The sequence below is a fragment of the Rhinopithecus roxellana genome, chromosome 11, assembly GCF_007565055.1.
Source record: "Rhinopithecus roxellana isolate Shanxi Qingling chromosome 11, ASM756505v1, whole genome shotgun sequence".
Taxonomy (NCBI): domain Eukaryota; kingdom Metazoa; phylum Chordata; class Mammalia; order Primates; family Cercopithecidae; genus Rhinopithecus; species Rhinopithecus roxellana.
Genome location: NC_044559.1, coordinates 138,953,697 through 139,025,785, shown reverse-complemented (window position 1 = coordinate 139,025,785; position 72,089 = coordinate 138,953,697). Strand labels below are relative to the sequence as shown.

Below are 72,089 nucleotides of genomic sequence, written 5' to 3'. Positions count from 1 at the left end.
CTTCATCTGTGTGTGACTTGGGCCAGCACTTGCCCTCCTCCTTCCTTGGCTTCTCTGCCCCTTCAATGGGGACAACACTCCTAGACGTTGCTGTCTCATGGAGACAGTGTGACCGCGGAACGAACACCGTTTGCACAGCGTAATCAAGATCAGCAGTCCTGAAGCTGCAAGGCTGGCGAGAGAACAGGAGGTGAAAGAAAAGGGCGAGTTAGACCACAGTTGTGGGGTGCAGTTGAGAAGCCATGGCACATAAGAGATTGCCTGTAATGGGGCTCCAGGCTTTCAGGCCTGGCAATGGATCCTCAGGTTTCAAAATGAAAAAGGAAAAGAGATAGAGACCAAGACCAAGGGTTACGTGCAGAGACTATGAGGTCCACTGTCTCTGATTTAAAACCAAAACACTTGCCATTTGCTCTAGGGAATCAGGGAAGAAAGATACAGGGTGATCTGTTTAGCCCCACCCCCAGGCTTCTGGACATTTCCAGGACTCTAGGCAAAGGCAGAAGCCAGGTCAAGAGTTCCACAGCAAAACAGGTGCACCCAGGACCGGGAAAGGCTCAGGGCGCCCATAGTACACATCAGTTGGAACACAGGGGGCCTGGGACTCAAACTGCCCTGTGTCTGGCCTGGGGGAAACTGGGGCGGGCGGCATGATGTGCAAACCTCAGACCCAGCTCTGGTAACACAAAGTTGTCCCAGGGAAAAGTGAGCGAATTCCAGTGTTGTGACAGCTGCAGAGGGCGGCTCAGAATGAAGACGCCTGCCTGGGGACAATGGGTCCTTTGTGGGTGCAAGGGAGGTCTTTGGGGGCAGGCCAGTGCATGGGGGTCTGGTGGCTCCTTCACCTCTTCCAGAACTCTTAGGAAAGAGACACTGCCTGGGAAGACTGAGTGTCATAACTCACTCAACACCTTGTCCAACATGAAGTGACCAAGCCCTTGATCACCTTTAAAAACTAGTTTGTGGCTGGGCACTCTCAGCACTTTGGGAGGCCAATGCCGAAGGATCGCTTGAGCCCAGGAGTTCAAGAACAGCCTGGGCAACACAGGGAGACTCCGTCTCCACAAAAAATAAAATAAAAAAATTAGCCAGGCGTACTGACACATGCCTGCAGTCCCAGCTACTCAGGAGGCTGAGGCAGAAGGATCTCTGGAGCTCAGGAATTCAAGGCTGCAGTGAGCTATGATGGCACCACTGCAGTCCAGCCTGGGAGACAGAGTCTTGCTCTGTCTCAAAAAACTAAAAATACAAACTAGTTTCCATGTCCTCAGCCACACACCATGATAAAACTTCAGCACTAACACTTTCATGCAGAACAATGGTTGACATGCTTTAAGACTGCCTCCTTAGCGCATAGAGAGCAATGGCACAACACCATAGCCAACCAAGCCCAGACCAAGGTGGGATTCCACTCTTACCCGGATCTGGAAGGCAGAGTCCCCCTGGTCACTGGCCAGCACTGTTTAGAACTATCCAGGAGGTTCAAGGACTCATGGGCTCTCTTCCTCCCTTCCCTTCTCCCAGCTGCCATCTTCCTCCACACTTTCCCTGCCCACAGCCCCGGGAGTCAGGTCCACAGGGCATAGCCACCCTTAGCCACCAAGGTAAGCCTGGAGTCCTAGGGAGCAGGCTCTGTCCCTCTGGGCTGCTCACCAAGCCACACGCACAAAATCCTACCTGTCCCCCCAGCAGCCTGCCACGCTGCTGAGCCCAGATGGTAAGTTTTAGTATGAAGGCACAGGAAGAGGCCAAGGGAAATGTAACGGAGAACTTAGAAGCAGGCTCTGCCTCTGTCCTAGAGTCCCTGAACTGATCCCCTGCCTGGCCCACGAGGTCTGTGCATGGCAGAGGTGTGGCTCGCCCGCCAGCACTAGTCAGGGTCAGGCCGTGCCTTGGCCCCCACCCTTCACTCTTGGGTGAAAGCTCTCAATTTGTTCAGTACCCACACGTGAGGGGCTGTCTTTATGGGTCTGCCCAGACATCCCAGGCCCTCCCAAGTCCATGTCCTTCCCTAAGACTCTCTACTTCCCAGGATGGTGACAATAAAGGCCCGTTCCCCTCAGAAGAAGCCCCCTCTACTCAAGGTGTGGCCTTGGAGAGGTGCCCCGACCATGCCCAGAACCACACAGACTGAGAAGCGACCAGGACCACCCACGCTGGCCTGCCCCTGCCCTCTGATGGCTCCTTCTGGCCCAAGGACCATCCCCTCCTCATTGAAACCCTGAGTCAGGGATGCTCTGGGGAAAGGGGAGGTCACTGTGGAACCAGAAAATAAAGACACAACCCTAGCTTCCCATCCAGCTGTGAGACCAAGTATCGGAAAGGCAATGAAGTAGAGCGACCCCAGGGCTGGTGTGTCCTCACCCGCAGCACGTGCAGACACATGGCACTGTAAGCTATAGGCATGGCTTCTCTATATCTAGAATTGTGTGTGTGTGTGTCCATGTGTGTTTGTGTGCATCCATGTATGTGTGTCTGGATCTGTATGTGTGTGTGTCTGTGTGCATCCATGTGTGTCTGTGTCTGTGTCTACCTATGTCTGTGTGTGTGTGCCCTCCAGGCTGGGTAGGGGCAGGAAGAGTTGGGAGAGGAAGCCTGAGACAGGCCCAGGCCCCAGGCCCTGCTCACTCCCCTCAGCTCCTTGGGCTGAGTGCAGTGGGCTTGAGGGTGGATGTGCAGTGGCCTCCTTCCTGAGGTCCGAGGGCCTTGGTCTAGGGCTGAGGTTGAAGGACAGCCTAGCAGGCACAGTACCAAGGCTCTGGGAGAGGCTGTGTCAACCGCCTCAGGGGCGCAGGCAGTCTGGGTGCATTTGGCACCCGCGGCAGCCCCATCTTCCCTGAAAGGCTGAGGAGGGAGGGCAGCCAGAAGTTCCATGGGGACCCCGGTAGACTTGAAAGCTGGCCCACCCAGGCGAATCTGATCGCTGGAGTCGGAGGTGGGGAGGCTGCAGTTAGCTGTGATCGCTCCACTGCACTACAGCCTGGGCAACAGAGCGGGACCCTGTCTCTAAAAGAATTAATTAACATGACTTGAGAAGTGACTAACTTGGCAGAATTCACCAAGAAGCGGTCGACTGCTCTCTATCAAGCATGAAATAGGAACTAGACTAGAATTACAGAATATAATGGGAGTTACGCTTTTTTCGTGGGCGTCCCACTGGGAACTCTGGACCCAGAGCCAGGTCTCCTGCTGCCTGCGAGTCTGCTGACACTCCCCTGCGCAACCGGGGCCCCTCTGGCCGTCCCAGGACTCGCGTGCTCCTCCCACCCGCGGCCCACCCCACTGGCGGTGCATCCTCCCGCCAGTGGGACCTGCCGTGGGAGGGGAAGGTAGGGGAAGGGAAGAAGGCCGAGTCCGCCTGCCCTTGAGTGTAATCTGTGCTGCTGACTTCAGAAGGATGTCTTCGGGTTGGAAGATTTAACTTAGAGTGAAAGTCAGTAAACTCTGGCCCACGAAACAGGCCAAGGCTCTCTACGTCCTTCCTGAGGTTTTTTGCATGATGAAGCCCGGCGGTGGAGAGGGCCCCGGAACGCACCAGTCGCGCCCCTGCTGGGAGCTTTCCACGCTCAGCTAAGGCCCCGGGCGGTCCGGGCCAGCGTTTCCATCCGCGGAAAAGACCCACTAGGCGACGTCTAAGTAGCGCTTGGAAATCGCTACGTGCGGAACCCTGGCTCGGGCCGGCGGACACCCGGACTCCCCTGCGCGCACAGCAGCCGGCAGAGCCTGGGGGCTGAGCCTGGGCCGGGCTCCACGTGACTCCCCGTGGCCCCAGGGAACTGTCGCCCCTGGGGTCCGCCGCGGCTGTCCTCTCGGCCCTCCGCTGGCACAGCGGCAAAGGGGTTTTCTGGGGCCGGGGTCGAGTCCAGCCTGTCCTGCTTCTGAGCCGCAGGAAGTCGCTGGGACCAGCGTTAAGGAGGAAACCCTAAAATCTCTAATTGGGCAGGAGAACCCCTGAGGGACCTCCTGAGAGGAGGAGCCGCAGCTGAAGCTGGCAAGCAGAGACGGAGAGAAGTGTGACCTCGTCATAATCAGCACCAATACATACATACATAAGTACTTGGAAAACCACCCAATGTTAAATTTCAAATTAGAAACGTCCTAAATGTCCAACAGCATGGGAATGGCTAAGTAAAGTATAATACCTAGCTAGAACAGATGGTACCAGCCAGTCTAAAAGGAGGGTTCAGAGTTTGTTGTAATTTTGGAAATTGTAATTAATACCCATTTAATTGAGGAGATAATTTTTATTTACTAACATGATCTCATTTATAGCTTTAAAATGCGTCTAAAAATAGCAATTTTCATGGTGATTTTATCTGGTTGATAGAATGGGTGGCAATTAATATATGAAAGAACAACTTGCCCCAAGAAGACAAACAGGTTAGAGTGACCTTGTGCAAAAAAAAAAAAAAAAAATTCCATCTGCTTCTGAAGGAGGCGTGAAGTTGCCTGTGTGGTGCCTGCCTCCTTGGACGTGGTGCAGAAGAGCTGGGGCTCTGCCCGGCAGTGCCCACTTCCTCTGTAACAGGTAGCATGGTGTCAGCTGAGGAAAGAGCTGTGGCCTGAGGAGAGGACAGCGGATTCCTGAAAGTAGAGCCCAGGGAGTAAAGGAGGGATGGGATAGGGGATGGGTAGGGGACAGGGAGTCCAGAATCAGAAGCGTGAACCCTGGGGCCGGGCCACTTGGGCTGGCGATGCAAACTCCCAGCTTGGCAGCAGGAGGTGAGACCTATGGCCCCCATGAGTTCCTCGTCTCTCAGGAGGGTAGTAATGGTCCCTACTGCTATGATTTGAATACTCCTCCCTTCAAAACTCACGTTGAAACCTAATACTCAATATGGCAGTATTGAGAGGTGGGGCCTTTAAGAGGTGACTGGGTGATTAAGGTTCTGCCCTCTTGAATAGGTTAGTCTGTTAATGGATTGATGAAGGGGTTGATGGATTAATGGATTATGCAGTAGGACCGGTGGCTTATAAAAAGAGAAAAGAGACTTGAGCTGGCACACTCAGCCCCCTGCCGTATGATGCCCTGAACCACCTATGGGCTCTGCAGAGTCCCTGCCAGCAAAAAAAACCCTCACCAGAGAAACCGTCACTTGATGCACCCCCTTGACCTTGGACTTCCCAGCCCCTAGAACTGTGAGAAATACATTTCATTTCTTTATAAATTACCCAGTTTCGGGTATTCTAAGCAACAGAAAACAGACTAAGACCCCAGCTTACTAGAGATGTAGAAAGGGGCACACACCAGCATCCACAGAGCACTAGGAAGAGGGCCTCCATGGCATAGGCACCCAGGAAATGTGTCTGCTGAGCCTGTGGATTCACAGGTGCCTCTGATGGACTTCAGGACGGGCTGGTGGTGCCATTAAAGACTCGTGGCTGCCTCTGCTGTGTTCATGTTGTCCACACCACTACTGGAATGACAAAACTGCAGAAGCCCCATCTGCACACGGTTTTGATGAAGCTGGAAATTCTCCCTGTCTCCTTGCACCTCTTTCTCAGACTTTCTTCTGGGATTTTTATGGTTTTCTGAATTATTTTTGCATAAACACTATTTTAACAGCAAAGAATAAAATTTTTTAAGTGTAAACATTCACTCTTCATCTCACTGCTCTCAAATTATCTTTTACATTTTCATATTTACCTCCTATCCCTTCTCATATTCAAACATAATTTGACATAGTGCTAATTATAGCATTAATTCATATTCTGTCTTTGCTGTTCAAAGGAGTTTGGGGTAGACTGGTGGAAAAGTCAGATTAAATGAATGTGAAGCAAGCTAGCATCAAGCTGCCCCTCTGCAATCATAAGCACCAGATCTTTGGGAGGATCAACAAGTGTTACATTCAGAGTAGCCAGCTTCAAGAGCAAAGGCAACCCCAATTAAGCCATTTCTGAAAATATTATCCCAAGTGTATTATGTGTGTGTGTCAAAATTATGCAATGGTTTCATGCAAATTGTTGAGTAGGGAATGAGAACATTGCCGTTTAAAACAAACAAACAAAAAGCCCCAGATGAATCCGAAACCACTTACTGGAAGGGATGAAGAATTAAAGAAAATCACTAAACCGCCATAAGAGAGGATATATTACTAATAAGTCTGATGAACCAAGTGAGCTGGATGCAATCCCTCGCTCTCTCTCTCTTTCTCTCTCTGTCTCTCTCTCTCTCTCTATACACACACACACACACACACACACACACACACACATGTCAGGAAAAGAGAGTAAGTTAACATCATTTTAAACCAGCATTTAAGATCACAAACTAAACAATAAAGAATAGAAATAGGTGGGAAAGTGAACAGAGGGAAACCAAAAATCATTAAAGACTTAACCCTTCCATAAAGGGCAGACCAAGTTTTGTGTGTTTTTTTGCCAGTTGTAGATATATTCTGAATGAGACTGATACTGTTTTAGGATAACAACCATAGGATCAAAACTGGGCTGATTTCCTGGCTGACCCTTAGTAAAAGATGAAAGCAAATGAAATGTGGGTCACTCATCCAAAGACAGCAAATAGAGAAAGAAGACAGAAAGCTGGCCCTGCTCTGCAGGTGTCCACAGTAGGCACCATAATGGGGCAGGGGCTCCCTCACCTCCCACGCTCCCCCCACACGGGTCCTCCCAGCCTTCCTCTTAATCATTTAGTAGATGTGCCACCTCCTTCTTCCCTCTCCTTCACTCCACACCATCTGTGTGAACTTTTTCTGGATTTCTGGGTGGGCTCCTAAATGTTGATTTGTCTAAAATATAAAACTCGTTGTACAGAGTAGGTATCCATCAAATACAAAATGTGAGTATTTTGGTATATTCATTTTATTTACATCGTTTCTATCTACATAAGTGTAATACTGTATATCAACCAGCATGTTTCAGGTTTTACTATGATGGTTCTGCTAGCTACGGTAAAGGAAGAAGGCTTTTATGTTTGTGTGCATGTGGCTGTCTTGCAAAATATATATGGGATATGCATTGTCTGTTCTTTAAAAACATAAAATGATTCACCTATGTATTTCCAGTTTATTAGTTCTGTTTACTTAGTCATTTCCACTCTCAACTTCTATTAGTCTGCTCGGTTTGCCATAACAGAATACCACAAACTTTTTTAAAGAGTCTTAAAAATCAGAAATTTATTTCTCACAGCTCTGGAGGCTGGAAGTTTGAGATCAGAGTGGTGGGCAATTTGGTTCTTGGTGAGAGCTCCCTTCCTGGCTTGTAGACAAACACCTTCTTGCTGTATCGTCACATGGCCTTCTTTTGGTGAGCATGCATCCCTTGTGCTATGGTGTGAGTGTTTGTGTCCCTGCCAAAATTCTTGTTGCAACTGAATTTCAACAGTATTAAGAGGTGGAGCTTCTAGGAGATGATTAGGCCATGAAGTGTCTGCCCTCATAAACGGGATCAGAAACCTTGTAAAAGGGCTCAAAGAAACTAGTTCCACCCTTTTTTGCCTTTCCATCCCTTCCATGTGAGGACACCTAGATGGTGCCATCTTGGAAGCAAAGACTGGACCCCACCACACACTAAACCTGCCTGTGCCTTGCTCTTGGACTTCCCAACCTCCAGAACAGTGAGAAATAGACTCTACTATTTATAAATTACCTAGTTTGTGGTATTTTTTTATAGTAGTACAAATGGACTAAGAAAACTGCTATCTCTTCCTCTTCTTCTCAGGACATCAGCCCTGTGGCATTAGGTCCCTATCCTCATGGCCTCATTTCACCTTAATTACCTGTTCAAAGTCCTTATCTCAAAATACAGTCACATTGGGAGTTAGAGTTTCAACATGTGGATTTTGAGGGGACACAATTCAGTCCATACCACAATTTTTCTGGCTAATTGTAGGATGGTGCTTCTTGGCACACTTAGGGATGAATTAGATTGTGTGATTAGTTCTGGACAACAATTTTTGAGCTGCTATGATTTGAATATTTGACCCCTGAAGACCTCGTGTTGAAATTTGATCTCCAGTGTTGGAGGTGAAAGCCTCACAGAAGGTGTTTGGGTCATGAGGGTGGACCCCTCATAAATAAATTAGTGTCCAGGGGTGGGGCTGAGTGAGTTCCTGCAAAGAGCCTGGCATTTCCCCCTTGCTTCCTCTCTCAACATGTGATCTCTACACACAGAGATCCTCTTCACCTTCTGCCATGAGGGGAAGCAGCCTGAGGCTCTCACCTAACATTGGTGCCATGAGTCTGGTACAGCTTGCAGAACTGTGAGCCAAAAAAACGTCTTTTCTTAGGCTGGGTGCAATGGCTCACACCTGTAATCTTAGCACTCTGGGAGACTGATACAGGAGGATCACTTGAGCCCAGAAATTTGAGGTTATAGTAAGCTATAATTGCATCACTGTATTCCAGACTGGGTGACACAGCAGGACCCTGTCATTCATAAATAAGTAATTAAATAAATAAATAAATTTTTAAAACTCTTTTTTTTATAAATTACCCAGCCTAAAGTATTCCTGTATAGCAACACCAAAAAGACTAAGATATGAGCAAATGTGATTTATGTCACTACTGGGCTATGTACTTAATTGCCAGTATAAAATGTTCCAAAGCTTTCTTATCTCTATGCCATAGTCACTGGCACTGTAAAGATAGTGGCTGCTTTGTCAGCTTGGGTTGCTGAATGTCCACAATGAGTAGAAGTTCCTGCGATTGGATAGCATGAGAATGGAATAGAGAAGAAATACACCTTTTTGACTTGTCACTAGGATTTTACTGTTTTTGCTGCAGCATAACCTAATCTACTTTCACTGATACAACTTCTTTGGTGGTAATTTTTAGTGGAGATATAATTTAGACACAAAAAAATGCAAAGTGTTCATTTCGATATGTTTTGGTAATTATATTACTCCCGTGTAGTCACTTCAAACTATGGTGCATGTCCATTACCCCAAATGTTTCCAGCTCTTTCCAACCAGTCCTCCCACCCTCTTCTATCCCAGAGAAACTATGCTCTGATGCTCTGATTTCTGTCATCATAGTTTAATTTTTCTCTTCTTGAGCTTCATATAAATGGGATCATATTGTATGGATGTATTTCTGTCTTGCTTCGTTCACTCCATGTGAAGTTTTTGAGATTGGTGTATTTGTGCGAGTCAGGTGAGCATCCTTTTGTTGCTTGCTGACTACTATTCCATAGTATTAACATGCCACAGTTTGTATATCCATTCTCCTATTGATGGACATTTGGTTGTTTTCAAATAAGGCTACATTCTTGTGAAAGTCTTTTGTGTTTTATTCCTGTTGGCAAATACCTAGGAGTGAAATTTCTGGACCATAGGGTAGGTGTATCTTGAAATTTAGAAGAAACTAACAAAAGGTCTCTAAAGTTCTCCAGCCATTTTATACTCCTTTCAGCAATGTTTGAGAGTTCAGTGCTACATACTTTTGCCTATATTTGGTTGTGTTGTCTTTTATAATTTTAGCTAGCCCAGACTGCTGTTAGCATTCAGTCTAGGAGCTCTCAGGAGAGAGAGCCTTTGCCTTCTTTCCCAAAAAAGTCTTCCTTAACAAATGGTGCTTAAGCACTGATTGTTCATATGGAAAAAATGAACTCTGACCTCTAAGTCACTACTACATACACAAAAATTAAAATGGGTTATAGACCTAAAAATAAAAGCTAGAACCATAAAGCGTCTAGAGGATAACATAGGAGATTCTTTAAAAAAAAAAAAAATTAGAATAGGCAAAGGGTTCTTAGGACACAGAAACATTAAATCACTAAAAAATGATAAATTTGACTTCATAAAAGTATTTCTCCCAAAGTACTTGAGTTACAATTAACTATATTTGAGCACCACCATGCCAGGCTAATTTTCATATTTTTAGTAGAGACAGGGTTCCACCATGTTGGCCAGGCTGGTCTTGAGCTCCTGACCTCAAGAGATCTGCTCACCTCAGCCTCCCAAAGTGCTGGAATTACAGGCATGAGCCACTGCACCTGGCTGATTTTCTTTGTATTTTCTAATGCTTTGATCGTTTTTATGTCATAATGATTTACCATATTTTGTAAACATTTTAGACACTAGAAAGTCCCCAGGCAGGACCTGATGGCTCATGCCTGTAATCCCAACACTTTGGAAGGCTGCAGTGGGAGGATCTCTTGAGTCCAGGAGTTTGAGATAAGCCTGAGCAACACAGTGAGATCTTGTCTCTACAAAAAATTTTACAAATTAGACGTTGTGATGGTGTGTGCCTATAGTCCCAGCTACTCAGGAGGCTGAGGCGGGAGGGTGGCTTGAGCCCAGGAAGTTGAGGCTGCAGTGAGCTATGATCTCCACTGCACTCCAGCCTGGGCAACAGAGTGAGACCCTGTCTCAAAGAAAGCCTCCAAAGGTCAGAATCTATCAATTAATTCTGTTTTGCATTTCTATAATTTATACCTACCTTTGCCAGCTTGACTTTAATAATGGTGAGTCAAATTGTCTAACTAGCATATTTTGTCAAATTGTTCCTAACTCTAAATCTTATGTCTTTATGTCAAAAAGTAACAAAACTCATAAAGTTTCAAAAACATTATCCTTAATATTGATAATAATTTTTGTTAAATGCTATTTAGCCAATTGCAGTTGACTAAATCATGCCCTTTTAATATTAATATTGATGTTAATGCCTGTGATTCTGTTTGGCAAAGGCTTTCTGGTTATTATGCTGCTGCCCAATGCATATCCCATCATGAAAGCCTGGTGAGTTGGAAGGAACAAGGTACTTGAGTCAGACCTGGGTAGAATCCCACATCGACTGCTCACTGGTTGTGAGATCCTGGATATGTGTGGTAACGTCTCCAAACCATGGAGGGAAGAACAATGCCTACTACAAAGGATGAAATTATAGATTCTATGCAGCAATGGCTACATACACACATCCGTGTCCAAGAGCGACAGACATGGACTGTTTCCAAGCCCATTTTTTAAATTATATTTATATTTGACTACAGTGGTGTCAAATATAAATATAATACTAAACCATCACTATGGTTTGGTATTTTTGAGACAGGTTCTCGATCTGTAGCCCAGGCGAAGTGCAGTGGCACAATCTTGGCTCACTGTAGCTCTGCCTCCTGGGTTCAAGCAATTCTCGTGCCTCAGCCTCCTGAGTAGCTGAGATTACAATAGTGCACCACCACTCCTAGCTAAGTTTTGTATTTTTAGTAGAGACAGGGATTCACCATGTTGGCCAGGCTAGTCTCGGTCTCCTGACCTCAAGTGATCCACCCACCTCGGCCTCCCAAAGTGCTGGGATTACAGGCCTGAGCCACCGTGCCCGGCAGCAAGCCGGTCTTTGGAAGCTTTTGTGTATTCACCATGGTTTGGAATTTATTGGGTGCCTAATATACACAATAGTTGTATATTTTAAACAAGTCAACATTTAGAAGCCCATTCAGAAATTCAGAAAAAGCTCACATAGATGGTATGGAGTGATGGAGAGAGAAGAAGGAGGTGGCAGATCTATTAAACGATTAAGAGGAAAGCTGGGAGGACCCATGTTGCGGAATTGTGGGAGGTGAGGGAGCCCCTGCCCCATTGGCCCGTGACTACCATGGACACCTGCAGAGCAGGCCCAGCTTTTCATCTTCTTTATCTATTTGCTGTCTTTGGATAAGGGAGCCACATTCTTGTTTGCCTCATCTTTTACTAAGGTCAGCCAAGAAATCAGCCCAGTTTTGATCCTAGAGTTGTTATCCTAAAACAGTATCAGTCTCATTCAAAATATATCTAGGCCAGGCGCAGGGGCTCACACCTGTTATCACAGCACTTTGGGAGGCCGAGGTGGGCAGATCACCTGAGGTCAGGAGTTGGAGACCAGCCTAGCCAACATGGTGAAATCCCATCTCCACTTTAAAATAAAAGTACAAAAATTAGCTCGGCGTGGTGGCGGGTGCTTGTAATCCCAGCTACTCGGGAGGCTGAGGCAGGAGAATCATTTGAACCCAGGAGGCAGAGGTTGCAGTGAGCCAAGATTGCGCCATTGCACTCCAGCCTGGGCGACAGAGCAAGACTCCATCTAAAAATAATAATAAATATATATATTGGCAATAAACACACAAAACTTGGTTTGCCCTTTATGGAAGTGAAAGTCTTCAATGATTTTTGCTTTCCCTCCATCCACTTTCCCACCTGTTTCTATTCTTTATTATTTAGCTTATGATCTTAAACGCTGGTTTAAAATGATACCATCTTCTCTTCCATTACTTACTTGTGTGTGTGCGTATGTGTTTTGTATCCATTTTCTTGGCCCATGAGATTTAAAGTAAATCCCTTCCTGTTGGAGTTTAGCGATTTTCCTGAATTCCCCATTCCTTCAAGCAGCTTCAGGGCCACTATAAGCTTTCGACTTCCCAGTAAGACTGAAGGTGCTGTTAAGTCACCTGGTTCACATGGCATCTTCTGCTGCCCTCCCCAAAAAGGAGACCCTGAGACAGACTTGAGGCTAGTCGTTTGACTTGACTGTCAGTCACTGCACAATGAGCCAGAACAGGAAGCTGTGCCACACACAGGTGCAAGAATGAGTGGGGTGCCACTGTGGCAAACAGGGTGCAATCCCACTGAGGCCCTCTGAGAGAACATGGAACACGGCAGGACTGACTCACAGAAAAGGAGGTGAGCTGGGATAGTCCTCCAGGAACTCCTAGTCCTTATCGTCCAGGAACTCCTAGTCCTTACCGATAGAAGGTAGCTCCTGGAAGCATTAAATCCCCAGCACCTGAAGTTGGGCACACCCACAGGGCAGGCAAATTCCTGTGGCCACTGAAAGGCCTCAAGTAGGGAGCTCAAGTTCTTGAGGTGGGAAGCCCTCGACACACGGGGACATTGGCCACCAAAGCACAAGATGAGCTCAAGAGATGTTAGGGGCGCTACCAGCAGCTGCTACATGCCATGTTTTATGAAGTGTCAGAGCATGAGGGGCTCTGCCAACCGAACGTGGCTGGGAACAGCTGCCTTATGGTGCCCTTCGCCAACATCACAGAACCTAGGCCATGGGAACGCCTTCCCAGGAGGACCTCCAGGTATGGACCAATGCCAGGGGCCCAAAACTGAAGTAACAACTTCTCCTTCTGCTGTAAAAAAATTGCAGAAAAATATTGTCTCTAATTTTATTAGAAGTACTTTTAAATGTAAATGTTTCCAATTAAGTATTTTAAATTTGTATCAATCTAGGCATTTCTGAAAATGTTATTCAGAAAACTGTAGGAAAATACTTTTCAGCAGCTCATTTTATGAGTTAAAAACAACTTATTTCAACTCCTAGTGCAATAAATTTTATTTTAAAAGCATTAATAAACTGGCAAGTTCAGAAATAAATACTGGAACAGTTCTAAATCAAAGTTTACAAACATTTGAAATGCTAACAGACTGCAGTACTTTTTAATAGTTGGAACTTTTAAGTAGTTGGAAGGATTTCCGAAATAAAGAGGACAAAACCATCTGTGACAGACTGGATTAAGAAAATGTGGCACATATACACCATGGAATACTATGCAGCCATAAAAAAGGATGAGTTTGCGTCCTTTGTAGGGACATGGATGCAGCTGGAAACCATCATTCTTAGCAAACTATCACAAGAACAGAAAACCAAACACCGCATGTTCTCACTCATAGGTGGGAACTGAACAATGAGATCACTTGGACTCGGGAAGGGGAACATCACACACTGGGGCCTATCACGGGGAGGGGGGAGGAGGGAGGGATTGCATTGGGGAGTTATACATGATATAAATGATGAATTGATGGGTGCTGACGAGTTGATGGGTGCAGCACACCAACATGGCATAAGTATACATATGTAACAAACCTGCACGTTATGCACATGTACCCTAGAACTTGAAGTATAATAAAAATAAATAAATAAATAAATAAATAAATAAATAAAAGAGGACAAAAGCACATAAAAATAACGTGCTCACATGTGCACATTTACATATTTGCCATATATTGAAACTTTTTAAATGAAAAAAATATGTTCCAAAAATGCCACAGCATAAACCATTTTCACAGTTAACCTCCATTTTTGCTCTGAAAACAGCAGTCTTCGATAATGTAAACATCAATTTAGCCTTCATCCTATAATCTGTCTTTCTCTTAAGTAAATATTGGAACTTCTGTTTCAGAAACTTAATAACCACAAGGCAAGTTCAAGTGCCTGGAAAATACTCTGCACTTGATGCGTCTGGTTCCATAATGAAAAGATGCATCAATTCAGAGCAAACCTATCAGAGCTGCACCTTCAGAAAGATGCCCCTATTGCCAAAATACACCATTGCCCCCGCTGGAATTACATAAATGTGTTTAGTGTTCATATGGAATTTTCTAAAAGAAAACAAGTCAATCAAGTTGTTTTGTAGTCCTAAAAAACTTAGGTTTTGGCAAAACATTGGAGACATTTTAAAAGCCCTGGACTCAAGACAGATTCATGAGTGATGGGTCGAGGTCAAGGTCTTTACAGACAGTGGATGTATGTTGTTTAATCTCCATTGTTTAGAAGAAATCTAGTGCTCGTTATAAACCCTCAATGCAAGTGAGGTAACTTCAGGTCTTAAACTGACCATAGTTCTATTGTGTTCTTATAAATTAAACATGTTGAAGTGCATTTGCTAAATTGAAAATGACACTTTACTAGTGACAATCTCTTGTTTGTCTTGGGAGAAGAGTTATTTTTATCTTCAAGTGCAAATACATGGTTTCAGATTCAACTTTTTATTATTATTATTATACTTTAAGTCCTAGGGTACATGTGCACAACGTGCAGGTTTGTTACATAGGTATACATGTGCCATGTTGGTTTGCTGCACCCATTAACTCGTCATTTACATTAGGTATTTCTCCTGATGCTATCCCTCCCCAAGACCCCACCCCACGACAGGCCCCAGTATGTGATGTTCCCTTCCCTGTGTCCAAGTGTTCTCATCGTTGAGTTCCTATCTATGAGTGAGAACTTGTGGTGTTTGGTTTTCTGTCCTTGTGATAGTTTTTTGAGAATGATGATTTCCAACTTCATCCACGTCCCTGCAAAGGACATGAACTCATCCATTTTTATGGCTACATTGTATTCCATGGTGTATATGTGCCTCGTTTTCTTAATCCAGTCTATCATTGATGGACATTTGGGTTGGTTCCAAGTCTTTGCTATTGTGAATAGTGCCGCAATAAACATACGTGTGTACGTGTCTTTATAGTAGCATGATTTACAATCCTCTGGGTATCCCAGTAATGGGATCGCCTGGTCAAATGATATTTCTAGTTCCAGATTCTTGAGGAATCCCCACACTGTCTTCCACAATGGTTGAACTAGTTTACACTCCCATCAACAGAGTAAAAGTATTCCTATTTCTCCACATCCTCTCCAGCATCAGATTCAATTTTTAAAGTCACTGCAAAAGTTAAGGTCAACTACAGTTAGAGAAACAGTTCATAAGACTGCCTTCACCTTTTTTTTTGAGACAGGGTCTAGCTCCAAGCTGGAGTGCAGCGGCACAATCAGAGCTCACTGCAGTCTTGACCTCCCAGGCTCAGGCAATCCTCTCACCTCAGCCTCCAGAGTAGCTGGGACTACAGGCATGCACCACCACACACAGCGTTTTTTTTTTTTTTTTTTAAGAGACAGTGTCCCACTTTGTGGTCCAGGCTGGTCTCAAACTCCTAAGCTCAAGCAATCTTCCCACCTTGGCCTGTCAGAGTACTGAGATTACAGGCATGAGCCACTGTGCCCAGCCAAGACTGCCCTCACTTCTGACACCAACTGTCAATTTGGTGGGGAGGTTCCCAAAACCACCCTCAGATTCAATTATTTGCTAGGAAGACACAGAACTCACTGAGAGCTGTTGTTATTGTAGGTAGGGTTTATTACAGTGAAAGTCTAGATTAAAATCAGCCAACGGCAGGGTGCAGGGAAAGTACAGCTTGCATTTCCCATTGTCTCCTCCCCATGGGGTGAGGAAGGCATGGCTTTGCCAGCATCGCTGCATGACAGTAGGCATTGGGTCTGGGGTGTCTGCTGGAGCTCCCTCACATGCATGTGACTGATTGTTCCCCTGGCAGATCTCAGCCTCCAGCTTCCTGCCCTCCCGAGGTTGACTGATTCCACGTGACCCCCAAATCCCCCACCACCTGGAGTGTCCAGGTCCCATCCTGAGACTACCCAGTGGGGCAGCCCCACCCTAAATCACATCTTCACTACCCAGTGTGAGCCCAGGCCACTGGCAAATGAAGACAATCCTATTAAGCACTATACTCCAAGGGCTTGGAGATAGATCACCTGCCAGTAGCTGAGGACAAAGTCAGAGCTCTTTAGGGCAAGATTAAACTCCTTACTACACAAATCAGTTGTATGATTATTACAGTCATGTATTTTATATTTCAAGAAATGTGTTTGACTATTGTGAAATAGAGTTGAAGCCTTTCAAGACTTTAAAACCAACAACTATATGTTTTGCATATTTTAAAATAAAAGTTATGACATACTTTACTTTGGTGATAGCAAATGAAAATAAACCTAATTTTAAGTTTTGCTTTTGGGACAGAAAAGGAATAAGAAGGCAAGAAGCAAGAAGGGCAGACAATTTGTGTGTCCCTACAGTTATCTTGCAGTTTACCACCATTGCTACCAACAGATTTTATTTTCTTCTTTAAAATGAGAAAATGCCACAGATTCAAAGAGATTGTGGAGACACAACAATGGTGTGCAATGTAGGATCCTGGATTGGATCCTGGAAAGAAAATGAACATTAGCGGGGAAACTAGTGAAACACAAACAAGGTCAGCAGCTTACTATGAATTATTACCATGATGCCTTTGGGAGGCCGAGATGAGTGGATCATGAGGTCAGGAGTTCAAGACCAGCCTGGCCAACATAGTGAAACCCCATCTCTACTAAAAATACAAAAATTAGCTGGGCGTGGCGGCGGGTGCCTGTAATCCCAGCTACTTGAGAGGCTGAGGCAGGAGAATCATTTGACCTGAGAGGCGGAGGTAGCAGTGAACCGAGATCGCACTACTGCACTCCAGCCTGGGAGACAGAGCAAGATTCTGTCTCAAAAAAAAAAAAAAAAAAAAAAAAATTACCAGTGATGCATGGATGCATGATACCAATGTTAATTTTCTGGTGTTTTTATAATTCTGTGAGTTGTTAATATTAGGGGAAAGTGAATGAAAAATATATGTGAACCCTCTCCATTGTTTTTGCAACTTTTCTGTAAGTCTAAAATCGTTTCAAAATGAAAAGTTAAAAGAAAAATATTTAAAATGATCTATCTCTGCATATTCAAGGATTCTCAATCATTTTTATCTTTTTGGAGATTAACCAACTCTTTGATGAAAAGTATGTACCATCTGTCCTAAAGAGCCTCGAGTCCACTTCATAGTCTGGATGTTTGTACCAGAAACCTTATGTTGAAATTTGATCTCCAGTGTTGGAAGTGGTGCCTAACAGGAAGTGTTTGGGTCATGAGGGCAGATCTTCATGAATAGATTCATGCTCTGAGTAAGTTCTTACTCTATTAGTTCCCTTGAGAGTTCCCACAAGAGCTGGTTGTTAAAAGAACCTGACACCTCCTCTGTCCCTCTTGCTTCCTCTCTCACCATGTGATCTCTACACACCACTCTCCTTCACTTCCCACCATGAGCAGAAGCAGCCTGAGGCCTCCCCAGAAGCAGATGTTGGTACCAGGCTTCTTGTACAGCCTGCAGAACCATGAGCCAAATAACCCTCTTTTCTTTCTAAATTACCCAACTTCAGGCATTCCTTTATAGCAACACTAAGTGGACTAAGACATCCACTTTTGCCATTTCATCAGTTCACAGACCCACATGGAGCCCATCTGTGGGCCCCAGTGCAGAACCCTAGCTCCAGGGTCCACAGCTCAGGACTCAGGTGTGAGAGGAAGTAGCATCCAACAGTTGATCTGAGGAGGAACACCTAGCTCCTACTTCAGCTAAGGGAGGAGACTACCCCTCATATTGTCTTATGCCCAATGTCTGCCTTTAAAGAAAAAAGAAGTGAAAACTTAAAAGGTGGAAATGAAATCCACAGGCAGACAGCCCACTGCCACACCCTGGGCATGGTAGTTAAAGATCGACCCCTGACCTAATCAGTTATGTTATCTAAAGACATTGTATGGAAAAGCACTGTGAAAATCCCTGTCCTGTTCTGTTCCGTTCTAATTACCAGTGCATGCAGCCCCCAGTCACGTACCCCCTGCTTGCTCAATCAATCATGACCCTCTCACATGAACACCCTTAGAGTTGTAAGCCCTTAAGAGGGACAGGAATTTGCTCACTTGGGGAGCTCGGTTTTTGAGAGGTGAGTCTTGCTGATGCTTCCAGCCGAATAAAGCCCTTCCTTAACTCGGTGTCTGAGGGGTTTTGTCTGTAGCCCCACTAAGTGACACCAAACAGGGTAATCAGATCTGGGCATCAGAGCCTCTGCAGGAAATGTTGGCTTAGCCCACAGTGATGAAAACAAATGCAAATTTGTACTAGGTGTGGGTCATCTGCTGCACCCCACACTTTCCCTCCCACTTTCTGGCTTATAAGCAATTCTCTCAAGAGGTTGAAGAAGGGCACAGTTGGCTAAATGGTAGAAATGAAAAGCAAGAACCAAAATCTGCCTGAAGCCTGCAGAGATAGCTTCCATCAGTATGATGTTTATATTAATAGTTGGGAGTTTATGAGGGGACGAGAGCAATGATGCACACACTAGGCTCATGAAGGCCAAAGTCTTCATATCCTGAGTTTATAAATCAGGTGCTAGTGAAATCAAACACAAGACACATTTGCTCAAAAGGACAAAGGTGGCTTCAGAGAAAAGGAACGGTTTGTCGAAAGAAAAGCCGTGATCACTTCCAGCCCTGAGAAATGGCTAGCACATCAGGAAATGCTTGGACAGCTCTGGCCCAGCTTCAACAATCTTTCCAAAGAATCACACTAAAGCACAGATCCCTTTATCCTGGGGGTCCAGCTGCCCAAGCTTGGCCACTGAGATGGAGGGGTCTGCAAGAAAGCTGACTTTCTCCCAAGCACTCCTCCCTAATGGACAGAGTGAGAGTAGAGTGTGGAGTGGACAAAAGGATTGCACAGTGCAGTGAGTGTGCAGAGCTCTGAGGAAGGAGGAACACAGCCAGTGGGGACTGAAGAGGCCTGCATTTCTGACAGGGACTGGAGTAGACACAGATGGTAAGCATGATGGAAAGTGTTCTGATCAAACCCCCCCCCAGGAGGGTGTGCTCTCATTCTACCACTCTAGACCCAGGTACAGTCATGCGCCACATTATAACCTTTCAGTCAACAATTAACCACATATACAACAGTGGTCCCAGAAGATTATACCACCGTATTTTTACTATACCATTTCTATGTTTAGATACACAAATATTTGCCATTGCGTTACAATTGCATGCAGTATTCAGTACAGTCACTAGCATGTGACTGTACTGAATAGAGTCTAAACCACTGAGCCTAGTGTATAGTGGGAGGTACCAGCTAGGTTTGTGTAAGTACATTCTACAATGTTCAAAGATGAAATCGCCTAACGATGCATTTCTCCGAAGGTGTCCCCATCACTAAGCACCAAATGACTGTATTTGTTCAGAACTATGGCAGCAAGTGAAGGCTTCAGCTTCCCTAGAGCTTCACAGTCTCATGGAAACTTCTAGGGCAGCCACTCATTTCAAAGGAACTAAAAGTCCTTTCAAAGCCAATAATTCACTTCAGTAATCTGGACCCTAAGGCTTTCATTCCACAATTAGGATACAATTCGCTGATTCTTTTTCCCCAAAGAAAAAATTATAGAAGCAATATGTACATTTTCAGGACTTTTAATATGCACTGCCAAATGTCCTATCAGAGCAGTCATCTCAATTTACACACGGACAGACATGTCCACTTCCCCAGTCTCCTTTGCAATCTTTGCCATTTAGTACTTGGGAGGTAATTTTCATTTGTTTCAATTGGAAATTTTATAAAATGAACAGTGAATGTATTTTCCTTTCATTTGTGTGTGTGTGAGTTGCTGTCCTTTGCCACATTTCTAGTAAACTGTCTTTTTCTTACTGATTTGTATGGTGTCTTTAAGTATGACAGTTGCTAATATTTTCCCAGCTTGTCACATGTTAACTTCATTTAGTGGTGCTTTGGCCACACAGAAGTGCTGGATTTTAATCTTCTTCTTTATTGTTTCTGCCTTTGTTACATTGGTTAAGAAAGCCTTCCCTGGCAAAGCTTGCAGTGAGGCGAGATAGCAACACTGCACTCCAGCCTGGGTGACAGAGCAAAACTCCTTCTCAAAAAAAAAAAAAAGAAAGAAAGAAAGAAAGCCTTCCCTATGCCAAGATTATAAGAAGATTAATCCATGTGCTCTTCTGGGCCTTTGTGGCTCTGTGTTTCCCATTTTACATTAATCCATGTGGAGGTTCTCTTGGCATGGGAGTCAGGTAAACATTCAACTCCCCCCCTCCAATGTCTCGCCCTTGTCATAACACCATTTATTGAATTATCTGTCCTTCACCTAATATTTTGAAATGCCTGCAAAGTGGGGGAATTGTTATTTGGCAATTTTTCAAATCTATACTGCCGACAACAATTTCCCTTTCACCCTCACCCCACACCCTCCCTCTTGTTGAGTATTTGCCTTAAGATGCAGGTGGTGGGTGAGGATGTGCCCCATTTTGCAACTGGGCAGTCTGTCTATGGAGGCTGGGATCACATCAACCCCAATCCTAACAACTTTCTCCCCTGCTTTGGGCCCTTCAATGTGTCCACTTTCCTGAGACCTCTTAAGGGAGTTTATGCAGATTTATAAAAGTGATGATGGCTGCCCCTCAGAGCCACCTCTTCCCATCAATGCTTTGTCATGTACCTTCACGGCAGGATCTGAAACTTGTCCTAGCGTCCACAGCCAGTCTTGACCTCAATGGAACTTATGTACCCTTGTGTGAAGCAGAGGACGCAGCCTTAGGACTCTGAGCCTTGACCTTTGCTGTGTGCAACCCTCCACCCCTTTCTCTCTCAGATTTGGGAGGAGTGAGGGGAGGAGCCACCTGGAGCAGTTCAGGAGTGGGGAGCTTCAGGACACTTTGCACCACACACTCTGGGACTTCACTGCGCAACACCCCTGACCCCCATGTGAGGAAGATGGTTTTTGCTTTCTCCACTAGACTGTCAGCCCCTCCCTAGAAGCACAGTGTGTCTTGCTCACATTCGTGTCCCCAGTGTCAGCACTTAAGATGGGTTCAACAGATAAATGTTGAATGAAATTCAGAAATGATGTGCAATAGTAACAGCTAACATTTAGGAATCAACTTATTACTTACACGACACCTTTGCATATTGAGTGAAATTAAGTTGTTTAGTTTAACAAATGGGTGGCTTTCGGGTAGAGGACAAGAACATAGCAAGAGGAAGCATTCTTTATGAGTCCTTCACGCAAGAGGATAGGCAGACGCATCCCTCCAGAGGCAGGGACCCAGAGAGATGCCCGGCCAGGCAAAAGAGCTCCAGGATGAGGCCCCGATCCTGGAAAAGTGCGTTTGAAGGAGGCTTAAGGCATATCAGACAGCCTGACCAACATGGTAAAACCCGGCCTCTACTAAAAATACAAAAAAATTAGCCGGGCATGGTGGCACGGACCTGCAGTCCCAGCTACTTGGGAGGCTGAGGCAGGAGAATCACTTGAGCCCAGAAGGCGGAGATTGCAGTGAGCCGAGATCCTGCCACTGCACTCCAGCCTGAGAGACAGAGTGAAGAAAAAAAAAAAGGTATTATTAGAGAGGCTTTATCTCCTATGTGTTCAAAAGCAACCATGCTCCTCCCAGTATCTCACGAAGACTGGACTGACTGTTCCTGTTGCTCTTCACAGAAGCTCCATGAAAGCAAAGGCGAAGGCCTTTGCTCATGCAGCGAGCGGCTCAACGCATGACCTGGAAGCCCCCAAGGCTTTATCAACGCATTTCTCTCCAAAACTTCGTTTCCTTCCGCGACGCCCTACAAGAACCCTGGATTCCTGAGTCCCTGGCTCAGCGCCTGCTACCCCGATGCTGTCAATCAGATCTTGCTAATCTGAGCGGCCGTGGCTCGGACCCGACTCCACGTCCGCTGACAGGTCAGCGCTGTGGGTCTCCGGATTCCCAGTCCAAACCCGACGGCTTGAGGTCCCCGCGCCCCGGGAACCTGCGGAGCCCGAGCACCGGGAGCGCCAGAGAACTACATTTCCCACAGTGCTCTTGGGAAGCCGGGGCCGCCGAGACCCACGGCCCGGCGGGCGAGCTCGCGCGGAGACTCCTGGGAGTTGTAGTCCGGTCCGCCGGCGCCGGCGCTGGTGCTGGTGCTGCTGCGGGCACGGCGCCGGCCTTTGTCTGCGGGCACGCGCCGCTGCGGTGAGTGAGGCCCCCGGCCGGGTCAAAGCGCCGGGGCAAGGCGGGGCTGCGCCATCAGGCCGCTGTCCCGGGCCCTCCGTGTGGCCGCATTATGACAGCGGCCGCCACGGAAATGAGCAGGCCCGGCCGGCCCGGGCCCCGAGGGAGGCCAGCCGCGAGCGGAGAGGTCAGCGGTCCGCAGAGCAGGGTCCCGTGGACCGGAGAGCGGGGTGCCGAGGTTCAGGACGCTGGGCGGGCCCGGGGCCCGGGGCCCGAGGCGGGAGGGCAGCGTCTGCGGAGAGGAGCAGGGCCCATGGGGTCGGGGCGTGGGAGGGGGAAGCCGCGGTGGGCTCCCCGGGCCTCCGTGCGGGCTTCAGCGAGGGCGGGAAGCCGGCGCCGGCCTTTCGGGGATGCGAGGAGAGGCACCCTCTCCAAGGGAGAGTAGGAAGCCAGGCAGTGTGTGGGAAACCACGCTACCCACAAGCTCCTACACCTGAAACGCCCCCAGGACATTCTCCAGACCGCCAAGTGTACCCCTCTTCGCATCCGCCCTCCAGAGGACGCTGGATTTTAGGTCTTAAGCCTGGTGGTCTCGTCAGATACCCCTCCTGTTTGGTTCTTTCCTTCTCACTGTCCTACTGATAGGAGAGTGTTAGGAACCTATTTGGTAAGTGGGGAAACTTGCCTAAGGTCATAGATCCTGGGGGCGCCAAGGCAAGAAGCCAAGACTCTCATGGACTACTACTAAGCTTTTTCCAAAGGATATAATAGCCTTTCTAATAGGAAAATCAATGTTTTTAATTATAAAGCCACTTTTACAAAATCTTAGGAAAACTACTTCCTCAGACCTGTGATCTAGGGAGAAAAATATGACAATTTCCCTCTTACTAATCACGGAGGTCCCTGATAGGCGGCGGAGTTGTAACTTGAAGACGTCACAGCAGGTGGAGAGGCAGAGCTGTGAATTCTACCCTAATTTCCAGAATCCCCAGCGACAGAGTCCAACCCCAGGTAGCAGGCGTCATGTACTCCAGGGACTTTTAATTTGTGCAGTTGTTGAGCAAGAATACCTTGAATTTCCAAATGATGTGCTGTCATGTTGGTAGGGAATTCCTTTGTAGCTTGTGTTCCAAGTTGGAAGTGAGTCCTCCAAATAAATATTTAAATGCCTCTCTTGGTCATCACAGCATGTAGCAGAATGTGCAGCTGTCAAGAAGAACCAGGTGCTTAGGTTGACAAAACAAATAATGGTAGCATCATATTATTATTTCATTAAATCAGAAGGCCAGCATTTTGATAGGACATATTAGAGGGAAACAAGGAGTATGCATTGAACCACTGCGTTTCTTAAAAGTGTAAGCATTCAGTAATTAGGATCCTGAAGTAAGAAAAAATATTTTTTTAAAAAAATAGATCATGTGGGCCAGGTGTAGTGGCTCATGCCTACAATCTCAGCATTTTGGGAGGCCGAGGCAGGAGGGTCACTTCAGGCCAAGAGTTGGAGACCAGCCTGGGCAGGATAATGAGACCCGATCTCTACCAAAAAAATTTTTTTAACAATTTTTAAAAATTAGCCAGGCTTGGTGGTGCTTACCTGTAGTCCTAGCTATTTGGGAGGCTGAAGTGGGAGGATCTGTTGAGTCCAGGAGTTCAAAGCCACAGCAAGCTATGATTGAGCCACTGTACTCCAGCCTGGGCAACAGAGCAAAACCTTGACTCAGAAAACTTTAAAAAATAATAATAATAAAAGATAATTTAGAGCACATACAAGAGGATTCCTAGGATCTGGAAGAGTAACTCAGTCTAGTCAAACTCTCTTCCTTTCTGTTCAATTTTATAAGCATTCTGACCAGGTCTTTAGTGATCAGGAACTAGACAACTGTCTAATGTAAGAGCATACGCTTTGGATCCAGAAAGTCTTGGATTTGAACCTTTGCTCCACCTTGATTCCTTATTTTCTGTGGGTTTTTGGGCAAGTTACTTAACCTAGTTGGAGTGCCTCGGGCTTGGTTTTGGAGTCCAGAGTAGGTCTTTCTTTTCCAAGAATTGACAAGTGTTTGCACTTGGTCAGAACTGGTATTCTTGTATCTTCAAGAGCAAGAGAAAGGTGAGTCTGGGTCTGGAGCCTCCAAAGAATTGTTCAGTGATAACATATGGACTCTCTTGTTAAGTCTTTGTAACTACAGAGAACTGGAGAGCTGCTTGGTTCCAACCAATCGTGAAGGCTGAAATGTTTTTTTAGATTCTGAATTCCTCTGGGGCTTAGAGGGAAGAAAGTAGTAGGTGGTTAGGTGGGGAACCAAAATGGAAGATCCCAATCACATGCCAAGACCAAAGTGTAAACAGGAGTGACTATTAACTTGGGATTGGCAGGAAGAGATATATGTTTATGTGTTCTCTGCCTTCCCACCTCCTGCTTCCTCCTAGACTCATTTGTGTGTGGTCCTGGTACCTTTGGGCCTATTTTGCAGTGACATTATAGTAACTAAATTATGTCAAGCAATCTAGGTTTCTTACATTCACTTATGCCTCCACAACTGTTGACTTTTTCCTTCTCACATATCAATTATTCTGCCCTTTCCTGTTTGTTTCTGTTTGTTTGTTTTTATCCCTCAGGTGCTCAGGAACAGCCCATGGAAGAATCATATGAAGAGGTGGTAACTGAGGTCGTAAGCAGGAGTGGACATGTTTGGATTTCCAACAGCTACCCTGCTGGACTGTCATGGAAGATATGCCCAGAATGTAGCGTTCTTCAGTGAGTGAGTCAGTTGATGGCTGGATGTGCTCAGCTCACAGATATTCAGTGTCCCTGTCCTCAGCACTGGTCGGCAGTCTGAGGAAGCAGAGGAGACCTTGCTTTGGAAGAGCTCGCTGTTCCTAGGGTTACAAGAAAAGCCTGTGAGCTGGAGTTAGAAGTAATAGTAGAAACAGAGCAAGAGAACCATCTTGATATGGAGGTAGCGTTGAAGTAGTCTCTGAGAATCAATGAGCAGCTTAAATCTCAGCATTGTCTCTGAATAAGGCAAGAGAACAAGGAGAAAATTACCCTGGGGTGACACCAAGAAAACTGTTAATGGTGATGAATGGACCCATATTTAAAGTGCACCAGGAGGCTCAGATGCAGGGCAGTATTAGGAAAAAATAAAGTCAATATCTGCATAGAGAATAACTTCCAAACCAAAATTGATTTCAGTTTTGCCATAGCTTAGTAGGCTGAAAATAGCAAGGATTTTAATGGGAAAAATTCCTTGGATCAGATTCTATAATTGCCATGGCTAGATCTGCAGTATCAGACGGGTTATTTAACTTCCTTAAGCTCCAGTTTCATCTGTAAAATGGGGCAGTAAGTTCTATCTTGTAGGGTTGCAGGGATTAGCAATGACAGATGTAAAGTACCCAGGATTGTACTACATATTTTCTGAGGTCACTGGTGCTTATTCCATTGTAAAAACAGACTGGACAGAGGTGGATTTCTGAAGAAGCAAATGCAGCTTAAGTTTTAGGACCCCTCACTTGCATTGGTCTCTCCAAGACCCTGGGCTTAATTTTATACATTTTCTTAAAAGGGTGCCTCTAAAATGGGAAAGTTTTAGGCCTTATACAGCCTGGATCCACACCTGTTTTGGAGTCAGACAAAAGTTGGGTATGGGGCTCTATGTGATTCTGTATAGTTTTCTAAATTTTCTGAGCCAGTTTTCTGACCTATAAAATAGAGAAAACCATGTCTGTCTTACAAGGTTATTTGTTGGCCTATATTAAATTTAGAGGCAGTACAGTACTATGGAGAATGCCTATTTGAGTCAGCTCTAACTTACCTAGTTCTGTGACCTTTGACAGTCTCCCTTTGCTCCCATTATCTGTATCAATCTCATGGCATTGTTTTCAGGATTGCATTGTCTATGCACAGAATAAGGCCTGGCACATCATAAGCACTCAAAGAATTATGTTTCTTTTTCCCTATTCTAACTCAGCATATTGGTGCTTCTTACATGACTTCGCTCTCATTTTATCAGATGTGATGACTGAAGCCCACCACAAGTATGACCACTCTGAGGCTACAGGATCCTCAAGCTGGGATATCCAAAATTCTTTCAGGAGAGAGAAGCTAGAACAAAAATCCCCAGATTCGAAGACCCTACAGGAAGATTCACCTGGAGTGAGACAAAGGGTCTATGAGTGCCAGGAGTGTGGAAAATCCTTCCGGCAAAAAGGTAGTCTAACATTACATGAGAGAATCCACACTGGTCAAAAGCCTTTTGAGTGCACCCACTGTGGAAAAAGCTTCAGGGCCAAAGGCAATCTTGTTACACATCAGCGGATACACACAGGAGAGAAACCTTATCAGTGCAAGGAGTGTGGGAAAAGCTTCAGTCAACGAGGTAGTCTCGCTGTCCACGAGAGACTCCACACTGGACAGAAACCCTATGAGTGTGCTATTTGTCAGAGAAGCTTCAGGAATCAGAGTAACCTTGCTGTTCACAGGAGAGTTCACAGTGGTGAGAAGCCCTATAGATGTGATCAGTGTGGAAAAGCCTTCAGTCAGAAAGGAAGCTTAATTGTTCACATCAGAGTCCACACGGGCCTGAAGCCCTATGCCTGTACCCAGTGCAGGAAGAGTTTCCACACCAGGGGGAATTGTATTCTGCATGGCAAAATCCACACAGGAGAGACACCCTATCTGTGTGGCCAATGTGGAAAAAGCTTCACCCAGAGAGGAAGCCTGGCCGTGCACCAGCGAAGCTGCTCACAGAGGCTCACCCTTTGATCACTCTCTTGAACAGAAGTTCTCTTTATGAATTAAGAGTACAAAATTCTCTGAGATGAAGCAACCTATTCAGTTCTATGGAATGAATGGAGAATCTTTCAGAAAGACCATCATCGGGTAGGACAAACTGACTTTTCTCCTTTCCCCCAAAAGAGTATGAGAAATAAATGTCTTGTTTATTATCATTATCATGTATGTTTTATAATTTCTGTCACTTTATTTTGACCTGATTTTTCAAGGTACCCCCATTAATCCGGTGCCACACTAGAGATTGCTCTGTGTATACACAATACAAATTTTAAATTTGTAGTTGACGCCGGGCGCGGTGGCTCAAGCCTGTAATCCCAGCACTTTCGGAGGCCGAGACGGGCGATCACGAGGTCAGAAGTTCGAGACCATCCTGGCTAACACGGTGAAACCCCGTCTCTACTAAAAAATACAAAAACTAGCCAGGCGAGGTGGCGGGCGCCTGTAGTCCCAGCTACTCGGGAGGCTGAGGCAGGAGAATGGCGTAAACCCGGGAAGCGGAGCTTGCAGTGAGCTGAGATCCAGCCACTGCACTCCAGCCTGGGTGACAGAGCGAGACTCCATCTCAAAAAAAATAAAAAAATAAAAAATAAATTTGTAGTTGACACCATCAGGCTTTTTTAAATGTAAAAACTCAGCCCCTCATCAATCCCAAGTTCTTTTTCTTCCCTACATATTCAAATTAATCTTGTTTTGCCTTCAAAACCACTGGGCAAAATCCATGGGGCAAATCTAGTTAACCTTTATAATCTTCTTGTTGAACATTTCATTACCTGGATGATACCCCCAATAACCTATTGTAACTAATCACTCATGTCTGTAGCAAGGGGCCTACCCTTTTATTACAAAAGAAAATTTCTTTCCAAGCCTGCAGAGCTTTAGTTTGTGCATTTAGACATACTTCAGTCCTCCACTCCTAACTAGGATAGAGGATAATTCACCTATAACCAAAGAGCAAACAACTACTGTCTGCAATTTTTTAAAATCTTTAACCCATTTCTCCCTATCTATTAAAGGGACTCCTACATTCTCAGAGACCTTCACTCCCTCTTTGATAACAGTAGCAATATCTTGGGATTGGGTTATCTAGAAAGATAAGTGTTCTTATTACTGAACCCAGACTTGTAGTTTGTAGTCAATAATGAACTTCCACTTTGCAACAATACTATCCTCTTCCTCCTGCACACACACACAGAAATTTGGAATTCTAACCCATCCTTTTTTCTGACCTCCAGGGGATGAGATTTGAAGAAGGCTGCAAAGGAGAAATTGGTTCTGAGGGGAATTTTTCATTTCCATTTTTTAAAATCTTAGCCATCTCTATAATTTTTCATGCTGAGCATTTATGTAAGTGAAATAAATGATGGATGATAGAGATTTTGGTTTTCTTGGTAAGACACCATTCCATCCTTTCCAGTGGATCCTATAAACCAGTGGTCTCCAACCTTTTTGGCACCAGGGACCAGTTTCATAAAAGACAGTTTTCCTACAGATGGAGGGGGAAGGTAAGATGGTTTTGGGATGATCCAAGCACATTACATTTATTGTGCACTTTATTATTATTACATTATAGTGTATAATGAAACAATTATAAGGTACTCACCATAAGGTAGAATCAGTGGGAGTCCTGAGCTTGTTTTCCTGCTACTAGACAGTCCCATCTGGGGGTGATGGGAGACAGTGACAGATCATAAGGCATTAGATTCTCATAAGGAGTGCACAACCTAGAATCCCTTGCATGCACAGTTCACAATGGGGTTCACACTTCTATGAGAATCTAACGCTGCCACTATCTGACACAAGGCAGAGCTCAGGTGGTAATGTAAGCGGTGGACAGCGGCTGTAAATACAGATGAAACTTCCCTTGCTCTCCCACCACTCACCTCCTGCTGTGTGCCCCAGTTCCTAACAGGCCACAGACTGGTACTGATCCATGGCCCCAGGGTTGGGAACTCCCAGCTATAAATTATTGCCTCTTTAATCCCAAAAAGCTTGTAATAGTAAATCTTTACCATGTAGAGAGGTAAATTTAAAAGGCTTTGAGCATTGAAATAATTTAGAAACACTGGATTTTAATATGAAAGTATTCCAAAGATACCATGATAACATTTGAAGATATATACAAGAATGTTCATATCATCTTCATTTATAAAAGCTACACACTAGAAATAAATGTCCAACAATGGGTGAGGGATAAAGAAACTATAGTATATCCATACAGTGAAATACAACTCAGTAATAAAAAAGAACATACAAGTGATACATCAATATGGATGAATCTGAAAGTTTTATGTTGAGTTAAAGTTAAGTCAAATACACAAATAGTATAATTCCACTTACATGCCTTCACAGAACAGGAAAAACTATGTGTGAGGATTGACCTGAAAGGCACACAAGGGAAGTTTACAGAGTGAAAATAATGTTCTATACCTGACATCAGGCAGTAGATGCATAGGTCTAAACAATTACCAAATTCATTTAACTCAATGCTTAAGATCTGTGCATTTTATTATATGTAAGATATACTTCAGTAACCATGAAGCAGTATAAATGTATTGCCTACAAGGTCTTTGACACTCATCCCATGAAGAGATGTAGGCTATGTCACCACTGCTTGAATCTGGACAGCCTTGTGACTGCCTCAAACAATAGAACACAACAGAAGTGATACTACACCAAGTATAGTTCTGAAAAGCCCTTAAAAAGTATGAAAAATTTCTGCCTGGTTCTCTTGAGAGACTTACTCTCAGGTGAAACCAGCCACCATGTAAAAAGTCCAGTTATCCTGAAATCACTATAATGGACAAGCTGCATATAAATGCTCCAGCCAACAGTTTCAGCTGAGCTCCCAACAGCCTGCCAGCCATGTGTGAGAGTCATTGTAGGTTTCCGGCCCAGCAGAATGCAGCCCCAGCTGACATCTGGCCAAAACTGCATGAGAGACTCCAAAGTGAGACTGCCTCACCTAATTCCTGACAAACAAAATCATGAGAAAAATGAAACGTTATGGTTGGATACCACTAAATTTTCAGGTAATTTGTTATGCAGCAATAACAGAATAACTTAAGTACTTTTTAAGGATAAGCCACTGTAAAATTTATATATAGGAAAAATCAGAGGTTAGGAGTGGTGGCTCATGCCTGCAATCCCAGCACTTTGGGAGGCCAAGGTAGGCGGATCATCTGACGTCGGGAGTTCAAGACCAGCCTGACCAACATGGAGAAACCCTGTCTCTATTAAAAATACAAAATCAGTTGGGCATGATGGCGCATGCCTATAATCCCAGCTACTTGGGAGGCTGAGGCAGGAGAGTCACTTGAACCCGGGAGACAGGGGTTGCAGTGAGCTGAGATTGCACCACTGCACTCCAGCCTGGGCAACAAGAACAAAAACTCTGTCTCAAAAAAAAAAAAAGAAAAAAAAATCTGGGGAAGCAACTTGATACTACCTCACTGGCTAAATCAAAACAGGAAATTATAATTTATGATTCACCAGAAAGCTTAAGGTTAAAATAAACACTCTCTTTGACAAAATAAGAGGCATGGTATAGATTAGTTAACTGATATCTAATCCAAGTTATAAAATGAAGAAGTAGATGCTGGACTCCAGCAGTACTGCATTATAAGAAATGTAAAAATATATGCCTATATGTATACTTATACTTTCAGAATCTCAAAAATATATGTGTATATATAGATAAATATAGAGAAAGAGCTATATAGATATATATAATCTTAAAAGCATAGTTCTGCAAAAAGGAATGAGTAAATAATAAAAAGTAAAGAGGTCAGAAAATATATCATTGGCCACTGGTGATCAACTAAACCTTTAGCCCCTCTCCCCTCCCTGTGGTAGGGGGTGCTGAAAGTTCCAATCCCCTAATCCTGCTTTGGTCTTTATGGTGACCAGCCCCATCCTGAAGCTACCTTAGGACCCCTGGCCATAGTCATCTTATTAGCATAAAAAACACACTCTTATCACTCAGGAGATTCCAAGAGAGAAGCTGTTATGTCAGGAAATGGAGACAAAAACCAAATATATGGGCCAGGGTGCGGTGGCTTATGTCTGTAATCCCAGCACTTTGGGAGGTTGATGTGGGCGGACCACTTGAGGTCAGGAGTTCGAGGCCAGCCTAGCCAACATGGTGAAATCCCATCTCTACTAAAAATACAAAAATTAGACAGAAGTGCTGGCAGACGCCTGTAATCCCAGCTACTTGGGACTCTGAGACAGGAGAACCACTTGAATCCGGGAGATGGAGGCTGCAGTGAGCCAAGATTGTGCCACTGCACTCCAGCCTAGGTGACAGAGTGAGACTCTGTCTCAAAAAGAATAAATACATAAAAATAAAAATTAAAATATACATATATAATGTGATATCCTAAGTCCCAAATACATAAAGCAAAAATTGAGAGAACAAAGGAAATATAGACACCACCAAAATCCCATAGTTAGAGATGTTGACACCCTTCTCTCAATAGCTGGTGAAGTTAGGGGGAAAAAAAACAGTAAGGATATGGAAGTTTTGAATAGCACTATCAACCAACTTGATGCCATTGGTATTCGTGGGTCACTACACACATCAAAAGCAGCATACACATTCCTCTGAAGTGCACATGAAACCTTCACCACAATAGACCATACACTGGGCCACAAGTCTCAATAAATTTAAAACACTTGAATTATACAGAGTATATTCTTTGGCCACTACGTCATTAAATTAGTAATCAATAATAATAAAATATCTAGAAAATCCCCACAATTGTTTGGAAATTAAACTGTACACTTCTAAATCACTTATAGTTCAAAGAACAAGTCGCAAAGAAAATTGAGGAAAATATTTTGAACTGAATGATAATACGTGTCAAAATATGAGGGCTGCAGTTAAAGCAGCTCTTTAGGGGAATTGTGTAGCTTTAAAATGCCTGGATTAGAAAAGAAAAAACATAAAATCACTGATCTGTTACCCACTTGAGAAGCTAGAAAAAGAGTTAGTCAAAACCAAAGAAAGAAGATATTGTTCATAATAGAGTAGATCAATGAAACTGAGTATCAGCAAAGCAGAAGTAAGCTCTTTGAAAGGGTTAACAAAACTGATACACTCATAGCAAGGCTAATCGTAAAAAAAAAGAAGCACAAATTACAAATATCAGGAATAAAAGAAAGGACATCACAGCAAATTACAAAGATATTAAAGGAAAAATGAAAGCATATTATGAACAGTGTTACGTCGAAAAGTTCAACACCAAAAATGAAGTGTACAAAGTCTTTAAAAGACACAACTTGCCAAAATGGCAGAAGAAGAAACAGAAAATCAGCTGGGTGCAGTGGCTCACACCTGTAATCCTAGCACTTTGAGAGACCAAGACAGGTAGATTTCTTGATGCCAGGCATTTGAAATCACCCTGGGCAACATAGTGAGACCCTGTCTCCACCAAAAAAAAAAAAAAGAAAGAAAAGAAATAGAAAATCCAAGTATCCCTATATCTAATAAAGAAATTCAAATACCTTCACACAAAGAAAACTCCAGGCCAAAATTGCTTTACTGATAAATCATAAAACATAAAAAAGTATCCTACACATTTTTTCAGAAAATAAAAGAGAATATGCCCCAAGTCATTGTATAAAATCAGTATTACTTTGACCCTAGAACCAAAGATGTCATAAGAAAAGAAAATTATACATCAGCATCCCTCATGAACATAGACACAAAAATACTTAATATTTTAGCAAATCTAATCAAACAATGTATAAAATACATAATACATCATGATAAAGTGCAGTTTGTAAAATTAATATGCCTTGCAAGTCTAAAATTTTTCCCCATCACAGCGCCATATTATACACCCAAGTAAAGACCCAAATCTGTTTCGTCTACCTCGAATTTCGATAATTAAGAAAATGTACATATGTAGGGGTGTGTGTGTGTGTGTTTGTGTCTGTACAACTGATTTTCATTATTCATAGATTCTATATTTACAAATATACCTACTTGCTAAGTTTTATTTGTAACCCCCAAATCAACACTCACTGTGCTTTTGTGGTCAGTCACTCACAGACATGCAGAGGACAGTGAGAAATTTGAGTCATGCAACATGCACATTCCCAGCTAAAGTCAAACAATTATTCTGTCTTCTTGTTTCCTTTCTTATATTATAAACAAGTGGCCTTTTCACAATATATTGAGTGCTATGTTTTTCACAGGTTTGTGCTTTTTGTTGATGATTTTTCTGTTTAAAATGACTTCAAATTTAGTGCTGAAGTGCTCTCTGCTGTTCCTAAGCTGTGATGTGCCTTGTGGAGGGAGAAAACACATATGTTACATAAGCTTTGTTCAGGGATGAGTTATACTCCTCTTGGCAATGAGTTTAAAGTAAATGAATCAACAATATATACTAAATTAGGTTTCTTTAAACAGAAATATACATAAAACAAGGTTATATTTTGATCAGCTTATTAAAATGTTGTGACTAGAAGCTTGTAGGAACCTAACCCTGTATTTCTCCTAGGAACAATGGTTCCATATTTGCTAATCAATGTTCACAGAGACTTTACAGAACATAACTACTGTGAATAATGAGAATCAACTATATATGTGTATATAATACATCTGTATATATATCATATATGTATATATAATACATATATCTGTATAAATGTGCACATATTTGTATAATATTTATAACACACAAAATATATTTAAAACAAATCATTAAATATCAAAATGTTAAGTTAAAATTTTAGGCTAAAGTTCCTAGTGTATGGGTACATTAAGACTGAATAAACATATTCCACTGAAGTGCAGAATTTTGCTCTGTTAAAATGAGAATCTCTCTTCCCACTGACTTTCATTGTAAAATATCAATGTGTCTGTAAGGTGGGACTGACTCCATACAATAAAAATCATACGCCAGAAAACCAGAAATATTTGACATTAGTATATAGAAAAATGATTTTTAAATGAGAGCTAACATTTTTGAAATGCTTAGTCTTTGCTAGATGCTGAGCTAAGCTTTATATCCTTGGCTCTCACAGCAAACTTGAATAAGTGCTAACTATAATTCAGAAAACTAAAGTTTAGAGGGGTTAAAAAAAACTTATACAAGGTCATGCAAGTGGTGAATAAAAAAGAATCAAATGGAAATTTTAGAACTGGAAAATAAAATAAATGTAAAACTCACTAGATGGCTCAATAGCAGCATGAATATGGTGGAGCAAAGAACCAATACATTTGAAAATAGAATAATAGAAATTACCCAATCTGAATGACAGAGAGAAAATAGAATAAAAAGAAATTAACAGATTATCAGGGACCTGGGAAACAATAACAAAAGAGATAACATTGGTATCACTGCTGTTTTAGAAGAGAAAAGAAAGTAAGGCTGAGAATGTACTTGAAAAAAATAATGGCTGAAAATTACCCAAATTTGGTGAAAGCCACAAACTTTCAGATTCAAGAAGCAGAGCAAACTTTAAATATGATAAACACAAAGAAACACACAGCAAGACACATCATAATTAAACTTCGTTAAATCAAACATGATGAAAAATTATTGAAAGCAGCTAGAGAGAAACAAAACATAACCTATAGCGAATGAATGATTTGAGTAACAATGGTACATGTCACTAGAAATTATGGAGGCCAGAAGGAATTCACACACATTTTTCAGAGAAAAGAACTCTCAACCCAAAATTTTATATCAGTGAAAACATATCATTCAAGAATGAAGGGGAAGGAAGAACTCCTCCCTAACTCATTCTATGAGGCCAGCATCATCCTGATACCAAAACCTGGCAGAGACACAACACAAAAAGAAAACATCAAGCCAACATCCTTCATGAACATCAATGCAAAAATACTCAACAAAATAGGCTTTATCTCTGGGATGCAAGCTTGGTTGGTCCAATATATGCAAATCAATAAATGTGATTCATCACATCAACAGAACTAGAGACAAAAACCACATGATCATCTCAATAGATGCAGACAAGGCTTTTGATAAAATTCAACATCCCTTCATGTTAAAAATTCTCAATAACCTAGGTATGGAAGGAACATACCTCAAAATAATAAGAGCCATCTATGACAAGCCCACAGCCTGAATAGGGAAAAGCTGGAAGCATTCCCCTTGAAAACTGGCACAAGACAAGGATGCCGTCTCTCATCACTCCTATTCAACGTAATATTGAAAGTCCTGGCCAGAGCAATCAGGCAAGAGAAAGAAAGAAAAGGCATCCAAATAGGAAGAAAGGAAGTCAATCTCTCCCTGTTTGCTGACGATATGAACCTATATCTAGAAAACTCCATAGTCTCAGCCTAAAAGCTCCTTAAGCTGATAAACAACTCCAGCAAAGTCTCAGGATACAATATGCAAAAATCGCAAACATTCCTTTACACCAACAACAGTCAAGCCGAGGGCCAAATCAGGAATGCAGTCCCATTCACAATTGCCAAAAAATAAAATACCTAGGAATACAGCTAACCAGGGAGGTGAAAGATTTTTCTCTACAAGAAGAGCTATAAAACACTGTTCAAAGAAATCAGAGATGACACAAACAAATGGAAAAATACTCCATGCGCATGAGTAGGAAGACTCAATATCGTTAAAATGGCCATATTGCCCAAAGCAATTTACAGATTCAATGCTATTCCTATTAAACTACCATTGACATTCTTCCCAGAACTAGAAAAAACTATTTTAAAATTCATATGGAACCAAAAAAGAGCCTGAATAGCCAAGGCAATCCTAAGCAAAAATAACAAAGCTGGAGGCATCACGCTACCTGACTTCAAACTGTACTACAGGGCTACAGTAACCAAAACAGCATGGTACTGGTACAAAAACAGACAGACCAACAGAACAGAATAAAGAAGCCAGAAATAAGGCCACCCACCTACAACTATCTAATCTCCAACAACCCTGATGAAAACAAGCTATGAGGAAAGAATTCTCTATTCAATAAATGGTGCTGGGATAACTGGCTAGCCATATGCAGAAGATCGAATCTGAACTCCTTCCTTATACTATATACAAAAATTAATTCAAGATGGATTAAAGACTTAAATGTAAAACCCAAAACTATAATAACCCTGGAAGACAACCTAGGCAATACCATTCTGGACATAGAAACGAGTAAAGATTTCATGATAAAGACACCAAAAGCAATTGCAGAAAAAGCAAAAATTGGCAATTGGCATCTAATTAAACTACAGAGCTCCTGTACAGCAAAGGAAACTATCAATAGAGTGAATAGACAGCCTACAGAATGGGAGAAAATTTTTGTAAACTATGCATCTGACAAAGGTCTAATATCCAGCATCTATAAGGAACTTAAACAAATTTACAAGAGAAAAACAACCCATTAAAAAGTGGGCAAACAGATGGGCACAGTGGCTCACATCTGTAATCCCAGCACTTTGGGAGGCTGAGGCAGATGGATCACTTGAGGTCAGGAGTTGAAGACTAGCCTGGCAGTCTCTCCTAAAAATACAAAAATTAGCTGGGCATGGTGGCATGCACCTGTAATCCCAGCTACTCAGGAGGCTGAGGCAGAAGAATTACTTGAACCTGGGAAGCAGAGGTTGTGGTGAGCCAACTTCATGCCACTGCACTGCCGGGGCAATACAGCGAAGCTCTGTCCCCCGCAAAAAAAAAGAAAAAGGAAAAGAAAAAGTGGACAATGGACATGAACAGACACTTTTAAAAAGAAGACATACATGGGGCCAACAATCACACTTTTTAAAAACTCAACATCACTGATCATTAGAGAAATGCAAATCAAAACCACAATGAGATACCATCTCACGCCATTCAGAATGCTATTATTAAAGGCTATTAAAAAGTCAGAAAGTAACAGATGCTGGTGAAGGTGCAGAGAGAAAAAAGGAATGCTTTTACGCTGTTCTTGGGAGTGTAAATTATTTCAACCATTATGGAAGACAGTATGGTGATTCCTCAAAGACCCATAAACAGAAATACCATTTAACCCAGCAATCCCATTACTGGGTATACATCAAAGGAATATAAGTCACTCCATTATAAAGACACATGCACACATATGTTCACTGCAGCACTACTCACAATAGTAAAGACAAAGACTCAACCTAAATGTACATCAGTGATAGACTGGATAAAGAAAATGTGGTACATATACACCATGGAATACTATGCAGCCATAAAAAAGAAGGAGATCATGTCCTTTGCAGGAACATGGATGGAGCTGGAGGCCATTATCCTTAGCAAACTAATGCAGGAACAGAAAACCAAATGCTGCATGTTCTCACTTATAAGTGGGAGCTAAATGATGAGAACACATGGGCACATAGAGGGGAACAATGCACACTGGGGCCTACTGGAGATTGGGACGAGGGAGAGGATCAGGAAAAATAGCTAATGGGTACTAGGCTTAATACTCGAGTGACGAAATAATGTGTACAACAAACCCCCATCACACTAGTTTACCTTTATAACAAACCTGCACATGTACCCCTGAACTTAAAAGTTAATTTTTTTAAGTATGAAAAGGAACGTGAAGGGGAAATCAATCATTTCTTTCAGATGAAAGAAAACTAAGAGAATTTTTCAACAGCAGACCTTCCCTAAAATAATGGCTAAAAAACTTATTCAAGCAGAAAAAAAATGATAAAACAAGGAAACTTGAAGCATGAGAAAAGAAGAAATAAAACCAGAAAAAGGCCAGGTCCTGTGGCTCATACCTATAATCCCACCACTTTGGGAGGCCAAGCTGGGTGGATCACGTGAGGTCAGGAGTTCGAGACCAGCCTGGCCAACATGGTGAAACCCTATCTCTACTAAAAATACAAAAATTAGCCAGGTGTGGTGGTGCATGCCTATAATCCCAGCTACTCGGGAGGCTGAGGTAGGAGAATCACTTGAACCCAGGAGGCAGAGGCTGTAGTGAGCTGAGATCACGCCACTGTACTCCAGCTTGAGCAACAGAGCAAGACTCTATCTAAAAAAAAAAAAAAAAAAAAAAAAAATCAGCCTGGCATGGTGGCGGATGCCTGTAATCCCATCTACTCAGGAGGCTGAGGCAGGAGAATCACTTGAACTTGGAAGGCAGATGTTGCAGTGAGCCAAGATTGCGCCACTGTACTCCAGCCTGGGCAACAGAGTGAAACTGACTCAAAAAAAAAAAAAAAAACAGAAAGAGTAGAAATATGGGTAGATATAATAGATTATCCTTCTCTTAAGTTTTCTAAACTATGTTAGGCTTCTGAAGCAATAACTATAACACTGATGTGGTTCTCAATGTGTGCAGAGGAAACACTCAGCAATTTCACTATAAAAAGAGTGAGGAAGGGAGCGTGGAGGTACACATATGGTTTATTTCCTTAACAGGATCAAACCACACATAATGATCTACATCAGGCGGGTCTAGTCTTTTGGCTTCCCTGGGCCACATTGGAAGAAGTATTGTCTTGGGCCACACATAAAATACTCTAACATTAACAACAGTTAAACAGCTTTAAAAAAAATCGCCAAAAAAAATCTCATAATGTTTTAAGAAAGTTTACGAATTTGTGTTGGGCCGCATTCAAAGTTGTCTGGGCCGTATGCGGTCGTGGGCCATGGGTTGGACAAGCTTGATCTACACGTTTACTTTTTTCCCTTAAAATATTCTGAGTTTCTACATTACTTCGTCTAGATCTGCCTAGATTGTTAATAGACAATTATGAGCTGTATGTCAGGAAATGAGGACAAAGACTAAATATATATATTTCACAGTATCACATTTTATAATTCATTTACAAGTTTCTCTGCTGATTTATTGGCTTATAAGTGTTTACTATCACAAACGATACTGCAGGCAACATCTTTATGCATATCTTTTCATGTAACTGTGAACAGTTAAACATAAAATACATTCCTAGAAGTAGAATTGCTAGATTAAGTTATATACACTTTAATGGTTGTTGTTGTTTTAAGACAGGGTCTTACTCTGTCACCCAGGACGGAGTGCAGTGGTGCGATCACAGCTCACTGCAGCCTCAACCTACCAGGCTCAAGCGATCCTCTCACCTCAGCCTTCCAAATAGCTGGGACCCCAGGCATGCACCACCGCACCCAGCTATTTTTGTATTTTTTTGTAGAGACAGGGTCTCACTATGCCGCCCAAGCTGGTCTCGAACTCCTGGACTTAAGCCATCCTCCCACCTTGACCTCCCAAAGTGCTGGGATTACAGGTGTGTGCCACTGTGCCTGGCCCTTTAATTGCTTTATATTAAAATTTTTTCTATTTAAAAAGTTATTTCCAGAGCTCCTTAGGCTTGAAAGTGTGGATTAAACATTAACAGACATTTTTTTTAACAAACTATCCAACCTCATAATCAAATTTTCCCAGGAAATAAAAGGTGGTGACAAGTAAAATCCAGAAGAGAACCACTGGATCTGCTCTACCATGGGGGTGAAAATTTTAGCTTAAACCAGTCAGGGAGCACTGTTCCTGAGAGTTCTTAGGGGTTAGGGTTGCGAATAGAAACAGAAAATTCAGAAAGGGAGAGAAATAAACACAAGGTGGGACAAAATTCAGAAGCAGCGGCAGACTAGCGGCAGCTAGCTCGGCTCTCAGAGTACTTAATGTGCTCAATACCCACATGAATACTGTTGGCAAGAATCTTGCCCTTAACTTGCGTGTTTACAACAATGCCGACGGCCTACTGGGTAACACTGTAGACTCTTCCAGTTCTGCCATGATAACACTTGTGGGGCATTCCTTTTGAAAAGTGCCCATTCCTTTAATGTCTACAATATCATCTTTCTTATAGATTCACATATACGTGACCAAAGGAACAACTCCATGCTTTCTAAAAGGCCTAGAGGACATCTACTAGGAGCCTCTCCTCTTTCCCTTTGTGTTTGTCATTTTGTCGAATTACTGGAAGACGGTGGTTCTGATCAAAAGGGCCATAATAAATTTTTATTTTCTTGTTTCTGTATTTTTCTACAATAAACATACATTATTTTTATAATCAAAAATGATCAACATACGTAATTTTCTCTTTAATATACGTTATCTGATTTTCCCATTAAAGCTAAATATGCTCCTTATCACTTCCAAATAAAAAGTTATACTAAAAAAAGCCAATAATCTCCCTACTCCAAAAACCCAAGTGTTACATCACTCCAAATAACATCACTCCAAAGTTACACACACACACACACACCCCTCCACAGTATATGGTTGTGTGTATTTCTATATACTATTTGATATATATACTTATACAAACCGTGGAATTTGAACATATTTTCTTATTTCATTCTTTTTAAACAAAAAAGGACCACTCTATACACATTGTTTGGCAGTTTAGTTTTTCTATTTTCATTAATAAATGTATCTATCTTTACATTCTAGTAACATATTACTGCAAACTCAGCAGGTTGAACAACACAAATGTATTATCTCACAGTTTTGCGTAGTTCTGAAGTTCAGGAGGGACCAAGCTGGGAACTCTGCTCAGGGTCTCACCAGCCTGAAATCAGGGTGCCAGCCAAGCCGTGTCCATCTAGTCTCAACTAGAGAAGATCCCTCCTTAGCCCATTCAGATGGGGGCGCAATGCATTTCCCGATGGCTGTAGTACTAAGGGTCCCAGTTTCTTACTATTAGCTGAAGTTTGCCCTGAGGTCCTTCAGGCCACTTAAACTTCTCTGCCACCACATGGCAGTTTGCCTCTTTAAGTCCAACAGAAGAGAATTTATCTTCCAAGTCTGCTAAGAGTCTGCTTATCTTCCAAGTCGGCTAAGTGTCTTCAGAGTCTTATATAACATAACAACCATAGGAGCGGTGTCCCATCACCTCTGCCATATTCCATCAGAGGCAAGTCTCGGGTTATTCCCACAAAGGGAGAAGTTATACAAGGGCGTGACTCACTGAGGGTAACCTTAGTGTGTTACTTTTCTAAGGATTCTATAATAAGGTACCACAAACCAGGTGGCTTAAATAACATAAATTTATTATCTGGCAGTTCTGGAGGCTAGAAGTACAAAATCAAGGCCGTGCTCCCTCTGAAACTGTAGGGGGAGCCCCTCCTTGCCTGCCCCTAGATCTGGTGGTTTGCTGTCAACCCTTGGTGCTTCTTGGCTTGCAGCTGCAGGACTTCACTTTCCACCTGTGCTGTCATATGGCCTTCTCCCACCTGTCTGTGTCTCTGCATTTCTCCACCTCTTATATGGATACCAGTCACATTGGATTAAAGGCCCACCATATGCCACTATGATGTCATCCTAACTAATTACATCTGCAAAGACCCTATGTCCAAACAGGACATGGTATGAGGTATTGGCAGTCAGGACTTCAACATATCTTTTTGGAGGACAGAATTGAACCCATAACACTTGGCGAGTATCCTCCACGGTATCAAAAACATTCTTCTGCAGAAATACATACAAATCCAACCAAGTGGTTCCAAAGGACATCAGCATCACCTGGGAACTTATAGGAAATGCAAATCCTCAGGCCCTGTCCCAGACCTACTGACCCAGAAACTGCAGAGACTGGGGAGAAGGGAGGGACAGCACAATGTGTTTTAACAAGCCTACAGCTCATTCTTCTTACCAGCTTCACAGTTTGACTCTCAACCCTACCAGACTCTCTAAGCAGACCCAAAACTCCCTTCAAAGCAATAAAAAGAGCAGGAAGAAAATTCCAAGCAGCAGTTCGCCTGGACTACCCTACTCCTTACACAGGGCGTTAAGACAGTACATGTCTGTCCTCCTTTTCCACGCCAAGTTCCTCATTGCTAGCGCTTCCATTCAAGAATCAACGCCACAGAAGACTAGAAAAGTCAACGAAGATGATTAAATACATGATTTCTTACCTAATTTTGACGTCAAGTCACAGGAAGGAGCACAGATGAGTCAACCGTGCCAAAAAGGCCCCACACATGCAAACTTAAATGAATACCTTCATCTTCCCTTTTATCATAGGCACAAGTCTCTCCCAAAGTCCCTTCTACACCATCCACCAAGTCCAGTTCACCAGATCACCTGTAGCCCTGCCCTGATTCTGTTTACTTCACTTGCATTTGGGGTCATTATGATGTCATTGCCATAGGGTCAGGGACTTAGTGACAATAGAATGTATAATCCAGCCATGACCAAGACTTGTGTTTCTGCAGTACTGAATCCCATCTTACTCTTAGGGAGCCTCATTCCTTTGATAAAAGAATGCAAATCACTCCACAATTCTGCTTGCTTTCTAATTTCTATCTCTTCCCAGTAGTTCTGGCCAGCCTGCCTGGTTTTTCCTGATTTTCCTGATTGTACTCCTTTTATGTTTTCAGGCCACTAACCTCCCCAGCTTTGCCATAGTCCAAAATAGTGACTGTAATCAATATATCTCATTTAACACAAGCTACAGATGTACTGGAAAAACTTGTTTGACTATTGCCATAACCTTTCAGGAAGTTTCTTGGGGTTTTGCTTATACAAACATCTTATATAATCCTGACTATAGCCTGTTGTGACCCTGTCTCTGCTTGATTCAAGACAAATACTCTCTCCCTCTCTCTTAACTCCAACGTTGAGTCTCTTGCCTTAAAGCTATTGTACACATTATTCCTCTTTGCAGCAGTTATCTATCACCTGGGTCGCTCCTTGAAGCTTTTAGTTCCTATATCACTATCACTCACTCCAGCTCTACTGTCATCCCACTTGGAGTGCTTATAAATGACTCATCACTTTTCCTCCTTACTTTCAATGAACTTCCTCTCTGTAAGACCAGAGCCACTCACCTCCATCCATGATCATATTCGTAACATTTGCATTATCAATCCAACAATGGTCTCAACTTTAATCATCTCACTTTCTGATTATCAACTCGTCTTTGCATCTCACTTCCTCTAGTGAACTAAAGCCAATAAATTTTCAGCTGCATCAAATAATTCATAGATCCTGCTACTCTCTCATTACTGTTCATCCTTCCTTACCAGCTTTTATTATATGGTCCCTCTTTTAATCACCTACTTGCAAACACCCTCAACTGCCATACCTTGCTATCATTTTTAAAAACAGTTTTATCAAGGCATAATTCACATACAATAACACAATTCACATACAATAACACTCACTTATTTTAAGTGTACAATTCAATTACTTTTAGAAAATGTGCACAGCTGAGTAACTAACATCTCAATCTAATGTTAGAACATTTGCAATACACCATCAATAAACTTCATTTCCATTTGGAAACATCCCTCATTGCTACCCTCTGCTCCACGGGACCATAAATCTAATATCTGTTTTTATAGACTGGCCTTTTCTGGACATTTCATATAAATGGAATTATAGAATATATGGCTTCTTTTATTTGGTATAATGTTTTTGAGGTCCATCCATATAGTAACACGTATCAAAACTTTATTCCTTTTATTGTTAATATTCCATTGTATGAACATAGCAGATATTGTTTGTCCAATAATAAGTTGATGGACATTTTGGTTGTTTCCAGTTTTTGGCTATTTTGAAAATTGACAGCCAGGTGCGGTGGGTCACACCTGTAATCCCAGCACTTTGGGACGCTGAGGTAGGTGGATCACCTGAGATCAGGAGTTTAAGACCAGTCTGGCCAACATGGTGATACCCTGTCTCAAAAAAAATACAAAAATTAGCCAGGCATGATAGTGCATGCCTGTAATCCCAGCTACTCAGGAGGCTGAGGCAGGAGAATTGCTTGAACCTGGGGGACAGAGGTTGCAGTGAGCCGAGACTGCACCATTGCACTCCAGCCTGAGTGACAGAGCTAGACTCCATCAAAAAAAAAAAAAAAAAAAAAAGGAAGGAAGGAAGGAAGGAAGGAAAGAAAGAAAGAAAGAAAGAAAGAAAGAAAGAAAGAAAGAAAGAAAGAAAGAAAGAAAGAAAGAAAGAAAGAAAGAGAAAGAAGATGCTATGAATATTTACATGTAAGTCTTTATGTGGATATATATTTTAATTTTCTTGGGTATATCTCAGAGTAGAATCACTGGGTCATATGGTAAAACTATGTTTAGCATTTTAAGAAACTGGAAAACTGTTGTCACAATGGCATTTTACAATTCCACCAACAATGTATGAGGACTCCAGTTTCTTCACATTCTCCCCTGCACTTGTCCATCTTGTGCTGCTATAAAGCAAGCTTGTCCAACCTGCACCCCAACACAAATTCATAAACTTTCTTAAAACATTATAAGAATTTTGCAATTTTTTTTTTAGCTCATCAGTTATCATTAGTGTTAGTGTATTTTATATGGGGCCCAAGACAATTCTTCCAATATGGCCCAGGGAAGCCAAATGATTGGACACCCCTGCTAAAAAGGAATACCCAAGTCTGGGTAGTCTATAAAGAACATGGCTCATGATTCTGCAGGCTGTACAAGCATGCTGCCAGCGTCTGCTCAGCTTCTGGTGAGGCCCTGAGAAGCTTACAATCATGGCAGAAGGCAAGGGGGAGCCAGCACATCACATGGTGAGAAAGAGAGTGGGGTGGCAGTGGGGGAGGTCCCAGACTCTTTTAAACAATTAGATCTCAAGGTAACTCATTACCATGGGGAGTGCACCAAGCCATTAATGAGGGATCCACCCCCATGACCCAAATACCTCCCACCAGGCCCCACCTCCAACACTGGAGACCACATTTCAACATAATTGGAGGGGACAAATATCCAAATTATACCACCCCCCAACACTTGTTAGTGGCTTCTTATTACAGACAACATTCCCTGGGGCACAAAGTGTCAGTGGCATCTCATTGTGTTTTAATTTACATTTCTCTAATATCTAACGAGGTTTACATGTGCTTATTGAGCTTTGTTTTTTTTTTTTTTGTTTTTGTTTTTGTTTTTGTTTTTTTTGAGACAGAGTCTCACTCTGTTGCCAGGCTGGAGTGCAGTGGTACTATCTTGGCTCACTGCAACCTCCGCCTCATGGGTTCAAGCGATTCTCCTGCCTCAGCCTCCTGAGTAGCTGGGATTACAGGCGCATACCACCATGCCCGGCTGATTTTTGTATTTTTAGTAGACACAGGGTTTCACCATGTTGTCCAGGCTGGTCTCGAACTCCTGACTTCGTGATCCACCCGCCTCGGCCTCCCAAAGTGCTGGGGTTACAGGCGTGAGCCACTGCGCCCGGCCTTTTTTTTTTTTGAGATGGAGTCTCACTCTATCACCAAGGCTGGAGTACAATGGCGCGATCTCGGCTCACTGCAACGTCCGCCTCCTGGGTTCAAGCAATTCTCCTGCCTCAGCCTCCCAAGGAACTGGGATTACAGGTGCACACCTATTTCAAGTAAAACTATGATCAAAATAAATGTGCATGCCTTTTCTATTAATCTGCCTTTTGTCAGTGATTTTCAGCAAACTTTCAGAGGGCAATGGGGAAGTTTTCCCTTCGCCTCTACATCCCAAACCAAATTTATACTTATACCTCTTATATTTAAGTCAATGATCTTTCTTGATTTTTATGTATGATGAGAAATGACTAAACTTATATTTTGTACGTGAGCATATCCAACTATTCCAGCACCATATGATGGAAAAACTATCCTTTCCCCACTCTGAATTGTCTTGGCACATCTGTCAAAAATCCATTGATAATGGACTCAGGTGATCCTCCCATCTCAGCCTCCCAAGTAGCTGGGACTACAGAGGTCACTTGCACCCATGCGGTGGCTCATACCTATAATCCCAGCACTTTGAGAGGTTGAGGCAGGAGGATTGCTTGAGCCCAGGAGTTCGAGACCATGCCCAGCTAATTTGAACTTTCATATACAGTCATGCACCATGACATTTCAGTCAATGACAGACTGCATATACAACAATGGTCCCATAAGATTATAATACTGATAGGCCAGTATGGTGGCTCATGCCCGTAATCCCAGCACTTTGGGAGGCTGAGGAGGGCAGATCATGAGGTCAGGAGTTCAAGACCAGCTTGGCCAACATAGTGAAACCCCATCTCTACTAAAAATACAAAAAAAAAAAAAACTATTAGCTGGGAATGGGGGCAGGCACCTGTAGTCCCAACTACTTGGGAGGCTGAGGCAAGAGAATCGCTTGAACCTGGGAGACAGAGGTTGCAGTGAGCCGAGATCACGCCACTGCCCTCCAGCCTGGGTGACAGAGTGAGGCTCTATCTCCAAAAAAAAAAAAAAAAAAAAAGATTACAATACTGTATCTTTACTACACTTTTTCTATGTTTAGATACACAAACACTTACCACTGTGTTACAACTGCCTGCAGTATTCACTATATTCACTATAATAGCATGCTGTACAGGTCTGTAACCTAGGAGTAATAGGCAACACCATATAGCCTAGGTGTGTAGTAGGCTATACCATTTTGGTTTGTGTAAGTACACTCAATGATGTTCACACCATGAAATTGCCTAATAATGCATTTCTCAGAACCTCTCCCCATCATTAAGGGACACATGACTGTATTTTCTTTGGTTAAATGTCAATGCATATATTTTTTAGACAAATTTATTGAGATATATTTCACGTACCATATGATTCACCCATTTCAAGTGTACAAGGCTTTTTGTATATGCAGAAATGTAAATCACCACACCACATCACTACTAAGTCAATTTTAAAACATTTCATCACCCAAAAAAGAAACCCAGAACCCATACCCACTACCAATTACTCCCCATCCCGCCATCCTCCATCCCCCAATTCTTGGCAACCACCAGTCTACCTGCTGTCTCTACATATTGACCTCTTGGGGGTATTTCACATAAATGCAGTCATACAATATGTGGTCTTTTGTGACTGGTTTCTTTCATTTAGCATAATGTTTTCAAGGTAAACGCATGTTGTAGCATGTATAAGCATTTTACTTGGTTTTATTGCTGAACAGTATTCCATTGTATGGATGGACCACATTTTATTACTCCATTCACCAATTAGTGGACATTTGGATTGTTTTACTTTGCAGCTACTAGAATAATGCTTCTATGAACATCTGTGTACAAGTTTGGGGGCAGAGGAAGTTTTCATTTCTCTTTGATAGATACCTTGGAGTGGAACTTCTGAGTCATATGGTAACTGTATGTTACACCCTTTTAAACTACCAGGCTGTTCTCCAAACTGGAAGGACCATTTTACATTCTCACTAAATGTATGAGAACTCCAATTCCTGTACATCCTCACCGACACTTGTATGATCTGTTTTTATGGTTACAGCATCCTAGTAGGTGTGAAGTACATCTCATTGTGCTTTTGATTGGCATTTCCCTGATAGCTACTGATGCTGAGCATCTTGTCATGTGCTTATTAGCAATTTGCATATCTTCTTTGGAGAAATGCTTGTTCAGATCTTTGGCTCATTGTTATGGGCTGAATTCATATAACGAAGTCATAATATCCAATATCTCAGAATGTGACTGTATTTGGAGACAGGATCTTTAAAGAGATGGTTAATTAAAATGAGGTCATTCAGGTGGGTCCTAATCCAATGACTGGTGTCCATATAAGAAGAGGAGACGAGGACACAGACACGCTCAGAGGGAAGGTCATGTGAAGACACAGGGAGAAGATGCTATCCACAAACCAAGGAGAGGGGCCTCAGGAGAAACCAACCCTGCCAACAGGTAGATCTCAGACTTGTACCTTCCAGAATTGTGAGAAAATACATTTTTGTTGTTTAAGCCAGTCTATGGCATGTTGTTATGGCAGCCCTAACCAACTAATACAACTACTCTTAAAATGTCTTCGGGGTGGGCTGGGCGCGGTGGCTCACACTTGTAATCCCAGCACTTTGGGAGGCCAAGGCAGGTGGATCACGAGGTCACAAGACCAGCCTGGCCAAGATGGCGAAACCCCGTCTCTACTAAAAATACAAAAATTAGCCAGGCATGGTGACAGGCGCCTATAATCTCAGCTACTCAGGAGGCCAAGGCCGAGGCCGAGAATTGCTTGAACCCGGGGGGCAGAAGTTGCAGTGAGTGAAGATCATCTTTGGGGGGTTTTTATTATTATTTTAAGACAGGCTCTGGCTCTGTCACCCAGGCTGGAGTACAGTGGTGAGAACATGGCTCACTGAAGCCTTGACCACCTGGGCTCAAGCAATCCTCTCACCTCACCTTTCTAAGTAGCTGGGACTAAAGTCCCTGCCACCACACCCCACACCTAGCTAAATATTTTTTTCTTTATTTCTACTTATTTTTGTAGAGATGGCAGGGGGATGTCTCATTATGTTGCCTAGTCTGGTCTCAAACTCCTGGACTCAAGCCATCCTCCCATCTAAGCCTCTCAAAGTGCTGGGATTACAGTCATCAGCCACCACTCCCAGCAAAATGTCTTTTTATTACCGAGTTGTAAGGGTTCTTTATATATTCAAGATACAAGTCCCTTATCAGATAAATGATTTGCAAATATTTGCTGCCACTCTATGGGCCATCTTTTCACTTCCTTGATCATGCAAATCTTTTAACTATTTTTAAACTGTCTAGTTTAATAATAATAACAATAATTGTGGCTGAGCACGGTGGTTCACACCTGTAATCCCAGCACTTTGGGAGACTGAGGCGGGTGTATCACCTGAGGTCAGGAGTTCAAGACCAGCCTGGTCAATACGGCGAAAACCCGTCTTTACTAAAAATACGAAAATTAGCCGGGCGTGGTGGCACGCACCTGTAATCTCAGCTACTCAGGAGCCTGAGCCAGGAGAATTGCTTGAACCTGGAAGGCAGAAGTTGCAGTGAGCTGAGATCGCGCCACTTCACTCCAGCCTGGGGGACACAGCAAGACTCTGTCTCAAAAATATAATAATAGTAATAATTGTGTTGTTAGAGTTCTTTATATATTGTTGGATACAATCCTATACTAAATATATGATTTGTAAATATTTTCTCCCAGTCTGTGACTTTCTAAATGGTGTCTTTTGAAATGCAAGTGATTTTAATTTGAATAGTCTAATTTATCAGTTTCTTTTTTTCTTTATCACTTTTACTTTTGATGTTATATCTAAGAATTGATTGTCTAGTAGGGTCTCAGAAAATGATACCCAAAACTGAAGGCCACAGAAGCAGCTCCGACTTTCTCTTAACCTTTCTGCCTCTGGCCCCTCATTCTCTCCTTAGGCTAGCCATAGAAATTAGAATCCCTCTTCCCCCACAGGTCTAGAAACCAGAACCCCTTTTCTCCAAAGCCAGCAATAAAACCTAAAAATATATCTCTAACTTTCCCATACCTTTCTGTATAAAAACAGGCCATAAAAAAATTATCTGACTTACCTTGTTTAACTGTATGTCCTAAGACCCCTCATTCCAGAGAGGGTCCTGCCTCAGAGGCAGAAGGAAGGAAAGCATGTTTAGAGAGGCCATGAACAATCTAGACAGACAGGCCCTGCTGGGTTTCCCCTTTCCCCACTTAGTCTATCAGTATCGGATCACAGTCTTCTCATCCCATCAGATTTCTACACGGCTGTACATATTTTGTTGAACCTGAGCAAAAAAACGGGCCCTATCCCCTCTATCTCTGAGTCTTCCTGCTGAAGGCTCCTATTTCAAGTAAAACTATGATCAAATAAATGTGCATGCCTTTTCTATTAATCTGCCTTTTGTCAGTGATGTTCAGCAAACTTTCAGAGGGCAATGGGGAAGTTTTTCCTTCGCCTCTACATCCTAAACCAAATATATATATATATATAGTATAACTTACCTCTTCTACTTAGGTCAATGATCTTTCTTGATTTTTATGTATGATGAGAAATGACTAAACTTATCTTTTTTTGAGGATAAAACTTATCCTTATATATATAAGGATATATATGTTTTTATATATATATATATATATATAGGATGTATGTTTATATATCTTATATATAAGGATATATAAACTTATATATTATATATAGGATATATGTTTATACATATCCTTATATATATTAGGATATATATATAAACTTATATATATATCCTAAACTTATATATTTTTACATGAGGATACCCAATTATTCCAGCACCATTTGTGGAAAAAACTGTCCTTTCCCCACACTGAATTTGCCTTGGCACATCTGTCAAAAATCCATTGCTAACGGGCTCAGGTGATCCTCCCATCTCAGCCTCCCAAGTAGCTGGCACTACAGAAATCATTTGAGTCCATTTAAAAAAAAAAAAATCCACTGATGATGGGCACGGTGGCCCACACCTGTAATCCTAGCACTTTGGGAGGCTGAGACAGGAGGATTGCTTGAGCCCAGGAGTTTGAGACTAGCCTGATCAACATAGGGAGACCCCATCTCTATAAAATATTTTAAAATTCGCCGGTGTTGTGTCACACATCTGTAGTCCCACCTACTCAGGAGGCTGAGGTGGGAGGATCACTTGAGCCTGGGAGGTCGAGGCTGCAGTGAGCCATGATCTTACCACTGCACTCCAGCCTGGGCAACAGAGTGAGAACCTGTCTGAAAAAAAAAATCCACTGGCCAAAAACATAAGGGTTTATTTCTAGAATCTCTATTCTGTTTGATGGGTCTATATGTCTACTTTTATGCCATGGCCATACTGTCTTGATTAATGTAGTAGCTGTGACATTGTGAAATATATAATTGGTCTTCAACCTCATTTCCTAGCATACAACTCCTAAAACCCTTAGAAACACCAAAGTAATGTCTTAGTGTATGTTAATGCATTGACAGCCCCCCAGCTTCAGGATGGGGCTGTCACCATAAAGACCAAGGGAGAATTACAGGGTTGGGACTTTCAGGCCCACCTCCTCTGGAAAGGGTTGAGGGGCTAAAGGTTGATCACCAACCAATGGTTTAATCAATCATGCCTATGTAATGAAGCCTCTGTAATAACCTAAAGGACAGGGTTCAAAGAGTTTCCAGATAGCAAAACCTATGCAGGTTCTGGAGGGCGGCACACTCCAGGAGGGCATGAAAGCTCCATACCTCTTCCCACATGCCTCACCCTAGGCACCTCCTCATCACTTTCCTTTCTAATATCCTTAAGAATAAACCAGTAAATGTAAGTAGGTGTTGCCCCAAGTTCTGTGAGCTGCTCTAGCAAATTAATTGTGTGGTGACAGCAGTTATATAAATGGAACCCAAAGAGGTGATTGTGGGGGCCCGAACTTGAGAAGTTCGGGTGGGTCAGAAGTTCTGGAGACCAGGGCTTACCTCCAGAATGCCTCCAGATGCACCTAGCATCTGAGAGGGTGTAGGCAGTCTTACAGGGTTGAGCCCTCAACCTGTGGGATCTGACACTATCTGTCAGACAGGAAAAATCCCCACACATTTGGTCGCAGAAGTCTTCTGTGTTGTCAACGTGGTGTGACAACAGACGGAAGTTTGTTTTTTCCCCTTAGTAGTTGTATAGTAAGCTCTGAAACTGGGATTAATTTTGATCTTTGTTCTTTTTCAAGATTGTTTTGACCATTCTCAATTCTTCTTTTAGTATAAATTGCAGAATCAGTTTGTCAATTCTTCAGAACAATCCTGCTGCAAATGTGATAGGTGCTGCATTGAAACTATAAATCAATTTGAAGAGTTTTGCAATCTTAAAATATTGAGCTTCAACTTCATTAATGCAGAGTGTCCCTATATTTATTTAGATTTTTTAAAATTTCTTTCCGGAATGGTTGTTTTCAGTGTACAAGTCTCACATTTATTTCGTTAAATTTATCTCAAATATTTTATTATTGCTATGGTTTGAATTTGTTCCCCCAAAATCATGTGTTGGAAACTTATTCCCAATGCAAGTTTGGGGAGGTGGGGCCTAATGAGAGATGATAAGGCCATGTGGGCGCAGTGAACGGATTAATGCTGTTAGCATGGCAGTGGGTTTGTTATAAAAGGAGGAAATCCCCTTTACTTTCACTTTCCCTTTCTCTCTCTCTCACCCTCTCACCTTCCACCATGGATGAAATAGTGAGAAGTCCCTCACTAGATGCCAGAAACTTAATACTGGACTTCCTACCTTCCAGAAATGTGAGCTCCAGTTTATCAATTTTTTTCTGCATGGATTATGGGTTTTGTGTTATGTCTAAGAATTCTGTACCTAACCCAGATCATGAAGATTTTCTCCTGTTTGCTTCTAAAATTTTTACAGGTTTGTACTCTACTTTGAGCTCTATAATCCCTTCTGAGTTAATCTATGTGTGAAGTGTGAAGTATAGGTCAAAGATCATTTTTAACACGTGGCTAAATGCTCCAATACCATTTGTTGAAAATGGTCTTGGATTTCTCTTTTTCTATTGAATTGTTTTTGCACCCACGTTTAAAATTTTTTAACTAGTCATATTTCTGTGGGTCCATTCTTGACTATTTTGATCCACTTATGTATATTTCTATATCTCCACCAATATTACAGTCTTAGAGTCTTAAATCTTTAGAGTCTTAAATTGTGTAAACCGAGTCAAAGTTTTTCCTAGTTTTGTGAAAACTTGTTTTAGCTATTCCAGTTCCTTTGCCTTGGATAACACTTTAGAATCCACTTGTCTACATCTACAAAACAATCCTTCCAGGATTTTGACTGATATTTTGTTAAATCTAAAGATCAATTTATGGAGAACTGACATCTTGACTATAGTGAAATCTTCCCATCCATGAATATGACATGTCTCTCCATTTATTTAGGTCTTTTATTTCTTTCATCAGCATTTTATAGTTCTCAGTGTACAGGTCCTACGCATGTTTTGATTTATACCTAAGGATTTCATTATTTTATGAACTATTGCAAATGACACTGCTTTTAATCTCAGCTTTCAGCTGTACATTGCTAGTGTGTAGAAACAATGTGTGTGACCTTGGATCCTATAATCTTGCTAAACTCACTTATTAGTTCTTGGATTTTTTTTTCTTTTTCAAACAGAGTCTTGCTCTGTCGCCCAAGCTAGACTGCAGTGGCACAAATCTCAGCCCACTGCAACCTCCACCTTCTGGGTTCAAGCAATTCTCCTGCCTCAGCCTCCCGAGTAGCTGGGATTACAGGCATGCACTTTAATGCCTGGTTAATTTTTGTAATTTTATCCAGATGGGGTTTCACCATGTTGCCCAGGCTGGTCTGAACTCCTGGCCTCACGTGATCCAGCTGCCTCGGTCTCCCAAAGTGCTGGGAGTACAGGTGTTGAGCCACCACGCCTGGCCGGTTTTTGCTTTTTATAGCTTCCTTTGTATGTTCTACATATTCAATCATGTCCTTTGTAAACAGAGACAGTTACAGTCTTTCCTTTACAATCTGTAAGCTTTTTATTTCCTTTTCTCGATTTATTGCACTGGCCAGGATTGCCAGTCCTATGTTAAACAAGAGTAGTGACAGCAGATATCCTAACCTTGTTTTCATCTTATAGGAAAAATATTCAGTCTTTCACCATTAAGTATGAGGTTAACTATAGGTTTTTCATAGTTGGCCTTTATGGGGTTGAGGAACTACCCTTCTACTAGCTTGCCAAGAACTTGTATCATGAATGGATACTGTATGTTGTCAAATGCTTTTGCTGCATCAATTGGTATGATCAGGTAGTTTTTCCTCTTTGGCCGTTAATCTTCTTTAACGTAGATTACATGGATTGATTTCCAAACACTGAACCAGCCTTAACCTCATTTGATCATGATTCTATATTATTATTTCTATATATTGCTAGATTTTATTAGCTAATATTCTATTCAGGATTTTTGCTTCTATGCTTATAAGGAATATTGGTCAGCTTTCTTTTATTGTCCTGTCTTGTCCCATTTTGAATAAACACCCTATTCTTTTAAATGAAAACTTCTTAAATGAAATACATTACCAAAAATGCCACAATTATCATTACCATTGTGAAATATTTTATTTGTTTTCATACGTTAAAGTAGGTTTCCTCAATAAGACAAACCAGTACCCAAGCTTTGTTCATGGTGTTTGACAGCAGGCAAAACCACTGGCCCCTCTTGAGCCTTGTGCACAGGATATAGATCATGGTGGAGCACGTTCTTTTGAGATCTTTAATCAATTCTGTAAGAGATCTCTCATATATATATGAGAAATTTTTTATTTTATCTTTATGCAGAATTTTAATTTTATATTTTTTTAAAAATATAAGAGAAATATATGTATATACACCTGTACATATATACTGTGTGCATGTATATATGTATACATACTATATACTTTTTTAAAAAACAGAAATGAATATCACTAACACAGCACCAGCTAACATTTACCTTGCACTTTGCATCTGGTATTCAGCTAAGCACTTTACAACTTTACCTCCTTTAAACAAAACTAGGTTTTTTTTATCTGTACATAGTAGACGATTCAACAGGCTATATAACTAGCCAGCGTAGTTTCACAAAATATATTAAGAGGTAAGCTGCATCTTGCACCCTGACTCCAAAGATTATACTTCTAAACTGCTGCCATAAGCTTTCAGATACTGTTCTGTAACCTATTTCTTCATCCAACATATCCACTTTATCCTTTTTAATGGTTGTATCATATGCCATGGCAGATCATATTCTCCAAAATTGTTGCAATAATATATTCCATCGAATATACTTTTCTGGCAAAGTGACTCTGATACTCCTCTGAAAAAGTATGGTCTATGTTCCCTCCCCTTTGAGTTTGGACAGGCTTGACTATGGAGAAAGAGATGCCAAATTTTTTATTGTTGTTGTTTCTTTGTTTGAGACAAGGTCTCACTCCAGTTGCCCAGACTGGAGTGCAGTGGTGCAATCTTGGCTCACTGTAACCTCTGCCTCCCAGGCTCAAGCAATCCTCCCACCTCAGCCTCCCCAGCACTACAGGCACTGTATGTCCCAAAGGCACGTGCCACAGACCTGGCTAATTTTTTTGTAGAGACTGGGTTTCACCCAGTTGCCCAGACTGGACTTGAACTCCTGGCCCCAAGAAATCCACCCACCTCAGCCTCCAAAGTGCTGGGATTGCAGGCATGAGGCACCACACCCAGCCGAGATGCTGTTATTTCTGATGCTACATCACAACAGGCAATAACAGTTTCTCTGCCTGACGCTCCAGAACCCAGGCACCAAGCTGAGGAGGCCTATGCAGCCACATAAAAAGGTCACATGTAGGTGTTCATATGCAACTGCCCTAGCTGAAGTCCCAGCCAACAGCATCAACCACCCAATTTGTGATGGAGCCTTCAGTTGTGTTGTCTGATAGAAACATGTGAACCATACATGTAGGCCGCATACGTAAATGGAAATTTTCTAGTACTCACATTAAAAGTCAATTTTAATACATTTAGTTTAACCTATCTAAAATACAGTCAATATAAAAAACATTAAGATAGTTTAGTTTCTTCTTTTATACAAAGTCTTTGAAATCTGATGCACATTTTATACTTACAGTCGTATTTTCAATCAACACACTAGTCTCCATTCAGACTGCCTCACTTCAACTGCTCAGTAGCCACCTGTGGCTACCATAGTGTGGCCACTTCAGATGACTCCACTGACCAACTGTCGATTCCAACCTTGAATTTTCCCAACTGAAACCCCAGACATCATGGGGTTACAAAGCTGTTCTGCTGTGCCCTTTCTGAATCCTTGACTCACAAAATCTGTGAGCATAAATACTGGCAACTAAGTGTGTGATGGTTTATTATACATCTGTAGTAACTGGGATGCTAGCCTATGAGAGTTTTGTAACTTATTTAAACATTTCCCTACTTAGATGTTTCTCCCACATCTTTCCAGGATATTAGTGTAACCAATGGTGATGAGCAATACAAGCTCTGTAAGTTAGTCAAATTATTTCCTTAAATGTTTGAGGGTGGCATTTCTGGGTCAATGAGAACATACATTTGATTTACATTAATGTTGCCAAACTGTTATCCAAAGCAGCTTAACCAGTTCTTACTAACAATCATCTATGTGTGTGCAACTGTGTTTCTTTTGATTAAATCTGGCCCTTTTCAGTCATGAGTTGAATACTTAGATCCTTTCTATTTCATAACATTCTTCAAGTTTGCTTTATTTCTTTTACATTTTGAACTATATATGTGATATATTTTTATCATAAAATATTCAGGTAATGCATTGACTATACAAAAGAAGTACTATACCATTATTCTTTACTTTGGATCTTTTTCAACCTAATGTTATAGACAGCTCTCCCTGTCAGCTCATAAAAGTCTAACTCACCAAATGTTAATTAATTAAAGGACTGTCTTTTAATTAAATACTGAGCGACTACATGGTAGTCCAAAGACTGCATGTATCTTAATTTAAACATTCCCCTGATGACAGACATTACAGTGACTCCAGCTCTTCATTACTACAACACTGTGCTTTTTAATTAGATTTTAAATAGAAATGGTAGGTCAAAGGGTCAAAGTTCGTAGGCATAATCATTTATATTTCTTTTTCTGACAATTGTACATTCATATCCAAGACCATTTCTCCCCTGGAATTTTTATATTTATGTATTTTTAAGGACTCTCTAGATATTCTAAGTGTTATCTGTTAAATATGATGATGGTAATATTTTCTCCAAGTCCAGCACTTTGTATTTTAATACTGAGAAGCCTCTAGCTGCAGAAACTAAAAGCTTTTAGTCTCTGTGTGGCATTTGTCTTGTTTTTATGATTTCTGAGTTTTCTCATATTGGAAGATAACTACAGTAAGTTACAGAAGACACATGAATGATGCTTGATTAAATATTTCATTTCAAAGAACACAGCCAAAGTCAAAATTTCCCTTCATCATACTAATATAGGTCGAGTACCCCTCATCTGAAATACGTGAGACCAGAAGTATTTAGAATTTCAGACTTTTTTGGACTTTGCAATACCTGCACGCACAAAATAAGAAATCTTGAGGATGCATTTTAACTGCAACCCATCACATAAGGTCTGTTGTGGAATTTTGCACCTGTTGGTGCTCAGAAAAGTTTTGGATTTTGGAGCACTTCAGATTTCAGATTTTCCGATTATGGATGCTCAACCTATTCTACATCCTCCTCAAAGATAACTGCTGTTAGCTGAGTGTGGTGGCACATGCCTGCAGCCCCAGCTACTCCAGAGACTGAAGTGGGAAGGTTGTTCAAGCCCGAGTTCAAAACTACAGTGAGCTATGATCACATGGCACTCCAGCCTGGGTGACAGAGTAAGAGCTAGTCTCTTAAAAAAAAAGAGAGAGAGAGAGACAGAGAGAGATAACTGCTGTTAAGATTGGTCTTTATTTTTCCAGGTCTTCTTGAATGTATATAATATAGATTTCCTGCAACTTGCTTCTTTAACTTAACAAGGTATCATGGGTATATTTTTACTGTCATATTTTTTTTACTTAGAGATAGAGTCTTGCTATGTTGCCCAGGCTGGAATGCCGTGGCTATTCACACGCACAATCACAGTGCATTACAGACTCAAACTCCTGGGCTTAAGCAATCCTCCTGTCTCAGCCTCCCAAGCAACTGGAACTACAGGCATATGCCACCATACCTGGATTTGTACAGTATTTACAGCTCCACCTCATTCTTTTCAATTAGCACGCAGTATGCTATAACTACTTCCGTACTGACATACATTTAGCTCATTCAAATATTTCACTAGTACAAACCTCACAATGAATATCCTCACAAGTGAGACATTCTCTCAGAAGTACACAGAGTATTTCTGTTAAATGCATAATTTATTTAATGTCTCCTCTATGACAGTCAGAAGGAATAAACTACTCTGCACAATTTGCCACACTAACTACATTTCATGGCTCTTTCTTTGTTATGAATTTTCCTATGTTGTTTAAGGGCTGAACTTTGGGGAAAAGCTTTCCCACATTCATTACATTTATAAGGTTTTTCCCCAGTATGGAGTCTCTGATGTTCAACAAGGCCTGAGCTGTGCCGAAAGGCTTTCCCACATTTCTTACAGTGATAGGGTTTTTCTCCAGTATGAATTCTCTGATGTCCAGTAAGGGTTGAGCTCTTTGTAAAGGCCTTCCCACAGTCACGACACTGATAGGGTTTATTTCCACTATGAGTTTTCTGATGACCAGCAAAGGATGAGCTATACCTGAAAGATTTTCCACATTTACTGCAGTGATAGGGTTTCTCTCCAGTATGCATTCTTTGGTGACTAATAAGAGTTGAGCTCTTCCTAAAGGCTTTTCCACATTCATTACACTGATATGGCTTCTCACCAGTATGGATTTTCTGATGTTCCAACACAGTTGAGTTATCCCTGAAAGCTCTCCCACACTCGTTACATTTAAAAGGCTTCTCTCCACTGTGTATTCTTTCATGACGAGTAAGGGCTGCATTCTGAGCGAAGGCTTTCCCACAGTCATTACATTTGTAGGGTTTCTGGCCAGTATGAATTCTCTGATGACTTAAAAGGATTGAGTTCTTTCTGAAAGTTTTTCCACATTCAATGCATTTGTGGGGTTTCTCCCTAGAATGAATTCTCTGATGGTGGATAAACGTTGAGTGCTTCTTCAGGAACTTCCCACATTCAACACATCTATAAGGCTGTTTGCCTGCATGAACCTTATGGTGATTTAAAAGGGATGAACTGTTCATAAAGGCGATGCCACATTCTTTACACTTATGTGGTTTCTCACTGGTATGATTTCTCTGGTGGCTAATGAAGGACGAATTGTATTTGAAGACTTTCCCACATTCCTTGCACTTATAATTCTTCTCTGTGGAGCTTCTGCCCTCCCAGTCCAGGCCTTTTTCCGTCATGACACTTTTCCTTCGCTCTCCCAGAACAGATCCTGCAGAAGTGCTTTGCTTTAGGGCTGACATCTTTGTTTCAAACCAGTAATCCTGGACTGAAAGAAAATTTAAAAAATTCAAACGTTCTTTATGTCGAAATGCTGAAAGTGAGAGTTGTGCAAGGACTTGAATAATGTTCTATGCTACATAACTAAAGGTTATGAAAAATTATTAATGTGTCCCACTTGTGATTCTTGCTGAGAAAAGATGGCCAGGCTAAGGGCAGGAGAAGTATGATTTTAAAGAAAAGAAAAGAATCTGTACTATAAACATTGCATTTAAAGAATGCAGTGGGCACCTAAGAAGTTGCAAAGTTAGGAAGACAACACAGGAAACAGCTAAAAAAGAAAAAAGACAATGTCAGAATAAATACAAAATTGAGGAGAAAGACCAGAGTCACAAAGAAAGCTGTAATTACTACTAGGACAGATTTCTGCAGGTGGTATTTTTTAGAACATTATGATGTCATCAAGAACTTGAGAAAAATATTTCTCTGTGAGGATTTAACAGTGAACCAATATTTAATTGCTCAGAGGAAAAAAGAAAATAGAAAAAATATTCAAAGAACAAAAATAGTTCTCAGGACAGTAAGATTTTGCTATAAACTAAATTTTTAACATATCTAAAAAACAACATACTTATGCCAGGCACGGTGGCTCATGCCTGTAATCCGAGCACTTTGGGAGATCAAGGCGGGTGGATTACTTGAGATCAGGAGTTCAAGACCAGCCTGGCCAGCGTGGTGAAACCCTGTCTCTACTAAAAATGCAAAAATTAGCCTGGTGGCACATGCCTTTAATCCCAGCTACTCGGGAGGTTGAGGCAGGAGAATTGCTTGAACCTGGAGGCAGAAGTTGCAGTGAGCTGAGATAGTGCACTGCACTCCAGCCTGGTGACAGAGCAAGACTTTGTCTCAAAAAAAAAAAAAAAAAAAAAACACACACACACACACACAATCAATGGGTATACTATGTGAATTTTCTCTAGCTTTTTACAAAGTACAGACACAAGACCCCAGACAGACAGAGCAAAATGATTCAGACAAAAACGTTCTGAAAAACTAATAGAGACAAACTTGTAGTAAAATTAACAATCACCAACCAATTGTTTCACTAAATGCACTTTTCTTACAAACATAAGTTGTATCTATCTATACCTAAAGATATATACACATACATATATTTATATGTATTTATACTTAGTAGTCTAGGGAGAAATTCCATACAACAGATATTAGAGCTAAGACTTATCATTTCAAGGAAATGCAAGTTGAAGGTGAAGCCCAGTCAGAAACAGCCCCGATTCTTCCAATGGTCTTTGATGGGATATGTGTTTAATGTATTATGATCAAACTAGAGAATATTTCAAGATACTCATTGTCAAGCTGGCAACGTGAAGACACATATGGGTACTTGTTCTATGACAAAGGTGGTCTTGCAAAGCAGTGAGGAAGAGGAGGCTCTGCATTAGCACATTTCAGGAGAAGAAAATAAATATAAACCCTACCTCATATGATGCACAAAAATCCATTCTAAGAGGATGGTGAATGCAAACAAAAAAAAAAACAAATAATAAAGCTTCTAGAAATTAACACAGAAGAATATCTTCGTGATCTTGGGAAAAGAAAAAATATTAAAATCACAAAAATAATAAATAAATAATTGTTAATAATATATAATTTAAAATAAGCATTTTAAATAAAGCATGACACAAAAAAGCATTGACAAAGAAGAAAGAGATTGATCAACTGGAAGAACTCGGCTGGGCACGGTGGCTCATGCCTATAATCCCAGCACTTTGGGAGGCTGAGGCAGGAGGATGGCTTGAGGCCAGGAAGTCCAGACCCACCTGGGCAACATAGCAAGTCTCCATCTCGACAAAAAAAAAACCATGTTTTTAATTAGCTGAGCATGGTGGCATGTGTCTGTAGTCCTAGCTATTCAGGAAGCTGAGACAGGATTGTTTGAGCCCCGAAAAAGGAATAACTGCTATTATCAAGACCATTAACAGTCAGTAACAATACAGAGAGGGATGGTACAATACATGTAATCAGTAACAGGCTCTTGAAATAGCTACCCAATCAGAGATGCTCTATAAGGACCAATAAATACTCTAAAAGTTTTTTTTTTTTTTTTTTTTTTGACATGGAGTCTCACTCTGTCACCCAGGCTGGAGTGCAGTGGCACAATCTCGGCTCACCACAACCTCCACCTCCCAGGTTCAAGCAATTCTCCTGTCTTAGCTCCCCAAGTAGCTGGGACTACAGGCATGTGTCACCACACCCAGCTAATTTTTTGTATTTTTAGTAGAGACAGGGCTTCACCATGTTGGCCAGGCTGTTCTCGAACTCCTGACCTTAGGTGATCCGCCCACCTCAGCCTCCCAAAGTGCTGGGATTACAGGCATGAAGCACTGTGCCCAGCCCTAAAATGTCTTTAACCTCATTAGATATAGAGACATGGATATGAAAACCACAACGAGGCACACTGCGCATCCACCAGAATGACTAACTTCACAAGACTGACCACAGGAAGTACTAGCCAGGACATGGAACAAGGAGTGCTCTCACACACTGATGAAGGAGTATAACTGGGTACAAAACTCTGGAAGATTATTTGACATTATATACTAAAGCTGAATACATGCCCAACAGAAATGTAGCCACATAAGAACCAAAAAATAATTTATAAGAATGTTTACAGCACTTCTAATAGCCAAAAGCTGGAAAATGGCATATATGCATCTGAATATAAGACAGAAACTGAGGTAGAGTCACACAATGAGACATTCTACAGCAGTGATTTTCCAAGCATGGGCTCCAGCCCCGCGGCACCAGCATCAGCATGCCTGAGAACCTGCTGAATAAAGAACTCTGCAGGGGGCCCCACAACTGTACTGCAGCATGCATTCTGAGGCACGCTAGAGTTTTCAGAAGCACGGATCCACAGCAAAGAAATAAATAAAAATGATGAATGAATTTGAAAAAATGTTATGCATAAGCCAGACAAAAAATTATATGTACTATATGATTCCATTCACATAAAGTTAAAAACAGGCAAAAATAAACTACAGTGTTAGTTCAAGGGGAGGAGAATGGGTAATAATTGGGAGGAATTATGATGTGATTTACTCAGGTATTGCCAAAGTTCTATTTTTTAACCTAAGTTTTGGTTACATGGGTATTGAGTTTTAAAATACTAATTTGGGCTGTACACATATTTTATCAGCTTTTCTAAATATGCGTTAATTTTTTTAAAGACTTTAAGAAAGAAAAGGAGAGTCTAGCTTATAAATATCTTAGTACTTCAATCACAGAAATCAAAACACAAATTGCAAAATAACTAAAAAATAATGACAACTCTACATATTGTAACCTACTGAATATAACTAAAACATTACACAGACAAAGTTTAAGGCTTTAAATATTTACATTACATCAATAAGAAAGAAGAAAAATCAATTAATGAATAACTAAAATGCTTAGGAAAAAGTAAATAAACCCAAGGAAAGCAAAAGGGAAAAGGAACTTAAGATTCAAAACACAGAAAACAGTAACACTAATACATACCCCCAAATGCTCTTCTTCAAAAAGTAAAACAGAGCTAATAAAGGGGAAATAGGAAAACATAAGAAATGGGAAAAAGACAAAGTAAGAAATCAGGGAAAATAACCAAAGATGCAGAGGATATTACTAAAAGAGTTATAAAAAGCTACTTTGTTCAACACAAATAACTTACAACCTTGAACTACTCCATACTTTTTAGGAAATTATAAATTACTAAAACTGTTTCCTAGAGAGAGAAAATCTATTTGGACAAGTCACTATTGACAACACTGTCAAAAAAATACCCCCAATTCCTCCCCTCTGCTCCCATCACAATAAATAAGCAAAAACGGGACAAAGGACCCAAACCTCTAGGGAACAGCTATCATGCCAGTTAAACTAGACTAAAGGATAAAAATATGAAAGACCAAAAAATGTTTTATGAAAGTATTACAAAATTAAAGTCAAAGCCCAATGAAAATGAGCAGATGAAAAAGAAAATGTAAATACATTTAAGTCTCAGTGCAAAAATTTAAATAAAAGATTAGCAAATGGAATCATCTACTGTCATATTCAGAGAATGATATAATGTGTCATGGCCAAGATAACTGAGAATAAAATCTACCACAGAAACAGATCAAAATGGAAAAGACAGATATTTCCACATATCTTGAAAGAGCATTTAATAAAATTCAGCAATCATGCTTGATTTAAAAAACTAAAATTTCTTAACAAAACATATGAACGAAATACTTCCTTTAAATAACAATGTATGTGTATCCCAACTCAATAGCCAGCTTAAATGAGAAGCCCAGACACAATGCAAAGATGCAAAGATAAGCATATCCATCATTACCTTTGTTAATATAAAGCTGATATAAAACAAACTTTTTTAAAAAAAATCTGTGATATATATGATATACAATTAATTTCCTGAATGTATAAAGAAGCCTTCACATTGACAATTTTTATTGTCCAACAATCTAACAGTAAATGGGCAAAGGACTGGAACAGGCAGTTCTCAGGAAAAATAAATACAAGGGTTGCTGAAAATGTTGAAACACGCTAAATCACGCTCCTGATAAGAAAAAGGCAAATTAAAATTACAATAAAATACTTTCACCTCTCAGACTGGCAAGGATCAAAGCATATAAGACACTGTTGACAAGCGATGATAAAAGTGGCACTCATATGTTGTCATTAGGAGTATAAACATGTACTATCTCTATGAATAGTGGAAATACCCACCAAATTTGGTGGATTTTAAAATTTTAACCTTTAACAATTCTTATAGGAATTCATTCTACAGATTTACTTGTACACAAGAGAATTGATGTGTATGAGGATAATCACTGCAACACTGGTCAGATCATTATGTCCACTAAAGAGAACTGATTACATAAATTATAGGACATCCATAAAGTGGAAGACTATGCAGGCATTAAAAAGAAAGATAAGCTGGCATGGCGGCGCACACCTGTAATCCCAATACTTTGGGAAACTGAGGGAAGAGGACAGCTTGAGGCCACGAGTTCCAGACCAGCCTGGACAAAATAGCGAGATCTCATCTCTACAAAAAAAATTTTAAGAATAAATACATAAATAAAATTAAAAATAAAAAAAATTAGCCAGGTGTGGTGGCATGCTCCTGTGGTCCCAGCTACTCAGGAGGCTGAGGCAGGAGGATCGCTTGAGCCCAGGAAGTCAAGGCTGCAGTGAGCCATGATCAAGCCACTGTACTTCAGTCCAGGAAACAGAGTGAGACTCTGTTTCCAAAAGAAAGAAAGAGAGAGAGAGGAGAGACAGAGAGAAGATCTAAACAATATAGTTATGTCAAATGACTTCTATGACATAAATGCCAAACTAACAGGCAAAAGAGTGTGCTACCATGTGCTTAAAGAATTCATGGATACTCTCACAAAGTACACCTCACATACGCAAATCTCCACAAGAAACTGATACAGGGATCCCGCCTCTGGGGAGGGGAACTGAGTGATGAGAAAGGTATGTGAAGGAGACTGCATACCATTTGAACCATCTGAATGTGATATCATAAGCATGTCTAACAACTAACAGAAAGGAAAATATATACACACAATAAATAAATAAATAAATAAAATACTGAATGGTTGTGAAGTCTTTGTAGAAAGATTTACTAGTCCTCTAAGCAGATGAAAGAAATATTAGGGGAAACACTGCTTGTTTTCATTACCTTTAAGTTTTAAACATTCTATTTCAAATAACAACCAAAATTAAAACAGAAAGAACAGAGAATAAAGAAGACTGAGTGACTTTTATTACTATATAAAGAATCTACACAAGAATTTGTAGGGAAATGTTAAACATAGTAAGAATAGAAGGAATTACTTCAAAAGCATCCCACCCACAACCAGCAAAGACCTAGGTTAAGCAAGACTATGTATTACTGGTATTTTACATGAAATACAGTTATAAACATTCTCCTGAAGATGACAGAGGCAAAATGACAATTCGAGTTTTAGAAGAAGAAATACTGGCAGGATAAATATTTTAGGTGAGAGAAATATTCAGGCTTAGAAATTTAGAAATGGCCGGGCGCGGTGGATCAAGCCTGTAATCCCAGCACTTTGGGAGGCCGAGGAGGGCGGATCACGAGGTCAGGAGATCGAGACCATCCTGGCTAACGCGGTGAAACCCCGTCTCTACTAAAAATACAAAAAATTAGCCGGGCGTGGTGGTGCGCGCCTGTAGTCCCAGCTACTTGGAGGCTGAGGCAGGAGAATGGCGTGAACCTGGGAGGCGGAGCTTGCAGTGAGCCAAGATCGCGCCACTGCACTCCAACCTGGGTAACACAGCGAGACTCCGTTTCAAAAAAAAAAAAAAAAAGAAATTTAGAAATGAACTATGGCACAGAGAAAGTGACATAGAGAAACATACACAAAGCATACACAGAAAAAAATGGGAGCCAAGAGCAAAGGACAGTAGAAAAGAGAAATAAAAGAAGATCCGTAAGAAAAGGAAAGAAAATGCTTCCCCAACAATGTGTTCGCCAAAAATCGCAATTACCTGAGAGCTAGAAAACCATGCTTACATTTGGAATCCGCGACTACCACCGGGAAGTGGTATATAGTGAGTTAGCAAGCTTCCATGAGAGAGTGGGTAAGGAATGGAAAATGAACAGGGGCCAGGCGTGGTGGCTCACACCTGTAATCCCAGCACTTTGAGAGGCCAAGGTGGAAGCATCACTTGAGGCCAGGAGTTCGAGACCAGCCGTGACTAATATAGCGAGACTCCATCTCTACATAAAATAAAAATTTAAAAATTAGGCAAGCATGGTGGTGCACACCTGTAGTCCCAGCTACTCCTACTAAGGAGTCTGAGGCAGGAAGATGGCTTGAGTCCAGAGTTTGAGTTTGCAGTAAGCTATGATTACATTCCAGCCTGGGCAACAGGGCAAGACTCTGTCTCAAAAAATATAAAAAAAAGAAAATGGACCAGAAGTAGAAAGAAACAAAAGACAGCCTGGTGAATGCCTGGAAAGAGAGAGAGAAAAATCACATAAAGAGCTTGAGGATTTCAGAGGGCTGGGAGATGGCACAGATGGGCCTGAGGCCCTCAGGAAGGGAGCAGCCCTGCCAAGTACAGAAAGACTGGGGAGAAGAGCAGCCAGCCACTTGACAGGAGGATGATATCAAAAGAGGAAACTAGTGCCCTTCTGCACCGACAGGGCACTCAGAGAGGAGCTTTCCACTCAGGAGCCCCCGTACTGTTCCGTGTGCTCCACTGCTGCTGGGATGTTTCCCACCCACTCACCTGCACGTGTGCCTGATGGAGCCTCTCGCACCTCCATCCAGGGCTCTGCCCCTTCCTCCAACTTGAGTGATTAGTTTTGGTTTGGAAGAGAGAAGCCCTGTTCATAAAGAAAAAGGATCTTAGAAGAAGAAAAAAAAATGAAAGGAATGTGATGGTAGTTACAAGCACAAGCAGTCACTCCAGACCTCAGTGTCAACTTGAGCATCTGCAAGGAGCACGGACAGGTCACAGAGGCCTCGAGGGCGGCACCCAGGATGTCCAACTCATGGAGTAAAGCAAATGAAGGGGGCAAAGTCAATTAGAAAACCAGGTCCTCCTGGAGGACGAGAAACTCCTATTTTGGGAGGCAGATGAATCGTGACACAGAAACGTTCCAGAACTGGGCTAGTTGGTACCACAAAGCTACCCATCTTAACTCTGTATGGCTCTGACCTTTCTTGAGGGGTGGAAGGGGCATAAACTCCAGCCTCTAAGCCCACACTTAAGAAAAACAAAACAAAAAGCACATCATTTAAGATTTTTTTCAATACCTCAAACCATTCACCCTGTGAAAACACAAAGTTGCCCAGCAGACCAATCTTGAGTCAAGGAGAAAGTCATCCTCACCCACAGACACCAGATTCCCATAGTTCTCCAGCATCACATCCCTGTACAGGGCCCGCTGAGCAGCATCCAGGTGTCTCCACTCAATCCGGGTAAAGGCCACGGCCACATCCCCAAATGTCAGCGGTCCCTGCAAAACCAAACCCAATTCTGGTCATCCAGGAACCCCTGAGGGAAGCATCCCAAGAGAAGGAAGCAAGGTGGTCAAAGCCAGCTTCTGACAGTTCCAACGGTGCTCATGGAAACGAACAAGTAAAAGCTGAGGCCTAGGGGGAGGTGTGACCCCTCCCTCAAGCGTGTTCTTCCTGCATGCCTGTCCTGCTTCCTCCTCCATGCCTGGCCTCTGCTCACCCCACCCTTCATGTCACCTGGTCAAAAAGGTCTCTCTCTCCACCCCATCCTCTGCCACTCTGTCTTGAAACCCACTTCATTTTTCTTCACAGGATTTCTCACCACCTGGCAGGAGAGGTTTGCACTGACTGTAAGCATCCTCTCTAATGTGAGCTCCAGGGGGACAGTGTGGGTCACTGCTGCCTCCCAGTCAAAAACACTGCCTGACACAGAAGTGTTCACTTTGTTCCATCAACAAATGAATAGAAACTTTGAAAAGACATGGAAAGTGATTAGCTTTATCCGAAAATTTACAGGGAGTATGATCTAACTCTGGGGCAGAATATTTTTAAAAAAGAAAAAAAAATTGCTTTTCATAACAGTAACAACTTACTAGGTACCAGCCACGGTACTAAACCCTGAGATATATATCATCTCTCTAACTTTCTGCCATAACTATATAAAGTAAAATCTATTTTGTAGCTAAAGACACAAAGGTTCAGAGAGTTGGAAGAACTTGCTCAAGGTCCCAGGGCTGGTGGAAGATACAGTATAAAAGGAAGCTATAAAAAGTAGGAATGAAACTAGAACAAATTGGAATGGTTATGAAATATTAAAAGAAAAAAAGAGTAGGCCTTAAAAATATGCAAAAGGTGTTTCAAATGAAATTACTTGACTTGTTAGAACAGTAGAAATGTAGCTAATCTTTAATTTTTAAAATTTTATTTACTTGTATAATAGATACTCAAATGTTTATCACTTCCTTTCAAAATACCAACTATTTAATCAGTTTCTCATAATCCTTCAAAACCTAGTTTTCTCCAGGATAAAGGCAAACTCCAGTCTGGGATTCTAGACCATGAATGTTTCCAATTTTCTCAGGCCAGTTTGTTCATGGTTCCGCCATAATGACCTCATTCAGGCAGCGCTTTCCCCTAGTATCCTCTGCGATTATGCATCTCATTTATATAATTCAGGAAGAACTAAGGCGCCCACTACTCCACCCTCCCACCCCACCACACACTAAAGGTCAAGAGAGTACTGCTATCACCCTATGTCTTTATGGCCTACGTCTTTATATGCTAATGTGTATTTTTTTATCATCTGCCAGTTTGCAAAGTACTTTTCTGTTTCTAGCACTCTAGAAAACATGGGTAGCAAGAATCTACTTGGTGAATGACTACCTAATGGGTAGAGAGGACGGAAATAGTGGGACCCATCCAGGATTGGTTCGGGTAGCTTGGTCCACACACAGGGCAGGGCATCGTCTGGGCAAGAGGCATAAGCCCCACCTAGCTGAAACACGTGGCTTCTCAAGAAATGGAAAAATCAAACTTGCCTGGATCTGGGCTCTTGGAGCCATCTGTCTCCTGAACTGTTCTCCCAGGCAAGGGCAGAGAATCCTGCGTAAGTCAATCTGGGAAAGAAGAGAGGAAATATGAGGAAGTCCCTCCGTGCCCTAGCCTAGCTAGAATCTGCCCTCTGCACCAGGCCCCCCCGCCCGCCCGTTCCCTCCACAGGTGGGCAGACAGGTCCAGGTGGGTACGCTCGGGAAGAAAGGAAAGGGAACGGCTGCTGGGATCCGTCCTGGACTGCAGCCAGCTCCACGCCAAGCACTTTTGGCAGCACGGGGGGACGGCCTTGTCAGTGGCCCAATCTGTCTGCCAGGGCGCAAGCCTGGAGCGCTCTGTGATGCACCAGTCTCGGGCGGTCGCTCCACATGGCTCAGCCACTGCGGGTAGGCCCTGCCCACCGCCGCCGTCCCCTCCCACCCCGGCTCGCCCCTCGACCCGCCCCTGGGAAAGGCGGGGAGCACCCGCCGGGGCCCGAGGCTTCGGGGACCCAGCCTGGTGGCGGCCGCTGACAAACCAAACCTAGCCGGCAGGGCTGCGGAGCTGCACACCCAGAGAGACAGCGACCACGCCACGCTGTCCAGACAGTAGCGACTACCTAGCCGCCGGTGCAGCTCTCGCCCCCACGCGGGGGCGGCCCGGACGGGAAGCGGAAGTGGCTGCGGCCGCGGAGGCCTCTGGGAAACGTAGTCTGGGTCGCTCGGGAGTCTTAGGGGCTCCATCCGCAGAGCAGGTTGGCATCACCTGGGAATCTTTGAAAAGTGAAGGTGCGGGAAGTGGAGAGCGGCTGATCGCAGTTGGGAGGTGGTACATTATGACTGACATGCAAAATCTGGTAGAAAAATTGGACAGGGCAGTGGGCTGCCTGGAGGCGGTATCCCATACCTCTGACATGCACCGTGGTTATGGAGACAGTCCTTCAAAAGCAGGAACAGCTCCATATGCGCAGGCATTTGACTCGCTTGCCTGTTCTGTGGCAGAGTACTTGAAGATCAGTAAAGAGATTGGGGGAGACGTGCAGAAAGATGCGGAGATGGTCCACACAGGTTTGAAGTTGAAGTGAACTCTCTTGGTTACAGCTTCTCAGTGTCAACAGCCGGCAGCTTTCTGATTTGTTGGCACCCATCTCAGAACAGATCAAAGAAGTGATAACCTTTCGGGAGAAGAACCGAGGCAGCAAGTTGTTTAATCACCTGTCAGCTGTCAGCGAAATTATCTAGGCCCTGGGTTGGGTGGCTATGGCTCCCAATCCTGGCCCTTATGTGAAAGAAATGAATCATGCTGCCGTGTTTTATACAAACCGAGTCCTTAAAGAGTACAAACATGTGGATAAGCAGCATGTAGACTGGGTCAAAGCTTATTTAAGTATATGGACAGAGCTGCAGGCTTACATTAAGGAGTTCCATACCACCGGACTAGCCTGGAGCAAAACGGGGCCTGTGGCAAAAGAACTGAGTGGACTGCCATCTGGACCCTCTGCTGGATCAGCTACTCCTCCCCCACCACCAGGCCCCCCTCCTCCGCTAGTCTCTATCAGTTCAGGCTCAGATGAGTCCACTTCCCTCTCAGCACTGTTTGTGCAGATTAATCAGGGGAAGAGCATCACACATGCCCTGAAACATGTATCTGATGACATGAAGATTCACAAGAACCCTACCCTGAAGGCTCAGAGTGGTCCAGTATGCAGTGTCCCCAAGCCATTCTCTGCACCTAAACCCCAAACCAGCCACAAAGAAAGAGCCAGTTGTACTTGAACTGGAGGGCAAGAAGCGGAGAGTGGAAAATCAGGAAAATGTTTCCAACCTGGTGATTGATGACACAGAGCTGAAACACGCAGCTTACATATACAAGTGTGTCAACACAACATTGCAAATCAAGGGCAAAATTAACTCCATTACAGTAGATAACTGTAAGAAATTTGGTCTGGTATTCGATGATATAGTGGGCATTGTGGAGATAATCAACAGTAGGTGCTGAGACCAGCTTGGTCAGGGAGACCCTAACCCAGTGGCGCTAGAGGAAGTAAAGACACACACACCGAAATATAAAGGTGTGAAGTGGGAAATCAGGGGTCTCACAGCCTTCAGAACTGAAAGCCCCGAACAGAGATTTGCCCACATATTTATTAAGAGCAAACCAGTCATTAGTATTGTTTCTATAGATATTAAATTAACTAAAAGTATCCCTTATGGGAAATGAAGGGATGGGCCGAATTAAAGGAATAGGTTAGGCTAGTTAACTGCAGCAGGAACACACTCTTTAAGACACAGATCACTCATGCTTTTGTTTGTGGCTTAAGAATGCCTTTAAGCTGTTTTCCACCCCGGGCAGGCCAGGTGTTCCCTGCCCTCATTCCTGTAAACCCACAACCTTCCAGCATGGGCGTTAGGGCCATTATGGACATATCACAGTGCTGCAGAGATTTTGTTTATGGCCAGTTTGGGGGCCAGTTTATGGCCAGATTTGGGGGGGCTTGCTCCCAACAAGTAGGGATGTCAAAGTTTAGGTAATGAGTAAAGTGCCAACCATTTCAATCAACAAAACAGACGGCTGCCATGCTTACCTGAGCAAGAATTCTCTGGATTGTGAAATAGTCAGTGCCAAATCTTCTGAGATGAATGTCCTCATTCCTACAATAGGCAGTGACTTTAATGAATTCCCCGTTCCTGAGCAGTTCAAGACCCTCTGGAATGGGCAGAAGTCGGTCACCACAGTGACAGAAATTGCTGGATAAGCAAAGTGCCACTGGGTTCTTTGCCCTCCCTTCATACATTGGGATAAATTTGTATCAAGACGGTTCTTTTCTAGATTTCCTCTACCTTTCTGCTCTTAAAACTGCTTCTCTGCTCTGAGAAGCACAGCTACCTGCCTTCACTGAATTATACCTCAGGCTGAGATTTGCGGTGGGATAGCAGGTCAGGTGATCTTCTGCAGGAAGGTGTAGCTTTTCCATATCAGCTCAACCACGCCACCAGTCCATTCTTAAGGAACTGCCGATCAGGCTAAAATGATGCATTTTAGCTTTGAGTTTTGGAGGTTATTCTACCAACAAACAGTCCATTGGGAGGAAAACAGTCCAAGGAATTAACAGATCAGAATGTTCACACTGGTTAATCTTTTTCTAACGATGAGCACGAAGGTAGCAGAAGCTGGTGGGTTTCCAGCTGGTTCTTCTAACCAAACTAATTTTTCACTATTGACAAGTGAGGCAAGGGTTGCACTGGACTGAAGGCTGAGGCTTGGCCATCTAGCATTCCATGCAAAATGGTTTCCTATAAGCATTCCTTTTATTCACTATTCTATCCTAGGTCTGCCTCAACCATGAGATAGAGTCTCCGGTACTAGCTGCTACAGCAGTGCCCTTCATCCAGGGCAGTTAAAGAAGTATTGGACCCTTTCTTTCTCTGGGATCCCTACCCAGCACCTTCCTACAGAGATGAAAAAAAAAGGAAAAACAACACGCCATTCCAAGGAGTCTGGCACACCTGAATCCTCCTTCCCTGCTAGGTGCCTGTCACCTGTCTTCACTGCCTCCTTTTCCTTGTCATGCTCACCAGCTTATGGCTTCTGTCCAAGCACCTGAACAGGGGACCAAAACCTCCACTGCAAGCTGCTTTTAGGTCTTGATTTATGTAAGAATCTTGTACAGCACTGCTAA

General features: G+C 42.3%; 2 protein-coding genes and 2 pseudogenes across 8 annotated transcripts; 3 read left to right on the top strand and 1 right to left on the bottom strand.

Moving 5' to 3' along the window:
- The first annotated feature begins 22,223 nt into the window (after window positions 1-22,223).
- ZNF32 (zinc finger protein 32) lies at window positions 22,224-27,310 on the top strand. 7 transcript variants are annotated; one of them, XM_010376135.2, is made up of 3 exons: window positions 22,224-22,377; window positions 24,973-25,111; window positions 26,370-27,310. In XM_010376135.2, exons 2-3 carry the CDS (start codon window positions 25,042-25,044, stop codon window positions 27,119-27,121), a joined length of 822 nt encoding a protein of 273 aa, XP_010374437.1. In that variant the 5' UTR covers window positions 22,224-22,377; window positions 24,973-25,041; the 3' UTR covers window positions 27,122-27,310. The 7 variants fall into 7 exon arrangements, with proteins under 7 accessions (XP_010374437.1, XP_030797177.1, XP_030797180.1 ...); XM_030941317.1 differs by having other exon boundaries at window positions 26,328-27,309; XM_010376137.2 differs by having other exon boundaries at window positions 22,300-22,377; window positions 24,973-25,115.
- Window positions 27,311-57,255: 29,945 nt separating this feature from the next.
- ZNF485 (zinc finger protein 485) lies at window positions 57,256-69,021 on the bottom strand. The gene is given in 6 exon segments (XM_030940008.1): window positions 57,256-58,866; window positions 66,147-66,207; window positions 66,209-66,243; window positions 66,753-66,879; window positions 68,419-68,496; window positions 68,983-69,021. Coding segments are annotated over 5 exon segments (1,326 nt in total). The 5' UTR covers window positions 68,443-68,496; window positions 68,983-69,021; the 3' UTR covers window positions 57,256-57,787.
- A 224-nt stretch (window positions 69,022-69,245) lies between these two features.
- LOC104672355 lies at window positions 69,246-71,311 on the top strand (annotated as a pseudogene).
- A 247-nt stretch (window positions 71,312-71,558) lies between these two features.
- LOC104672363 overlaps window positions 71,559-72,089 on the top strand; it is a 5,947-nt pseudogene continuing 5,416 nt past the window's right edge.

Bases quoted from the DNA above. Each gene is read 5' to 3' on its own strand.
- ZNF32 (XM_030941317.1), top strand. From the start codon at position 25,042: ATGTTTGGATTTCCAACAGCTACCCTGCTGGACTGTCATGGAAGATAT. The intron at 25,112-26,327 runs GTGAGTGAGTCA...ATTCTAACTCAG, and splicing joins CCAGAATGTAGCGTTCTTCA to CATATTGGTGCTTCTTACAT.